At 34.1% G+C, this 67,166-nt stretch overlaps 3 protein-coding genes, 1 long non-coding RNA gene and 1 pseudogene across 4 annotated transcripts; 1 reads left to right on the top strand and 4 right to left on the bottom strand.

Moving 5' to 3' along the window:
• Positions 1-518: 518 nt before the first annotated feature.
• On the bottom strand, positions 519-19,267 carry LOC120128707 (annotated as a pseudogene).
• Positions 19,268-39,850: 20,583 nt separating this feature from the next.
• On the bottom strand, positions 39,851-40,557 carry LOC120129128. Its single transcript, XR_005516704.1, has 2 exons — positions 40,452-40,557; positions 39,851-40,238 (listed from the first exon to the last, which is right to left on the bottom strand). It is a non-coding gene; the product is annotated as an uncharacterized LOC120129128 (long non-coding RNA).
• Positions 40,558-42,339: 1,782 nt separating this feature from the next.
• Positions 42,340-42,766, top strand: LOC120129093. Its single transcript, XM_039146692.1, has one exon. The coding sequence runs from the start codon at positions 42,355-42,357 to the stop codon at positions 42,739-42,741; it is 387 nt and encodes a 128-aa protein (XP_039002623.1). The 5' UTR covers positions 42,340-42,354; the 3' UTR covers positions 42,742-42,766.
• Positions 42,767-43,163: 397 nt separating this feature from the next.
• LOC120129938 (oxysterol-binding protein-related protein 4C-like) lies at positions 43,164-48,121 on the bottom strand. The gene is made up of 7 exons (XM_039147326.1): positions 47,986-48,121; positions 46,264-46,407; positions 45,416-45,661; positions 44,694-44,790; positions 44,276-44,567; positions 44,093-44,195; positions 43,164-43,579 (listed from the first exon to the last, which is right to left on the bottom strand). The coding sequence occupies exons 1-7, from the start codon at positions 47,986-47,988 to the stop codon at positions 43,322-43,324; spliced, it is 1,143 nt and encodes a 380-aa protein (XP_039003257.1). The 5' UTR covers positions 47,989-48,121; the 3' UTR covers positions 43,164-43,321.
• Positions 48,122-53,396: 5,275 nt separating this feature from the next.
• Positions 53,397-60,745, bottom strand: LOC120129928 (putative cyclin-B3-1). The gene is made up of 23 exons (XM_039147317.1): positions 60,663-60,745; positions 60,487-60,520; positions 60,350-60,401; positions 60,189-60,246; positions 60,041-60,089; positions 59,843-59,936; positions 59,737-59,766; positions 59,204-59,261; positions 58,307-58,364; positions 58,138-58,225; positions 57,968-57,997; positions 57,847-57,871; positions 57,652-57,682; positions 57,447-57,540; positions 56,500-56,554; positions 56,036-56,311; positions 55,834-55,956; positions 55,150-55,239; positions 54,893-55,054; positions 54,731-54,790; positions 54,186-54,284; positions 53,774-53,952; positions 53,397-53,694 (listed from the first exon to the last, which is right to left on the bottom strand). Exons 1-23 carry the CDS (start codon positions 60,681-60,683, stop codon positions 53,562-53,564), a joined length of 1,899 nt encoding a protein of 632 aa, XP_039003248.1. The 5' UTR covers positions 60,684-60,745; the 3' UTR covers positions 53,397-53,561.
• Between the last annotated feature and the right edge of the window lie 6,421 nt (positions 60,746-67,166).

The raw sequence follows: 67,166 nt of genomic DNA, 5'->3' as shown, positions 1-67,166 counted from the left end.
TTGCTAACTTAAATATTTTCTTCATTTTTACACGAGTCAATTTATTCCAATATTAAAAAAAATTTTTATTTCTAAAATTACAGATTTAAATACCAGTGATTACAGTAAAATAAATGACATTGTTAAATGATTGATAATCAATCTATTTCAGTCATTAAAAATTATAATTATTTTAAAAATCACAAGTTCAAGTACTAACTACATTAAGGTGAACGAGTCTTCATTATTAAATATTTAAAAATATTTAAAAAATATATTTTATAACCACTTTAATTTAATAAAAAATATTTTCTTCACTCCTTTGGTTATCATCTACCAAACCTCCATTAAATTTATGTAAGAAAAAACGTGCACAACAAACTAGGAATCATGTAATAGAAGAAACGTGCACCACAAGGAAGAGCTCAATCATAACATTTTCTCAAACTAGTATTTAAGTCTGTATATTACATCTCCACCCCACGCTTCAAATATCATACAGGTAGAGGCTAGAAAACAACATCAACAACAACAAATTATTTCCCTTAAAACACAAATTATGGACAGCAATGTGTTTGTCTTGCTGCCATCATCAGCTAGTATCACTGAGTTCCCTTCCCTTGGTATCGTAGGGGAAGAACTGATACAGATTATCGAAACAACTATAGCGACCAAAACAGAGCTACAGCAGTTTGATGGCACGCATTCACCAATCCGACCGCAACAAGAGGGCATACCATACCACGATTCTTCCTACGCACTCGCAACTCCAGCCCCCGTTGTACGCACCGAGTCGGATATAGCTACACGAAAAAGAAAAAAAAAACAGCTTATTATGTGACAAAAGAAATCGGCAATTCGGTCACCGAAATGGCTTACCTCGGGGAATATATAGAGGCAACTGTGAAGGTTCCCATTGCGTTCATGCGAGCTCCGAATAATAAGAAGGTAGTTAAAACAGAAGGCTGATGGGCTAGAAGTGGGAGAAGGAATATGAACGCTAAGCCAAACATAATCGCCATGGACTGTTTGCGGCCAACCCTATCGACCAATATTGCCGACAAGAAAAGCCCGGGAAGCTCTGTGACATGGACAAGGTCAGATTTTATTTCGAGAAAGAGAGCGTAAAGAAGCAAATGAGGATGAGACGTAATACCTCCATACTAGTGATGAATGCATTTGAGTAAGGTCAGCACCCTGGATTTCTAGTGCTATGAAGAGATTGGAAACATCCACTTTGATTGCTACTTAGCTTTGAAGTAGGAGTGATGCCGTAATACGAAAACGAGTCTCCAAAGAATAATATCCAGAGGAGCATCGTTGTTTTAATTAATTTCGATGAGAAGAGCATAAAAAACGATGAGAAGCCTGATTGATTCTTGCTTTTTTCATCCAGTGAGGGAAGTAATGGACTCATCTCGTTCTGATGGGGACGGAGCAGACGCTTCATCCTTGTCTCCTGATCTACCGGAAATTAGGGCACCGGGAGGAAGCTTTGTTTGGTTCGCTGAAGCTACCTTCTCCATAATTTGAAGTGCATCACTTGTTCTACCTTTCAAGCATAGGTATCTCGGAGACTCGGGTGCAACACTGAACAAAAGAAGCAGAGCAAAAGATGGCACAGATGAAAACGCAAGTACCCACCTCCAGCCTAATCTAGGCATGGCAATCTGCAATAGAAAGGACATTAAGTCATTCCGACACTCAGAATAATATTTCTTCTCGTTGCATGAAACAAATCCACATGTTTTCGAATGTCCATAGCTTGGAACTTGAACTCAAACTTAAAGGTGAAGTTTGAGCAGCTAGCCAGCTACACTTAAATTCAATATTCAAGAAAATCTTCAATTCTCAGATAAGTTTCATGTTCCAACTTAAATTTTGAGTGGCTAGCCAGCATTAACAACAATTAAGTCCCCAATATCCAAGAAATTTCCGATTCTCAGATATGTTTCTATGTTGATAGCTGATAGAACATAAAAAGTAGTGCACCAAGTTACAAAGAGAGAGAAATTTACCAAATTAACCATAGTGATGGTGCCTCTTACTTTCAGTAAGAAGCCTTTGTCTGCAAATCTAGAGAGATGACAAGGTAAAGACTAAAGAATGTAATCTTTGCCAAGACAAAACCCTTTTAATGACTTTAACTTATTTTCATGATGACAAGAGAATCCATTTTAAGAGCTCTCTTGCACAGAGATGAACTCATTTTCCTTGGACATCCTCTTTCTTGATAACAAATTCATCTAGTTAACATCTCTAGGCCATATTGTCATGCGGGGATGGACCGTGGGGGTGCGGTCGAACCCCTGAAAATTTCAAATTCCTACATAGTTTAGGTATTTTCTTTGTAGGTTTCACACCCTTATCATGAAATCATGTCTGTCCCTTTAATGTCATGTCCCTTTTATAAAATTAAAATGGATCCAAATCTTTAAGTAGATGGAAACAGGGAAGGTAAGGCTGTCCTTAAATGGGGGTATAGGAAATATACATACCCACGCGAGAGAGCCTCAAAGATGGACCCAAATGTCCAGAAAGTCGAAACACAACCATCCACATGCCTCTATGGAAGCGGGAACAAACTCTAGGAACCAGGATAAGAACACAGACGAACCACCAAGGCCAAAACCAACCAAACCCCGGAGAACAACAAGTGATAATAGTTTGGAGAGAAGGTGCTCAAGAATCCAGCTCCAAATGTTACTATGGATATAACAAGAAAACCTTTCCTGGTAAAACAAAATCAAAACAACAGTTAAAGCATATTGAACCCCAAATCAAAAGCCAAAGAGTCAATCAGGAAGTAGGAAAACAGATTATCAAAACAAAATTCAAGAAAATATCTAAATTTTATGATAATCAGCGACCAGGGCTTTAAGTCTGCCATTGAATTAGCGACCGTTATACAGTGATATAGTCCGTAATGAACGCATCTTATGTCCAATCATGATAGTCCAATTCAAATAAAAACTCAGCCGCAACCGCAATTTAAATCTCAACAAGAGACTAATAAGAAAGAAAGGGGAGTGATGAGCATACCTCCTACCGTAATTATCGGACAAAATGCCCCAAGTATAAGCTCCGATGAGCATCCCAGCAAAGACGATGGTGCTCAACAGGCTCTCCTGAGAGGAGGAAGCTGCCACTCGACTTAACGGCTTGTCCGATGAAGAGAATCATGATCTCCATAGCTTCAGCAAGCCATCCTAGCCCAGCGTATCCAAGCACAAACACTTGGAATCTCCCCAAACCCCACAGTTTCGAGGGCTTCATCCAAGTATATAAACCAGCCGTTTTCATAATCCATCTAAAAACAAGAAATCAAGTCATTATAACAATTACACACACATCCATTTCAAGAAGAAGAAGAAGAAGAAGAAGAAGAAAGAGGGTTAGAATGTCTAACTGTCCGTCGAGTTGTTGTTGCCAGTTCTGATAAACTTCTTCTTCCCCTCTTTGGGACAAAGATACACCACCACTACTATTCCTCTCTTCCAGTCGAATATCTGGGGTATTTATTATTGCGTATTTTCTGTAGACAACGCAGGGAAACGCAAAAAAAAGATAATATAAATAATTAGCGTTACAGGACAGGTGACGGCTGCGTCACGTGTCACACGCGAAACTTTGTCGCGATTGGCGCGTGAGAAACATTAGGCAATCACCATCAGTAGAAAACAGAAACAAATCAAAAAGAAAACGTTTGAAAAGTTTGCCGTTGCTACGTGGCGTCCATCCGGTGGATGGGCTAATTAGAGGTCCTGGATGAGTTATAGGATTGGATGCTTATCAAGTCATTGTCATTTTTCACTTTCTTTTAGGTAAACTACGTATTTAATACCTAAATTTCAGTTTTATCCGTTTTAGTACTTAAACTTTTAATTTTTTCAAAATCACATCAACGTTTAGTTTTTGTTTCATTTTAGTATTTCGCCTTAAAAGTAATGTGTTTAGTATCTAAACTATCATTATTGGTCCGTTTAGCATCTAAATTCTCAATATTTTCAAAATTTAACGTTAAATTTTGAACAATAATACTAAAATGAAACAAAAACTAAAATTTAGGTATTATTTTGAAAACAATAAAAGTTTATGTACCAAATAGATCAAAATTGATGGTTTAGGACTAAACATATAATTTACCCTTTTTTCTAAGTATTAATTCCATCACACATCCTCAAATTATGCTCTTTATTTTATATTATTCTTTAAACTTTTGAATGTTTCAATTCCTTATTAAACTACGGCTACTTCTAAATTGATCCTTAGACTTTAAAGTTTCCAATTTAATACCCATAATATGTCTCTCATTTTTTTATAATCCTTAACTTTTGAACATTTCAATTTATCCTAAACTAGTAGTGTTAATCACGTTTTTTGTTAATAAATCGTTAAAATAATATTGTCTTGTAAAAGCTTTGAATGTTATGTAATAATTGATGAATATAAACGATAATTAATGTTGTATAACATCCTCCAAAATCATTATATAGAATGAAATTAAAAGATTTTGTGTCCTCTCAAATTCTTTATAATTCTTTCTACTTTCGAGATAAAGTCATTATTTTTTTAAAACTCAAAATTAATTATCATTATGTCATATCATTATTACATATTACTTGGGGACAGAGCTATTGTAAGATTAGAGGGCACTTCCCTCTTATTTTTATTATTAAAAAATATAGGGAAAAACATGTATCTAGTCCTTTAAATTTTAGTTTATTTGATTGTGTCCCCATTTTAGGTTATACTGAACAATTAATCATATTATTCAATTATTTTTAAGGGTTTATAAGTTCATTGTCAAATGTATAGGTTTTACTTACTATTTACACGTATTTAAAAAAGTTAGTTACACTTTATTTTTCAATTATATATGTTAATTGATATGGATGATTATCTCACGTTTGACGAGAAACCGATAAGCACTACTAATGATGAGCATCGATAAATTAATTTATAAAATGTTAAAATTATAAAGTACTCAACGTACAATTATAATTTAGTTGAAAATCTAAAAGTAATTTTATTTAAAATATAATATTAATTACATTAGTTTTATAATATTGTTTTTTATTATAATTATACCAAATAGTAACCCCTAAATTAAAAAAAACCTAATTTATTTAAAGCTTTGAAGTTCCCATCGTTGATGTCGTCGTAGCAGTCAATATCATTTGTCGTCATCGATTGAATCTTTATCGTTCATCCTCTCGCGTGGATGTCATTCACGCGTTCGTTCTGCAAGCAACCCGTTAAGGTAAGCTTGATTAATTTGTTTTGTTTCGAACTTGGTCTTCTATCTGAGCCATCATCGGCGGGTGGTGCATCACCAGCTGTCGGCATCTTCATCGACAATGGTCGTGGATGCCAATATAGGACTACCGCCTCTCATCATCTTTCCCTAATCCTTAATTCCTAAACCTAACTATAACCCTAACCCTAATTTTCTAATTAATCCAATTATAAAACCTTAATGCCCAAATTGATTACCATAATTCTCAATTTAGAACCCCTATTAGAACTATTGAACCTTAATTCCTACGTTCAAATTGTATTCTTGAAATCCAATTATGATTTCCCAATTTGAATCAAGCAGCTCATACCAATACCTTGGCTCATGTGTATTGGTACGCGATTATCCCAGTATTGGTATAGATAATGTACTGATAACATATAGTACACTGTTTTATTTCAAATACGTGTACCGATATATTGCTAGAGGTCATCGGTACGATATGCTTGATTTGTACAATATTTTGTTAAGTATGCAGACTTATATTTAATCTTTTTAACGTAGATGATGGATCTAAACTTAACGCCTTCAAAACAAGTTAAAGATGGAGTATAAGTCATATCGACATGAATTCGGAGAAGACAAACAATGAGTTACATTCATTAATAACTAAAATTTTAGTAATAACGATGAATTTTTTTCGGTGTATTATTTAAGATTTTTTTATATACATATAGGGAAAAATGAAGTTGTACATTAGGAAAAGATAAGAACTTCTTATCAGAGTGATCATAAGTTCGAAACACTCATTCGTTTGGTGCAAAATATTGAAAAATAATTTGCTATAATGAATGGTCAATTCGAAAACTAAAAGGTCAATTTGAAAAATTAGTGAGCATATTAACACCGAATAATGTTAAAATTCAATACAAGATGGTGATTTAGTAAATGAGAAGGTATATAGTCGACCTGTAATACCCCAAATTTTATCTAGTGACTAAAATATAAGTTTTAAAAGTTTAGTAGCTAAAGTATAAACTTTGAAAATTTAGGAACTGAAATTGTAATTTTTAGAAGTTATATATTTTAGCATGTAAATGAAAAATTTGGATTGAAATAGAGATTTTAGTGGGAATCATATTTTTGGTACGGGATTTGTGTTAAAAGTTATAAAGCGATAAATTTTGGTATTGAAATCAGATATTCGGATCGAACCAGAATTTTACGAAAATTTTCAGGATGTTATAAAATGGTTGGAAATATTATTTTTATATTTTAGATCAGATAAATTTGGCTCATAACAATGCAATTTTTCAGATTTGACCGAAACAATGGAATTTTAGTGACTAAAATGTAATTTTCAAAAATTAATGGCCAAAGTAAAAATTCAAACCCAAGTTGATTCATCTTTGACCAAAGAATATTTTAATGGAGAATATGACAATAGAAATTGGTAATTTGTAAGCTTCATTAATGGCAAAAATGGAATTTCTTAATAATTGAATAAAAAATTCATTATATTAGTATTTAGCAATGTGTTAAGGCTAATTATCATTAGAATCAAGAAAGTTGAGCATTTTCAGATTTATTCTCTCCAAGGACCGAAACTTCAAGTTATTCAAGGTAAAAAAATTATTTGATTTTTGAGTTTAGTTATTAGATAAATAATTAATCTACATGAAATTATCTATCATTTGGTACCATAATTTCATGATGAAGATGATTGTGATGAGATTTGATGATTAGGGTTTTAAAAAGTTAGTGATTTTCAAGAGTTGTTGAAGGATTTTTATGTTTTTAATGTTAGTGATTATTTCTAAAGCATATACAATATTAGAATTAATTGTATGTGTATATAAGATTTGGCCATGTTAGGGTTTTGAGAATGATGAGATTTTTTCAATTTGATGTGATGTTTGAAATGAATGAATTTAATCATAGGAGGTTGAAGCTTGAAATTGAACAAAAAGTTCCCCTAAGTGACTTGAATTATTCGCCATAGGGAAGAAAATTGGGGAAAATGTTGAAAATTTTCCTATGGATTACAAATGATATTAGAAGTATTCTATGTTATTTGGAGATTGATTTGGATCAATTTGGAACCTTAAAAGTGCAAAAGGGCTAGTTTACAAGTTTTGAATTTGTGGGATATTATTGTAACATTGAAATATTTGAAGGATTCCATGTTGATTATTGATATTTGTATTGCTGGAAATTTAGTTGGAAAGTGTTAGGGAACCAAATTGCAAATTTGGTAAATTTTGAGGTGGAATTCGAAAGGTCCCAAACCTTGGGGACTTGTACGCAAGTTATTAAATGTGATGTATTATTTAGGTAAATTATTTAATGCTGGAAAATTTATTAGTAGCTGAATTTGAATTAATATTGAGTTGAGTTGAATTGCAAATTTATAAAGTTAGGTGGTTGAAAATAGAAAGTTAGGAAAGTTTGAGTTGAAATTATAAATGTTGGAATGTTGAGGTATTGATTTGAGTATTTTATTAAAGGGTTAGAATTTTAGTAATTAACGTGCAATGATCTTAATGGTAAGGATCATTATGAACTAAATGGAAAGGTTGAGGTGAATTCTAAAAAGAATTTATAATTTGTGCTTATTTGTGTAAATTAGCAAAAGACGAAGAGTGGGGATGAAAATAAATTTCATGGATTTGTATGAGTATTTTGAGAAGTTAGAAATTATAGTGGAAATATGATTTAGTTTGATATCGTTTTAATCCGATTTTATTTTATAAATTTTCGAATGTTAAAATCAGTTTATGTTAGTACGATACTAATATATAGTTTGAAAACTTTGTGTATTATTTGGTATTGTCAGACCACGATAAATCTAACAATCTGAATGATTCGAAATGAAAAGCATGTGATTAGGAATATCGTTTAAAGGGTATTATAGTGAGGCAAAGGTGAGTGCAGTTATTATTTAATTATTTTGATCAATGACTACTGCGATAAGTCAACCTCATTCCAATTTATAGCAAGATTTATAAAGTTTATAAAGATATTTTTATAATATTTTATATCCGTTTTATGAATGATTTAGGGTATGAACTGCCTAAGCATGATATTTTGATGATATATTTATTTATGATACATGAGCTCATTGTATGTATATTGAGAATTATTAGTACACTTGGCATGCCATTAGTTGAGTACTTTTCAATTATCAGCTTTGGAACATTCGAGTACCAATGTTGTCAGTTATCAGATCAACTTTGGTATTCGTGTACCAATGTTCAGCACTGTGGTGTTCAGGTTATGATTGCACTGAAGTGCGTCATATCTCAGTATCAGTTATGATTTGCACTGTGTTGTGCATAGTGAGCACATTACGTCTCTTATGTTCTCATAAATATGCATTGGGCTATAAAAATGAAGATGAGAGTTTGAATGATTTTCAGTTGACAGAAAGCATGATACGCTTATTTTATCAGATATTGATTATCATAATTTTCACGAGTTCATGACTTAAAAGAAATTTTAATTTTTAATTAAATTATTTTATTTATATTTATGATATTTCATATTTTTCTCACTTTAGATTACTACTGCCTAACTAAGTTATACTTAGTGCGTGTTGATTTTTATGCGTGGGTTCTAGTAAAAATAAGTACGAGCAGTAAAGAGCCACTAGAGCATCTTTTTGGAAAGACATACATGTCATCAACATCAGTAAGACATCTATGATGTTACTTTTGACTTTTAGTGGCATGTATAATTATGTCAGTAGTTCTATTTATCGTATTTATTTAAATAGTATGTAGTAAACTAGAACTACTTTAGTTTATTTTACTTAATTTACTTTACTAGTATTTATGCATGAAAATAACATATTATATTATTATGTTTTAAAAAGATTTCACAAAAAGACATTAAACGGTAAAACCACTTGTTAACAAATGGAGTTATTTTTCTACGACAGAATTTATTTATAAGTTGAGATATTCATAAAATAGTTTTTAAAGTTAAAATAGAAACATTTTAAAATGAAACAAATTTTTAGGCAAATTTCAATTCAATAAATGTTTTATGAGTTGATGTGACATCTTTGACTCGTATATCAAGATATATACGGGTTAAGAGTGTTACACGATCATTAAGGAATGATGCTTTAAATAATATATCAGAAGAGACTAATTTACATAGCATTCCATTAAAAGATTATAATTTAGAAAATAAATCACACATGGAAGAAGGATTAAGTGTCGCATCATTGAATGAAGAAACTGAGAGTGGTATTAAAAAATCGAGTTCGTAGTGGTATTAAAAAATCGAGTTCGTCTCCATTTATTAATTGTGATTGTGATTATCCTTCTCTCTCATTAGAATGTAGTGGCAAAAGAAAACTTAAAGTTAATTCTGAATACAATATCAAGACTGATAATGTTGGTTTCCCAAAAATTCCAATCGAGGTTTTAACTTTCAATTTAGTCCTCGTTGATTTCCTTGTCAATTAGTTACTTTGAAAGAAACTCCAATGGTTAAAAAAATTGGGCCTAAAATGTTTGAAAATCCTAAGGCTTTGTCGAAGATTAAAGGGTCTCAACAAAAAACAAATGTGAGATGTTCTACCGCAAGTTTAGATTTCACTGATTATCCGAAGTCGAAAGACAAGACATTGAAAAAAGGATCTAGAAAATCTAAAGTGAATAACAAAGTATGTATAACTCATTCTTTATTGGTTATATTTCATGTTAAAGTTTGATATTATTTTAATACAATAAAATATTTTAAGAGTTATGTTTTTCATGCAGTATAAATATGAGGTAGGTGATTTGTTATCAGAAAAATTCAAAGAAACTGGTATGAAAAGTGATGCGTATAAGCAATATTTGGAGTTTTTAACGCGTGAAGAACGTAGAATTTGTACGAATATTGCTATTTGGAATGATACATCTAACATTCTTTACATGACCAAGAATATAATTTGGATGTTGCCATGCTCGTACTGTTTTTCCAAAAAATGGTCATTGTAATTGCAAAAAAATAAAAGTTAAGTAACTAGAAAACCAATTTCATACAATCTGAAAGATTAAAACTTAACATAATTTCTTGCATATAACTAGTATGTCCTGCATGTATATCTAGAATAATATAACTAAACTAAATCTCCCTATGGACACATAAAAGGACAACATCAACTGTCATACGATAGTTGATTCGAATTTTGATATATTATCGAGGACCTAGTCATATTTATCATGAAAGTAAAAAATTGTAGAAAATAACATTTAGTAATCGCAACAACAAAAAACTAGCTCATTTTTTTAAGTCAATGAATCACTACTAAAACTAATTCTTAACTATTATCAATATACATAACAATATATTTCATATTTAATTACCTCAAATATTTGGATGAGTTCGCACACTACCAATCCTTATTTGGTTACCAATCCAAAATAGTTGCATCTTTTTTCCATATTTTTCAATTTATTATTATATACATCATGCGAAAAAAAATATTATCAACATACATAATAACAAAGAGTAATCACTGTTATATTTCGTATTTAATAACCTTAGATATGTCATCTTTTTTATATGTGTCGGGCATGTATCCAACTAATTTTTATATTTTAAGTGCATCAATATGCCTCGTATCCTGACCAGAAGGCTTGTTCGGAGAAGGTTAAGAGGTTTTATGCAAGTAAAATTTGACATTTTCATCATATGAAGCATGCGTTTGGTTTGACGATGAAGCTTGTAGCTTTTTTTATTGGATTTCCTCTTTCTGTTTAAAAAACTTTGGATCGCCAATTCCAAAAGACTCTCCGTTTTTATCGATTCTCTTTTTACATCCCACATTCATCGTTTGCAATTTGAGACTAAATTTTTCAAATTGATCTTCAACCTTATTGAAAGTTTTGAATGTTTTCTATGCACGTTGACATATAGTCATACAATAAAAGGCTAGAGTGGAATACCTAGCTCGAGCTGCTGTTGGATTTTTATCTTCAATATCTGCATTCTTATTTTGTAATCCAACATCTTTCTTCACATAAATAGTCCATCGTTTCATTATATATCCTTGAGGTATCTCTTTGCCTTTTCATATTTTAACACGACAAATATATGACGACATGGAAAACCAACAGACTCCAACTTCATACAGTTACAGTACATGGTATCATATATGGTATCTTTAATACAAGTAACTTTTCCTTTTCACATGCTCTAACTAATAACCATGCACTCATTATGTACTTCATTTTTTAATCAAATAATAACCCTCATATGACATTTCATTGCACAGTGCAGCAAAACATTTCTTGTATATACTTGGGTTGCATTATGTTTTAAACTTGTCAATACACCATCACAATACAGTTGTTCATCATTTGTTTTGTAGTCTTGATGACTTTCCTCCCATCTTAGATATTGTAGTTGTTTATAATAATTCTCAACAAATCGATACAACATTACCTTTCCATCCAACCAAGTTTTAAATGTTCTATTCATTAACTCGCACAGTTGAGTAGTCCTCATTGCTGCAAACCAAAATATATATTTATTAAATGCAATAAATATAATATTCAATACAAATCAAGTGTATATAATGTACATGCATAAATATCCTTGGAAAAATGCTTCTGTCCTTTTCTCTTTATTTTCATACAATTCTTGAACCCATCCCATTCCTTCAACTTTATGTTTATCTACTAATTCTTTCCAAACCCTTTCAAATCTGATTTAGTTCTACACTTGTCAGCGCATCTCAAAAACCCATCGAGAAAGTGTGATCAGCATAAGACTGCACGTTCCTCATGAAATACATAAACACAATCTATTTTTACCCTGGGTAGTACTTTAGAAATGACATTGTCATGGTCTTATCTCTATCAGTAATAACAGTAAGAGGTATGTGGCCATCTACCACTTCAATTAATTATTGTAACACCCACACATAGGTATTCTCTTTCTCATTCACATCCAAATGGCACTGTGTTTCGATGATGATTAACACCAACCAAAACAATGAACGAATTGTTGTATGCATTACCCTTGCAAGTCATATCAAATGCAAGAACATTTATGAATTCTTTATAGTCTGTGTGATATACCATCTACCCATAATAACTTCTTTAAGTTTACGAATTCATCCCTCGTATGCCTCATAAAAAGAAAGGATCAAATTATTATTTTCCATATAAATTGGCCATTACCATCTCAACATCATCATCTTGCACTTCTTCTCGTTTGATTCTATATAGATAGTTGTACAAATCATTGGTAGAAATCCAACATTCTCAATTAAACTAGCCTCATTCACGAAATTTCACATCATCTTACTTTGATCAATTTCAAAGTTGTGTATGCTCTTAATCTTAATTCAATCTAACCTACTAATTTTTCGGAAGGACCTACAACATAAGTCATTAAATAATATTATATATATAAGCTAGTATGTAACATTTACTTTTAGATGAATTACATACTTGATGTAAACAACATGTGTTGGTTGAACCATTTCATGGTTATGTCTATGTGAAATTTAGCAACTTTCCAATATTTATACCGTTTATCCAATTTGAATCTAATAAATACTCCACCATTTCGACTTTTAACTATCTCGTTGACTCGAACTCTAAAACTTTTCACCTTTGAATAGGTATGGTAAAATTCAATGTACTCATCTAAAGTCTTCAACTTAACATATTCATATCGTTCTCATCATAATCTTTTAATTCCTTTCCAATCTTATCCCATATGTTTTCGTCAATTAAATTGTCGATTGTCTTTTCATCATCTATATGTTTTCCATTATCAATAAGATAATTAGTATGTCCTTCTTCAGTATAAGTTTCACAATTTGATTCACTGTTGTATCCATCTTTATCCTGATAATGGCCATCTTCATCCTGATTATAATTATCCAACTCTGTAATTTGAATTTTGGTATGTTTATTATTAATCATCTCGAAAAAATTTATATTTTCACAAACATAAATAAAATCAACATTGTTAAAATGGTTAATGACATTAAATTGCATTAAAAATTTGTACAAATCAAGCATATTGTACTAATACCCTCTATTAGCATATCAGTACATGTTTGAAATAAAAATAATAATAAACAATTATTGTACCTGTACACTATATGTATCGATATTTGGATGCTCACGTACTGTATGACCTGGTTGATTCAAATTAGAAATTGAAATTGGATTTCAAAATACAGTTTGAACGTAGGAATTAAGGTTCAATAGTTATAATTGGGGTTTTAAATTTGGAATTATGGTAATCAATTTAGGAATTAGGGTTCTACAATTGGATTAATTAGAAAATTAGTGTTAGCGTTATGGTTTAAGAATTAGAAGATTAGGGAAAATGATGAGAGGCGACAATCTCACACCGACATCCACTACCACCGTTAGTGAGGCACCACCCGCCGGTGAAGGCTTGGACGAAGACCAAATTAAAAACAAAATAAAGTTAATCAAACTTACCTTAACGGGTTGGTTGCACAAACGACGATGAATGGCGTCCACGTCGGGAGGGATTAACGATAAAGATTCAATCAACGATGATATGATACCGATGGCAAAAGCGGTTACGGCGATGACGAGAACGACAACGGGAACCTCAAAGCTTTAAAATATAATAGGGTTTTTTAATTTAGGGTTACTATTAGATCTAATTATAATAAAATAAGATTATAAAAATTAAGGTAATTAATATTGCATTTTAAATAAATTACATTTAGATTTTCAACTAAATTATAATTATACGTTGAGTACTTTATAATTTTTAACATTTTATAAATTAATGTATCGACACTCATTGTTAGTGATGCTCATCGGTGCTCGTCGAGCGTTGAAGAATTTTCCTAATTGATATAATATGATTAATTGTTAAGTTTAACCTAAAATCAGACATTAATAATTTTATAATAATTTTATTAATAGTGAATATGATTAGTATATATTGATAGTTTAAAGATAAACTAGAATGCTTAAAAGTTCAACGACTAATTTAGAATAATAGTCAGAGTTTGAGGATAAAATTGAAATATTCAGAAACTTAGAAACCAATTTACAAATAAAAATCATAGTTTAAAGATAAATTAAAATGTTCAAAAGCTAGAGTCTAATTTAAAACGTGACAAGTCATTTAGGGACGTAAGATATATTTAATTATTTTTGTAAAGGTTATCAAGTCGCTTTCCTACCAGCAAAAGGTACGACTTCTGTTTTCTCCACATATTTTGGGGTTTTCATTAATTGTATCTCATACTTTTCTTTTCGGCTAGATTCACTGGATTTTTATGTCCCCAAGTATACATTATTATATTTTTAGATATTTAAATTATAATAATATTGGCATATAACGTTATAACTTTATTTTTTTATCTTTTTGGTTTTAAGATTTTGTTATGACTAATTCATACCGATCACAATCGTATATTTAATTTTAGTGGGTCAGTCTTATATTAAAGATTTTCTGCATACACAATGACTCGAACATGGGACTTTACTTAAATAGAATCAATTTACTTACCACTTAAAGCAATTCCTGTTGGTATAATTTTGTTTTTTTTTATTAATCTTTATAAAAATAGTGCTATAAATTCAAATTTAATCTAGGTGTTAACTGTCACTTGTTAGACGATTGAGAATCTTTAGCACATATTTATTATTTGTAACTTATAAACACTCTAAATTAATAAAAAAAATTAAAATTATTATTTTTTATCAGTATCATAATATTACTTTTTATAATACATTAATTTTTTTCTTTAAATATATAAATAAATAATATTTTTAAAGTGGTTATAATGTAATATTTGTAGGAATAATATTATTGTCAAATAAATATCAAATCATATCATAATAGAATTATTATCTTAAACGAATATTTATTTTCTTCCGCATAATAAAAAATGTCACCCTTAAAATTAACACAATATTTTTAATTTCCTACGCTTGAAAAAAAAGAAAGATAAAATTCGAATTTGAAAGGAAAAGAAAATGGAGTCGTAGAAACATAAATGATAAAAAAAAACTCTAGAGAGACTACAAAATATTTTTAAATTACTATCAAAATATTATTTAAATTACTAATGGGATTGGTTTCAAGTGGTAAGCATTTTAATATCGCTTAAGTAATGTCTCATGTTCGAGTTTTTGTGTATGCAGAAAATCTCTGGAAGACTCACTCACCAAAATTAAGTGTGCGACTTAAGAATTCGGATTAATCACGACGAAGCCTAAAAATTTGAGGGTAACTAAAAAATATTATTTAAATTGATTTATTTCCTACAATACTTTTTATACTAAAAAATCTAAATTAATAAATCAAACTTTTCTGCTGTATTTTTCTAGTAATTTTAAAACATTTTTTAGGATCAATCAAACAATAATGAAATGATATTTAACCAAATAATAATAATAATAATAATAATAAGCTATTAGACCCAACAACAAAAAATAACATGGCAAATGCCCCTTCATTAATACATACCTCATTATTGACATTTAATTATAGCGAACAAAGGAACATTTCATTTTAATGATGAAGCGTTAAAGAATATAAAAATGACATTATTATTTTCCAATAATAAATATCATTATTTTATATATTTAAATTAGTATATTATTCTTGGGTTAACAAAACTCGACTCGACTTGAAATACCGATGTTTTCGACTCGATTTCGAGCTGAAATTTCATAAACTCGACTCGAAAAAATTTAAAGAAATTCAAAATACAACTTGAATAACTCGAAATTTTTAGTAATTATCGGAATTATTTTCAAGTTTGAGTACAGTCCTTCAATTTTATATGATATATGTATATCATATGAAAAAAATATGAAGAAATATATTTGTCTTGTATATATGGTTATAGAAAGTCATTTAAATTGGAATAAAAATATTATATATTATAAATATTTACAATTAAATTTAAACAAAAACTTGAAAAAATGACTTGACTCGAATTTTATTAACTCGAAGCGACTCGTAAATTTCAAGTCAACTTCGAGTTGTAAAATAAGATTCATCAACTCGGATAACTTAGAATTTTTTTACTCGACTCAATTCAATCGCGCTCACCCCTGATTATTCTAGTATTATTTTCCAAAAAATATTAATCATTAAAATATTTAGGATATATTTATTAATTTTTTTATTATTATAATTATAATATTTATTATTTTAATAAAATTTACTAATTTATTTTTTAACCGAAAATTAGTTGATGTAGTAGGATGATGTACTAGATCCTTTACGTAAGGTCAGAAATTTGAATCATGACGCTTGCGTATAGAGTAAATTGAGTTGGGAGGATTGACATTGCCTCTATAATATTCAATCCGAATTAATCGATTAATAGATTGAATACCATAAAAAACTAATCTTCAAATTTTTTATAAAAAATACATTTCTCATAATCATTTTTTAAATAGTGAAACAAACACATCCTAATTTTAATTCTCCCCAAATTATTACAAATATAAAAATTATTATAAATATATTATTTAACCATTTAAAATATAATTAATAATTCTAAATATGTTATTATAAAAATTTATTTTAATTATTTTAAAATATTAATATATTCGGATCGGGTTGAGGTCTGAAATTTAGTCTAAAATCAGGACAGGTTAGGGACGAAAAAACCTAAAATTTGAATCAAGATATATATTTTCAGATCAAGATAGAAGAGGTCAAAAAACCTCCCTGCCCCACCATGTGCGCAACCCTAATGCAACCCTAAATTCATCACAATAATCATTAGTGATCAGGGATGAATCAAGAAAGAAAGAATATGTGAAATTAATCGTCCCTTAAAATTTTTAAATTTATATATGTTTTAGGTAATTTTTATATTTTTATTAAAAATTTATTTTTATAATTCGTTCTCTTAAAATTTTATTAATTCGTCCCGACATACAACTCACGAGGGGATATGAGATCTGCATGGATCTCTAACAAAAGCAATCAAAGAAAAGAAATGGTGATATTTTTATTATTCTCCTCATATAGTGGACGTAAGACGCTGGTGAGGAAGATAAATATGAGGTGGAAATAGTATAGGTATTGGAGGGTTAAATTATGCCAAGTGGGAGACATGGCCAAATTGTGTGGAGATCAATACATGAGAGGTCAAATTGTGTGCATATCAATAAATGAGAGGTGGCTTCTCACCCAATTATGCAGCCGAGAGAGGACATCAAGCTAGCGAGGGTAATTTAACTCGAAACCGATGGATTTCAACTAGATTCAATAGGATCGAATTTTTTTAAGAAAAAATTCGGCTTCAGATGGTCAAAAATTTTAAGAGAGTGAGGTCAGATCAATTTCGGGTGAAGGATGAAAGCACTCTGACCTAACCTAACCCAAAGATATAATGTAATTTCTTTAAAACATATTTTTAATTAAGTGCTTATTTTATATTTTTCGGGTTGAATTTATACTCTAAAATATTCGGGTAAAGTCGGAACCGGGTGGAAGGTACATATTTTTTAGGTCCAGTAAGGTTGACAAAAAACCCTACCGAACATGACTCGTTGCCATCCCTACATCAAGCATCTACTTTCTAAGGCATTCCCATGCAAGATTTAGATTTAGCCTCTTTGTGCCGAGGAAAATTATATACAATTATACCCTTATCGATAATAACAATTAGATTACGATAATCATAGGTGGTTCATCTATTATGATTTGGACGAAAAATTGTAGTCAATGATTTTAAGCAGAGCCGTATAACCGGTTGACAATAGATTTAGGGATTGTGTGAGATTGCTTATGGAAGTGCTTTTGGACCAAAAATCCGTTTTAAACGTAGAAGCAATCCCAAACAGCTCATTTAAACCAAAAATTCATGTTTCAAGTGAGCTTATTGACTCAAAACAAGATGGAGAAACGGTGCTTTTGCGTTGAAAAAGCTCGTCGAAAAAGCTCATTAGAGAAGCATTCCTAAGCGAAGACGGGTGACGTAGGAGTCTACCATAGATCATGTCAATGGAAGATAATTAGTTGAAGGATATGAAATACTGAGAAATTGACCTTGGATAATATGGTTCCCGGAGGGGATCATTCAATGACCTCTTATTTCGAAAGTTTTAATCGTTGGAGTTGTTTGTGGAAGAGATCCTGAGGAGGTACAACAATACTCTACGGAAATGACAAACAACTCAGCACTTTTCTCTATTTTCTTCATAGAATCCTTACTTGAGGTTGTAGTTTATCCAATATGTAGATACTCGATTTGTCCGGGGTCTTATTCGAAGTTAATTCGAATTTATTATTATTAATATTGTTATAAGTAATTATTAATATATATATATATATGTGTGTGTATTAAGTAATTAAATAAATAAATAATTAAAATGCACTAATATTATCATTAATGGTACAGGCCTACATCAACTTAAAACAAGCTGGACCAGACAGGCCCAATTGCAAAACTAAACCCATTAGGGTTTCTACTGAAGAAGCTCACAGCGCCACCTTGTCTGAACCGCACGATCTGAGGCTCTCATCTAACGGTTGCAAATGAATGGTGAGTGATTTAGGGTTTTTTGCCCTATGTCTAGCGCTGCAGCAGGAAGGCCGTTAGATCTGGCTCCACGATCCAACAATTCCCAGCCCTCTGTGATTCCCGAGCCGACTGCAGACTCACGTGAAGCCACCACCGCATTTCCAGATAGCGCACGACCAACCGAGCAATGGCTCAGCTACCCACAGCTGCCGCCCGTGATCTGCTCTCGCCAGTGCCCTGCAAACACACGAAACAAGAAGCAGAACAGAAGGCACAAAAAACAGAAAGAAAAAATCAACTAGAAATAGCAGTGAAAACGAAACCAGAAAGGAGGATTTTGGGTTCTGGGAGTTATCAGTCATCACCCAAGCAAAAAAAAAACGCTCAACCCATCAGCTATCATCGAAGAAAAAAAGCACAAAACCAAAAAAACACAATTACCAAACCAGTGATCATCGAGGGAACCAGTCATCACGAAGGAGAGAACCAACCATCAAAAGGACCACGAAACAGGAGAAATCCAGAACCAGAGTCCAAAAACCCATTAGCATATCAGTCAACAAAAGACGAAGCAAACAAAAAAAACCCTTCACCTTCCTTAGTCGAAGAGCAGAACGGCGCCATCGCCCAAGCCCGAGCCACGTTGGGTCATCAAGGGTAAGATTCGCGTGACTCTTGGTTCCTGTCTCGAGGTGGGTATGTAGGGTTTTGTTTTCGTGTTTATTCGTGGGTCGTAGGTCTCTAAAAGGCTAGATCTAGTTGGGGTTTCTGAGTCAGGACATGGGGGTTCTCGTCGGAGTGTTTAAGTGGTGGAGGCCTGGGTTTTAAGTAAACAGACGAGCGAGAAAGGGGGAACCCACGGTGGTCGTGTGGTGTGGCAGTGAGGTTAGGGTTGTTTTTAGCCCTTTTGGTTTTGGTCGGCAAAGGGTCAGGTGACGTCTAGGCTCCTCATCGGAGCCCTTAGGCGACGGAGGCCACGGCGGTTGGGGGCTTCGGTGAGGGTTGAAGAAGAAGAGGAAAGAGGTTGAGAGAAAACGGTTGGTGGGGTGAGGTTTCAGCTGTTTAGAGATAGGATGAGAATGAGGATTAGGGTTAAAACTTACCCTTTGTTTCCATATATCCAAAACGCCAAAACGGCGTCGTTTGTGTAGTTCCAAAACGGCAGCGCATTGAGTCTGGGAGTGATACGCCGCGTTTTAGGATAGTTGGGTTAATCTGGTACGAGATCCTTCAGTTTTGAAACTGTTTTGTTTTGGTCCTTGAATGTAATCTGTTTATTAGTAACTTGGTCTTCTTATTTTCCGAGCATTCTGTTTTAGTCCTAAATTTATGTGCTTGTATTTTGGTCTGTGTACTGTAAACATGTAATGTTTTAGTCCTCAGCCTATGTTATTTTCCCTTTTTATTTGTTTTCACATTTAGCTTGTAATTTCTGGTATTTGGTAATTCAATCCTAGTTGTTTTGATTAATTTACTGATCAGTTTGTATTTTGGTTGCCTAGCTTTAGTGTTTGTCATTTTAGTCCTATATGGTAGTATTAAATTTAGAATTGGGTTTTTAGCGGTAGATTTAATTTTTTTCCATAAGTAATGACATTCATGTTACTATTTTATGTATGGTATGTACATTTTTATGTATGTATGTTATGCAATTTTTATTTTATTTTCAACCTTAAGTAAATGAGATAAATATTATATTTGCAGTTATTAAATGATTAGACATAAGAAAATATTTGTTGCATATTAACATAGTAGGTTTATTTGTTTAATATATAATTATATGTGCATTTTTAGATTTAAATATTTATTCGGATGAGTTGTATTATTTAACTAGTTTATGTATGATATCCTCATAAGCATGACTCGACATTATTACATAATTTGATTAAGGGTAATATCCTTTTAATTTAAAATTGTTTTAAGTGGGTTGTCTTAACTGATTAGATATCCACTTTCGACGATTTTAAATTAAAAGTGTATCCCATCAGTGACACCTAAGAAATTGATTTATCACCTTAAAATTTGGGAATGGAAGAAAAAGAAATATTCGATTATTTAAATTTATCGAGAAAAGATAGTTAGAACTTATCTAAGATCTGGTCTCGATACTTGTAAATGATCGAATATTCTTTATCTTTCTAAAGGCCTGGTAATTTTAATTTAATCTATTTGGTGCTTTTGATTGTTGTAAAATTCATGTGTTGTTTTATTGGGGATCATAACCAAACTAAAATCGAATTTGTAAATTTCATTGCAAAGACATTAATTAATCGACGAGGTACCGATTTAGGGCGTTGTGGGGGTGCTAATCCTTCCCCACGCGTAACCGACTCCCGAACTCATTTTCTGGTAACGCAAACCTAAATTTGTTGTTTTAATTAAAATTAATTTTTATTTAAAATGACAAAACATTTTTTGGTGTCCAATCACACCCTAATCAAAGATTGGTGGCGACTCTTCGAACCTGTGTTTTTATCGTGAATGAATTCCCAAATTTTCGGAACGAGAGGTTTTCTAAAATCACATTGTTTTTAATTAAAAACCAACCATAAATAGAATAATTAAAAATGACGTGGCTTTTCAAAATCTCGCTCCCCCCACTCGTTTAAAAATCGTTTCGACAGCTGGCGACTCCGCTGGGGATAGTGGATCACTTCTGGAGCTCACGCCTTATGGTCCTCGTGATGGTATTCACCTCCGCATGGACATAAGGAGGTGTGTTCCCTCGAAATTGAACTCGATCCACTAAAGCCTGTGATGGGCCAGGATTGAAGGTTCGGCAGCCCAAGGGGGCACTGACAAGGACAATTCGAGAACCTATTACTTTACAACCTAACCCGACATGTAGTGAATATAGAGCCCGAACTTAGGTTGAGCCTAACCCGAACCTTAAGAATCCCGTGAGGAGTGTACACAAGGAAAAGCTTTTTGGGTCATTTATTTTCTTTCTGTGAATAAATGCATGCGAACTAGAGATCATGTGGTTAGGTTAAATTAGATATCATGCGGCTAGGGTTGTGATGTTCAGGTAAAGCATGGGGGTAGATATCATGTTGGGTAGGAAATGATAAAGAATGATTGGGTAGCCAGCATGTGAGGGTAGGATTCTTTAACAAATTATCCCTGATTAATTGACTAATGTTTACTAACTGATTTTCTTTTGTCTTTGTTTTATTCCTTTTGCTTTGCATTGCATTATCCATTTCATGGTGTTGATTTGGGGATCGATGTCCATTAGAAGGCCAGAATATGGAACGAAAGGTTCACAAAGAGGTTGAAGACAATGCAGAGGTTTTGAGATGGTCGGAGCAATCCCAGTTGACTAACGGAGATAGTTTGAAGCCTGGTTATGTGTCGGAGTTGTTTAGCTACACTCACGTCAATGTGCGTCAGAATGATTTGAATGAGCTCCAGGAAATTTGGGAGAGATGTGAAGCAGCCGATCAAGAGATGTTCTATCAGTTGTATGGCGACATATCTTACCTTCTGGATGTTCCAATCGATCGAAATCTGTTTAGGGCCCTGGCGCAGTTCTGGAATCCCGGTTACAGCTGTTTTACGTTTGGAAGAGTGGATGTGACGCCAACAATAGAAGAGTATCAAGCTTTGCTCTGGTGTCCGAGAGCTCAAGCGGATAGGGTCTATACCAAGCCCCCGGTCACTCCTTCGTTCAAGAAGAAATTGCTATCGATCACTGGAATGAGTGAGGATTGGGTTGTAAAAAATATTAAGAAGAAAGGGGACAGTGAATGCTTTCCTTGGTCCGCTCTGAAGGAAATAATCAATCGTCATCCTGATCAAAGAAAGAAGCTTGACCTACTTGCTTTAGGGATTTATGGGCTTGTTATCTTCCCAAAGGTGTTAGGATACATAGACGTATCAGTGGTTGACCTGTTCGAAAGATTGGACAAGCATGTGGATCCTGTTCCCGCTATCCTAGCAGAGACATTTCGTTCTTTGAGTTCTTGCAGACGAGAGGGAGAAGGACGTTTTATAGGATGTGCACCCCTACTGCTAGTGTGGATCCTCAATCATTTCAAGCACGTCGAGAGGGCGCCAGGTCGAGTTTCTAGACGGGTTTTCACCTTTGAAAGATTTCCTTTCAAAAGATTGGCCTGGAGGTTTTACCGAAGAAAAATGGATGGTAATCTTCAAAGATATCAGAGACGGTGATGTTCTATGGCGAGCTTCTTGGAATGTTACTTCGGACATACTTTATCGGTGTGGAGAGCGGGATTGGGTCCCTTTGCCAGGTATATGGGGTTCTGTTGGATATGCACCTCTGTTGGTTTCCAGACAATATGGGTCAAGGCAGTTCATTCAGCTACGAGGGACTTGTTAGGGTCAGATTTTGCATTCAAGGGGGATCAATACAAGAACAAAGTCAGAGGGGTTGCTGAAGCTTGGAAGCAGACTCGTCGTGTGAATTTGTTCACCTACGATCTCGAGCCATCACAAGATTACGAGCAGTGGAGAAGCAATCGAGTAAACGACAATGTCCCCGTGGTGAATCCTGAAAACATTCAACCTGTGGAAGAACATTTGAGGATAGTACCATCTCCATTAGAGCTAGCTAAGCGCGATTTTGAGGCAGAGAGAAGGCAGTGGAGAATTACTATGCAAAAACTAGAAGATGAGGTGTATCAAAAAGGGTTGGAGATCGATATTCAAAAAAGTAGAGCGGATCGAGTTGAAGAAGCAGAGAAGCAACTTCGGTTAGATTTTGACGATCTTCAATCAACTTACCGGCGAATGATGAAAGATCAGACAGCTTCCAGTTCAAGCAAATCATCTGTTGAGTGGAGACGGGAAGTGGCAAGCTTGAAGAGGGCAGCCGGGGAGAGTCAGGAAGAGCTCAAGCAAAGCAGACATCAGGTAAGGATTTTGTCGAAGGAAAAAAGTTGTTTAGAGCAGCGATTGCAAGAAAGTCAAGCCTAGAGTGAGAATTTGAAAGGGAAGATCTCGAGTTTAGAGGCTGCATTACAACGGTACCGGAACCAGGAGGGTAGCTCGAGTTGTGGAGAAGTCGAAAGTTTGAAGAAGCAAGTAAGTGAGCTCGAAGTCATGGTTCGGGGGTTCCAGAGGCAATCAAGTGAGCTATCGATAGTTCCTTATGAGGGGGATACTCAGTGGCGTTTTCGATGGGAGCGAGCGCAGGCGAGAGCCAAGCGAGGAGAAGACCTTATCACTTGTTACCTGGGGCATGCTAGGGGAATCGCATAGTATTTGGTCGACCTATCTCAAGAAGCTGCCGCTATAGGCGAAGAGCTGGATCCTGAGGCTGAAGAGAACCAGAAGATCTTGGAACTGCTAGCACATATACTACAAATAGGCGAAACAGTGCAAATTTATCTGTGATATGTTTCAACTTTGTAATTGAACGTCGTTTCTAATATAAAGAGTTGTTCTAAGGAATCGCCCCGGGATCAACACCCTGCATTTTGCATATACATCATTTTTCGTAATGCATCTTCATTTTTCCTACATCGCACTTTGTTCATTCATAATCATATACTTCATATTCATTAAATAAGATACAAACATTAACAAAAAGAACTGTGTGACAGAGAAATACTGGGAAATTCCAAGCATCACTATAACACAAGGAAGGCCATGGATGATAAGATTGCTCAAATTGAAAGAACACAACTGCAGTTACAAGATGATATAAGGAAAATGCAAGAAGATATGCTTAAGGCTCAAGAGGATATGCTGTCTAAGTTGGCAAGTATGCTGGGAGGGAGAAATCCAGAGCACGGAAAGGCCCATGAGCAAACAAGTGAAGAACCACTTTACCCTCCAGGGTTCACCCCGGTACAGTCTCCGAATATCCAAAGAACATCTGTCCATACCAAAGTACACATAAATCCTGACGGCATTGCAAGTAATCCGCAACCTGGATCTTGTTCGCATCCCGAAGAAAGCCCATATCACCAGGTCCCGGACCTCGATGAAGAAGCAAAGAAGAGCGAAAACAAGTTGTTGCAGGAGCAATATAAGCAGCTAGCAAATGAAGTACAAGCTATGAAAGAAGATACCAGCTTGTATGGTCTCGACGCTAAGGAACTGAGTTTAGTTCCTGATCTGGTCCTACCTCCCAAGTTCAAAACCCCTGACTTCGAGAAATACGACGGTACCCAATGCCCTTCTGCCCATATCACAATGTTCTGCAGGAAAATGACTGGTTACGTAGGGGACGACCAGTTGTTGATCCACTGTTTCCAGGAAAGCTTAGTAGGCTCAGCATTGCGATGGTATAATCAACTAAGGAGAGTTGATGTCAGGACATGGAAAGACCTGGCCAAATCTTTTCTCGACCAGTATAAGCATGTGAATGACGTCAGGCCTAATAGAATGGTGCTGCAAGCAATGGAGAAGAAGCATAATGAAAGTTTCAGACAATATGCTCAAAGGTGGAGAGAGGTAGCAGTACAAGTCCACCCACCGTTGGTAGAGGAGGAAACGAACCTACTTTTTGTTAATACCTTGAAGGCTCCATTTTTCTCACATTTTGTTGGTAATCCTTCTCGAAGTTTTGCTGATATAGTTACGGCGGGAGAAATGATTGAAATGGCAATTAAAAGCGGGAAGCTTGAGGGAGGAGATTCCAGCAAGAAACAGCCGATGAGGAAGAAAGAAAACGAAGTCAACAAAATAAGGCAGTATGATTCCCATAATATCACAGTGTCCCGACCACAGGGAACGGTAGCATCACCCCAAATTGATAATAGGCAAGGGGCAAGAGATCCAAGGAGAGAGAGGCCTCAATTTGATCCGATTCCTATGACTTATAAGGAGTTATTCCGCGAATTATATGATCGACATGTAGTCTCACCTTATCATGTGGACCCTATACAACCCCCGTATCCCAAGTGGTATGATGCTAGTGCTAAGTGCGAATACCATGCAGGGGTTTCCGGACATTCTATTGAAAATTGTCCCGCTTTCAAAAAGGTCATCCAAGCTCTGAGAAGAAGAAACGTCATCAATTTTGGTGACAGTGAACAGCCAAACATAGCCCAAAATCCATTGCCAAACCATGCAGGAGCCGGGATTAATGCAGTCGCTGAAGAGAAAGGAAGAACGATTGTAAAAAATGTTAGGGAGGTGATGTCACCCATGTCTTGGGTGTGGTGCCAAATGGTCAAGGTATGACTATTAAAGACTAATCTGCCATGTGAACATTTCAACAATGAAGAGATGTGCCACTACCATAACTGCACAAAACACAGTATACAACAGTGTTCTGATTTCTTAGGGCTGGTACAAGAGATGATGTATAGTAAGGAAATCGAGTTCTTCAAAGAAGGGGCTGAGAAAGAAGAAGCGGAAGTTTACGCCTCTGAGGGATCATCCAAAGGGGTCTATAGTGCTAGTTGTCCCCTCGTCATTACTCCCAAGAATCGAGTGGCTGAGAAGGTAGCTCCAAAGGTGATTATTACACCTCCCTCTCCGTTCCCGTACAAAGATAATAAACAGGTACCCTGGAGATATACTTGTCAAATAGGAGAGGTGGCAAAGCAACAGGAAGGGGTAGATGAAATGGGACACATGACCAGGAGTGGTAGATGTTATCACAAAGAACCTGAGAAGAAGATTGCTGTCGGGAAAGGAAAAAGTATCGATGTGCAGATGAAAGAAGATGAACCCATCGTCAATGAGCCAGTAACGGAGAATGAAGCGATGGAATTTTTAAGGTTTTTGAAACATAGTGAATACAGTATTGTTGAGCAACTGCACAAGCTGCCTGCCCGTATTTCTGTCCTATCACTTCTTCTGAGTTCAGAGGCTCATCGCAACGCCCTATTAAAAGTTTTAAACCAAACCTTTGTCCCGAAGGAGATACCCACAGAAAAGCTGGACCGACTAGTTGCCAACATCCAGGCCGATAATTTTTTATCTTTTTCTGAGGACGAGATCCCTTCTGGGATGATTGGCAATCATAAGGCTCTACACATCACAGTTAGGTGCAAAGGGCATGTTCTATCCAGAGTACTGATAGATAACGGTTCGGCGTTAAATGTGATGCCCTTGGTGACCCTAAAAAAACTGCCAGTGGACAGTACCTTGATGAGAAGCTGTCAAAGTGTGGTTCGAGCTTTTGATGGAACGAAGAGAGAAGTTCTAGGCAAGATTGATATCACTTTGACTATTGGCCCGGCGATATACGAAGTGGAGTTTCTTGTGATGGACATCATACCTACATACAACTGCTTATTGGGAAGACCCTGGATTCATCAGGCCGGTGCGGTTCCGTCAACGTTGCACCAAAGGATAAAATTTGCAATTGATGGGAGGCTTATATGCATTCATGCTGAAGAAGACATTATTGCTTCGGTTTCTACTACTGCTCCATACGTTGAAGTGGAAGAGCAAGCTGTTGCATGTTCTTTCAGATCATTGGAATATGTCAATGCCATGTTTGTGGCAGAAGGAAAGAAGATCCCGAAGCCTAGATTGTCAAACTGCACCAAAATGGGGCTTAAGCTGACTCTTGGAAGAGGAGCAAAAACTGGCAAAGGGTTTGGAATTCGGTTGCAAGGACTGGTGGGCCCAATCTACCCTGTAACTAAAAGAGACAGATTCGGTTTAGGGTATCAGCCGACTTTAAAAGAAAAACTGAGAAGCATCAAGAAGATTCAGGAATTGAGAAAGGCAAGATTGACTGGTGAGAACCCGAGCTGGGAGCCCATGACATTCCCGTCATTGAGCAGCATTTTCGTATCAGGAGGATATATGTTTCAAGGGACTTTGGAAAGCAGTAAAGTGATAGTTGAGAATGCCTTGGAGGACTTGGGCATTAATGTCCTAACCGATGAGGAGTTCAAAGAAATGAGAGCTACGGGCATTTACCCTGCGCCACCGGGCTTTGTGTTGAACAACTGGACTGCGGAGGAATTGCCTGTAGTTTACAAATCTTTTGCAGAGTAATACACTAGAACTCTTCCCTATTGTTCATACCCTAGGACAATAGGTGATTTGGTGTAAAGGGTTAAGTTGTGTGTTTTTACTTGCTTTCAATAAAAGATGTGTTCTGTTAGTTCCAAATGGCAAACATTTTCCCATGCATTTCATTCATTCATTCATTATTGTATATATGTATGTATTTATTTATTTCTATTTATTTATATGGGAAAAGATCCTCCCATATGTATATATGTATATATATCTTCTCTTTCATTATTTTTTCAGGAGCTCAGATATCAATAATATGAATGCCAATGACTCTGACCCGGAGATTGATTTCGAGAAGCCTATATGTCAAGGAGAGATCGAAGATTGTGATGATGATGAGGGATGTGAACTACCTTCTGAATTGCTGAAAATGGTGGAGAATGAAGATAAGCAGATTCTGCCTCACGAAGAGCTTACAGAGATCTTGAACCTGGGCACAGATGAGGATAGAAAGGAAGTAAAGATTGGTACCACCCTGTCTGCTGAAGGAAGGCAAAGCTTGATAGAATTACTTCAAGAATTCAAGGATGTATTTGCTTGGTCGTACGAGGACATGCCAGGGCTGGATACAGAATTGGTTGTCCATAAATTACCGATAAAGCCTGATTGTAAGCCCGTACAACAGAAACTGAGAAGAATGAGACCCGAGATGCTGCTCAAGATTAAAGAAGAAGTGAAGAAACAATTTGATGTTGGGTTTCTCACAGTGGCCAAATATCCTGAGTGGGTAGCAAATATTGTCCCAGTACCAAAGAAGGATGGGAAGGTACGAATGTGTGTCGACTATAGAGATCTGAATAGAGCTAGTCCAAAGGATAATTTTCCTTTGCCACATATAGATACGTTAGTGGACAATACTGCTGGAAATTCCTTATTCTCATTTATGGATGGTTTCTCCGGCTATAATCAAATTAAAATGTACCCTGAAGATATGGAGAAAACAACGTTTGTCACTATGTGGGGGACGTTCTGTTATAAAGTCATGCCGTTCGGATTAAAGAATGCAGGGCAACCTATCAGAGGGCCATGGTGACGTTGTTTCATGACATGATGCATAAAGAAATTGAAGTCTATGTCGATGATATGATTGTCAAAGCCAAGACGGAGGAGGAACACATCAATAATTTGAGGAAGCTCTTTCAAAGATTAAAGAAGTGTCAACTAAAACTTAACCCAAATAAATGTACTTTTGGGGTGATATCGGGAAAACTGTTGGGATTCGTAGTGAGCCGAAAGGGAATTGAAATAGATCCCGATAAAGTAAAAGCCATTCAAGATTTGCCAGCCCCAAGAACACAGTAAGAGGTTCGAGGATTTTTGGGGAGATTAAATTACATCGCTCGGTTTATCTCGCAGCTGACCGAAAAATGTGATCCCATATTCCGCCTTCTTCGTAAGAATGATTCAGGAGAATGGAGTGAGGATTGTCAAGAGGCTTTTGAGTCAGTAAAGAGATATCTTTCGAATACTCCGACCCTAGCGCCACCTATCCCAGGAAAGCCTTTAATTCTTTACTTGTCCGTTTATGACAATTCAATGGGATGTGTGTTGGGGCAACATGATCAAACTGAGAAGAGGGAGAGGGCTATCTATTATCTTAGTAAGAAGTTCGCTGAGTGTGAGGCCAGATACTCACCAATTGAAAAATTGTGTTGTGCTTTAGTGTGGGCTACCAGAAGACATAGACAGTATATGTTGTATCATACTACCTAGCTCATATCTAAGCTGGACCCTTTAAAGTATCTAATGGGGGTACCTGCATTATCGGGAAGGTTAGCCCGTTGGCAAATCCTGTTGTCCGAATTTGATATCCAGTATGTAAGCCAGAAGGCAGTTAAAGGGAGCGCCATAGCAGAATTCATTGTGAGTAGGGCTTCAGAAGAATATGAATAGTTGAACTTCGATTTCCCGGATGAGGATTTAATGGCTATCTCGGAAGAAGAAACAATTGCTCTCACCGGTAAATACTGGAAGATGAACTTTGATGGTGCTTCAAACGCCTTGGGGCATGGGATTGGGGCAATCTTGGTCTCACCAAGTGAAGAGCATTATCCTTTTACCAGTCGGCTCAATTTTGATTGTACAAACAATATGGCTGAATATGAGGCTTGTGTTATGGGTCTTAGAGCAGCTATTGAACTCAAAGCAAAAATGTTGAGGGTATATGGGGATTCAGCTTTGGTAATTTACCAACTCAGAGGAGAATGGGAAACTAAAGATCCCAAACTTGTGGAATATCGTAAATTAGTTCTGGGACTTATCGAAGAATTTGAAGAAGTGACTTTCAATTACCTCCCCAGAGAAGAAAATCAAATGGCGGATGCCTTGGCTACTTTGGCGGCGGCCTTTAAGATGAACGAGCATTCAAATATGATGCCTATTGAGATGAAGGCTTATGAGTATCCAGCCCACTGCTTTAACATTGAAGAAGAAGATGATGAAGGACCTTGGTACTATGATATCTTCCAGTATATAAGATATCAAAGTTATCCCGAACAGGCAACTGAGAATGACAAAAGGACCATTAGAAGAATGGCAGCAGGGTATGTGCTTAATGGCGAGACCTTATATAAGAAAAGCATGGATCAGGTCTTATTAAGGTGTGTGGACACTAAAGAAGCGAAAATGATTCTTGAAGAAGTACATGAAGGAATATGTGGCACCCATGCTAATGGGCATGTAATGGCCAGACAGATTATGAGATTTGGGTATTATTGGTCAACTATGGAAACTGATTGCATCAATTATGCCCGAAAGTGTCACAAGTGTCAGATTTATGGGGATAGAATACACACCCCTCCTCATCCGTTGCATGTGATGACAGCTCCGTGGCCGTTTTCTATGTGGGGCATGGATGTTATTGGGCAAATTTTTCCAAAAGCGTCAAATGGTCATCGCTTCATTCTGGTAGCAATAGATTACTTCACCAAGTGGATAGAAGCAGCTTCCTACGCAAGTGTTACCCAGTCAACGATATGTAGGTTCTTGAAGAAGGAAATCATCTGCAGATATGGCTTACTAGAGAGAATTATCTCTGACAATGCATTGAACTTAAACAACAAGATGATGAAATCTGTATGTGAGCAATTCAAAATAAAGCATCACAATTCCACGGTTTATCGCCCAAAGATGAATGAGGCAGTGGAGGCGGCTAATAAGAACATTAAGAGGCTTATAGAGAAGATGACTGAAACTTATAAAGATTGGCATGAGAAGTTGCCATTTGCTCTGTTTGCCTATCGGACTTCTGTACGGACGTCTACTGGGGCAACTCCGTTTTCTCTAGTTTATGGGATGGAAGCTGTCCTCCCTATTGAAGTGGAAATTCCCTCGCTCCGGGTTTTATCAGAGGTAAAGCTAAATGAGGCAGAATGGGTACAGGCCAGATATGACCAATTGAATCTGATTGAAGAAAAGAGATTGAAGGCTATTTGTCACGGTCAGATATACCAGAAGCGGATGATACGAGCACATGATAAGAAAGTTCGCCCTCGAGAAATCCACGAAGGAGGTTTGGTGCTCAGGAGGATATTGCCCATTCAAAAAGATTTCCGAGGGAAATGGATGCCCAAGTGGGAAGGACCGTATGTTGTCAAGAAAGCTTTCTCTGGGGGAGCTCTGGTCTTAACTGAGATGGATGGGTCTGAATTACCTTATCCAGTGAATTCTGACGCAGTTAAGAAGTATTTTGCTTGAAGAAAAAAGAAGAAGAAAAAATGAGTGAAAATGAAAAAATAAAAAAATAAAAAAATGAATGAAAAAATGAGGGTTCAAGATGAAAACTCGAAAAAGGGCGTCTTGAAACCAAAGGAGGTCGAGTCGAAAACCCGCAAAGGGCGACTTGAGTTTCAAATTCAGAGTTCGTGTATGGTGGAGGATCTGAATTGTTTTGGGGAGTAGGAAGAGCTCCTGACATGGGTAACGACAATGGCCATTGGGGTTGAGACCAAAGATTAATGAGTCTCGATGGGGGCAACCAGAGGAGGAATTGAATGCACGTGAGATTTAATATTGGTTTATGGCATCTAATAATGGGAGATTTTGGGGTTCAGAAAGAGTTTTGCACTCTTAGGTGTCATCACCATTTTGGAGATCCTTTTGACAGAAGCTACACTCGAGTCATTCTGACGGCGTGCCAGTCCAAAAGCATTTGTGTTATTGATATTTGAAGACACCTATCCTTTGGTTCTTTTCCGATTAAAAGTTTGTCATGTAGTTGCCTAAAAATTCTTCGCATTTATGTAAATAAAGAGATATTTTCCCTTCTTAATTTCCCTTTTACAAGCATCTAATTTTGAAAAAGTTAAAACGTATAGCTTAACTTGTGGTACATGAGATCATTTTGTATTATTATGCAAAAGGTTTTAGAAATGCAGGTATTCTGAAGCTAGTAATGGTTTTACCCATAAGCTTGTAGGGTTGCGAAAAGCTAAAACTTTGGAATTCATAGACAATCTTAGCCATTAATGGATGACCCAAGGATGTTTTCATTTATCAAGAAGATTGGTCAGGGGTACTGGCAGGCCTCAAGAAAGAAAGAAGTCAAAGTCTTGTCAAGCCAAAAGTTATAGTATTGAGAGTATCAACTGGGGTGAACGGGTGAAATGCTCTATGCCCAAAGCGAAACCGAGTTCCATTGAAATCAAAGGGGATAGTATTCTTTCGAAGAAGAAAGTGCATTAAATTGCATAATTGCATACATCGTAGGCATGAATAGGATCATGACATTGCATGATTATTTTAAATGTTTGCAGATTTCCCAACGATTATTGAAGATTGTTCGAGTCTCATACTCTCTGAAGAAATAGGGAGCAGACACGATTGTTGAAGATTGTTCGAGTCTCATACTCTCTGAAGAAATAGGGAGCAGACACGATTGTTGAAGATTGTTCGAGTCCTATACTCTCTGAAGAAATAGGGAGCAGACACGATTGTTGAAGATTGTTCGAGTCTCATACTCTCTGAAGAAATAGGGAGCAGACACGATTGTTGAAGATTGTTCGAGTCTCATACTCTCTGAAGAAATAGGGAGCAGACACGATTGTTGAAGATTGTTCGAGTTTCATACTCCCTAGAGAAAGAGGGAGCAAACCCGTTTGAAGAAGATATTCGAGTTCTATTCTCCCTGAAGAAAGAGGGAGTGAACCCGTTTAAAGACGTTCGAGTTCCACACTCCCTAGATAAAGAGGGAATGAACCCGCTTGCAGAAGATTGTTCGAGTTCCATACTCCCTGAAGAAAGAGGGAGCGAACCCGTTTGAAGAAGATGTTCGAGTTCTATACTCCCTGAAGAAAGAGGGAGCGAACCAGTTAGCAGAAGATTATTCGAGTTCTATACTCCCTGAAACAATAGGGAGCGAACCCGTCCCCAGAAGATTCTTCAAGTTCTATGTTCCCTGAAACGATAGGGAGCGAACCCGATTTTGAAGAATTTTTCAAGTCTCACTTATCCTGAAGTTGTAGTGAAGCAGTTTTATCTTTTGAATATTTCATGACCGGACAAAATTGACCATCTATTTGATCTTTCCTCTATTCTCGTTACACGACAATGAGCAAAGAGGGGCAACTGTAGATACTCGATTTGTCCGGGGTCTTATTCGAAGTTAATTCGAATTTATTATTATTAATATTGTTATAAGTAATTATTAATATATATATATATGTGTATTAAGTAATTAAATAAATAAATAATTAAAATGCACTAATATTATCATTAATGGTACAGGCCTACATCAACTTAAAACAAGCTGGACCAGACAGGCTCAATTGCAAAACTAAACCCATTAGGGTTTCTACTGAAGAAGCTCACAACGCCACCTTGTCTGAACCGCACGATCTGAGGCTCTCATCTAACGGTTGCAAATGAATGGTGAGTGATTTAGGGTTTTTTGCCCTATGTCTAGCGCCGCAGCAGGAAGGCCGTTGGATCTGGCTCCACGATCCAACGGTTCCCAGCCCTCTGTGATTCCCGAGCCGACTGCAGACTCACGTGAAGCCACCACCGCATTTCCAGATAGCGCACGACCAACCGAGCAATGGCTCAGCTACCCACAGCTGCCGCCCGTGATCTGCTCTCGCCAGTGCCCTGCAAACACACGAAACAAGAAGCAGAACAGAAGGCACAAAAAACAGAAAGAAAAAATCAACTAGAAATAGCAGTGAAAACGAAACCAGAAAGGAGGATTTTGGGTTCTGGGAGTTATCAGTCATCACCCAAGCAAAAAAAAAAACGCTCAACCCATCAGCTATCATCGAAGAAAAAAAGCACAAAACCAAAAAAACACAATTACCAAACCAGTGATCATCGAGGGAACCAGTCATCACGAAGGAGAGAACCAACCATCAAAAGGACCACGAAACAGCAGAAATCCAGAACCAGAGTCCAAAAACCCATTAGCATATCAGTCAACAAAAGACGAAGCAAACAAAAAAAACCCTTCACCTTCCTTAGTCGAAGAGCAGAACGGCGCCATCGCCCAAGCCCGAGCCACGTTGGGTCATCAAGGGTAAGATTCGCGTGACTCTTGGTTCCTGTCTCGAGTGGTGGGTATGTAGGGTTTTGTTTTCGTGTTTATTCGTGGGTCGTAGGTCTCTAAAAGGCTAGATCTAGTTGGGGTTTCTGAGTAAGGATATGGGGGTTCTCGTCGGAGTGTTTAAGTGGTGGAGGCCTGGGTTTTAAGTAAACAGACGAGCGAGAAAGGGGGAACCCACGGTGGTCATGTGGTGTGGCAGTGAGGTTAGGGTTGTTTTTAGCCCTTTTGGTTTTGGGTTTGGTCGGCAAAGGGTCAGGTGACGTCTAGGCTCCTCATCGGAGCCCTTAGGCGGCGGAGGCCACGGCGGTTGGGGGCTTCGGTGAGGGTTGAAGAAGAAGAGGAAAGAGGTTGAGAGAAAACGGTTGGTGGGGTGAGGTTTCAGCTGTTTAGAGATAGGATGAGAATGAGGATTAGGGTTAAAACTTACCCTTTGTTTCCATATATCCAAAACGCCAAAACGGCGTCGTTTGTGTAGTTCCAAAACGGCAGCGCATTGAGTCTGGGAGTGATACGCCGCGTTTTAGGATAGTTGGGTTAATCTGGTACGAGATCCTTCAGTTTTGAAACTGTTTTGTTTTGGTCCTTGAATGTAATCTGTTTATTAGTAACTTGGTCTTCTTATTTTCCGAGCATTCTGTTTTAGTCCTAAATTTTTGTGCTTGTATTTTGGTCTGTGTACTGTAAACATGTAATGTTTTAGTCCTCAGCCTATGTTATTTTCCCTTTTTATTTGTTTTCACATTTAGCTTGTAATTTCTGGTATTTGGTAATTCAATCCTAGTTGTTTTGATTAATTTACTGATCAGTTTGTATTTTGGTTGCCTAGCTTTAGTGTTTGTCATTTTAGTCCTATATGGTAGCATTAAATTTAGAATTGGGTTTTTAGCGGTAGATTTAATTTTTGTCCATAAGTAATGACATTCATGTTACTATTTTATGTATGGTATGTACATTTTTATGTATGTATGTTATGCAATTTTTATTTTATTTTCAACCTTAAGTAAATGAGATAAATATTATATTTGCAGTTATTAAATGATTAGACATAAGAAAATTTGTTGCATATTAACATAGTAGGTTTATTTGTTTAATATATAATTATATGTGCATTTTTAGATTTAAATATTTATTCGGATGAGTTGTATTATTTAACTAGTTTATGTATGATATCCTCATAAGCATGACTCGACATTATTACATAATTTGATTAAGGGTAATATCCTTTTAATTTAAAATTGTTTTAAGTGGGTTGTCTTAACTGATTAGATATCCACTTTCGACGATTTTAAATTAAAAGTGTATCCCATCAGTGACACCTAAGAAATTGATTTATCACCTTAAAATTTGGGAATGGAAGAAAAAGAAATATTCGGTTATTTAAATTTATCGAGAAAAGATAGTTAGAACTTATCTAAGATCTGGTCTCGATACTTGTAAATGATCGAATATTCTTTATCTTTCTAAAGGCCTGGTAATTTTAATTTAATCTATTTTGGTGCTTTTGATTGTTGTAAAATTCATGTGTTGTTTTTTAGGGATCATAAACCAAACTAAAATCGAATTTGTAAATTTCATTGCAAAGACATTAATTAATCGACGAGGTACCGATTTAGGGCGTTGTGGGGGTGCTAATCTTTCCCCACGCGTAACCGACTCCCGAACTCATTTTCTGGTAACGCAAACCTAAATTTGTTGTTTTAATTAAAATTAATTTTTATTTAAAATGACAAAACATTTTTTGGTGTCTAATCACACCCTAATCAAAGATTGGTGGCGACTCTTCGAACCTGTGCTTTTATCGTGAATGAATTCCCAAATTTTCGGAACGAGAGGTTTTCTAAAATCACATTGTTTTTAATTAAAAACCAACCATAAATAGAATAATTAAAAATGACGTGGCTTTTCAAAATCTCGCTCCCCCCACTCGTTTAAAAATCGTTTCGACACAATACTACCCATGCAAACCTAGGATGAAGTATTCAAATGTTGATCTTAAACAACCCAACACTTGACATCTCATTTACCAGCATGCTTGACAGGGGTAATATCCAATACTACAAAAAGGATACACAACAACCATTCTCGGTTCAGCAAATATGCTACACGCTTTGTATTTTGCTTGATATTTCTTTCGCTTTTACACCTTTTTACTGCCGTAAAAAAGTATAATTTGAAATGTGTAAGTCCGTCATAAGCATCCAGTCATGGTAATGAAAATGAAAAGTAAACTTCACACAGTGAAACAACTATATTTTCAACACCAGAGGGTTGGAATTGTTATTTCCATCGTGTGGATCTTTAATCTAACCAAAAAACTTCCCGAAAACAACACAAAATACATAAACCACAGATCGGATCAAACTTTTTTGCATTACCCCAGAAAAAAAACGTGGATACAAGAAGACAAGCCTGGAGATTTATACGTATAGTATCATGTAACTGAAGCAACACCGAAAGTATAAATGCTCTCTTGACACGGCATAATTTGGTAAAAACCGGGAATCCAATAAGACATCTTTTGAACATAAATAATCTGCTTAGCTATTCTTTTTTATAAGATTCAAAGTGGAAAAAAAAACAATGGTCAATACAGGGTTCAGTAACAAGGCCCCTTCCCAATATACAATATTATCCAGGTGACCATTAAAATCCATAAGAATATTGCAATATCTTATTTTTAATCAGTGTTGTCACAGGTGCTGGTGCACTCAAGGCGCTAAGACTTCCGTATAGCCTAAGGTACAATGCAAAAAAAAAAATTTTGACCTAACTTCCATAATCTCTTGAATAGTGTATCTTGCAATAAAATTTTGGGTTAGTTCCATGTTATTTTCCTGATAATAAGGCTAGTTCCATTGTATTATCTTATCTCAGTTTTTATCTATTTATTATTCATTTAGAAATCAGCTTCGGGTCCTGGTGTCTAAAATCTGAGATTCTGCCTAATTACACAGTTTTCAAACCTGCAAAGCGACCACCAGATGGGTATGTTCAATCTTCCTAGTTTCTCCATGAATTTGAAAGGTCATTGAAGGGTTATATGCTCCTACACCTGTTCGGGTATGCATCAAACATGGATGTTGGAGAAGGTACTTCAAGAAAAATAAAGAGTTGGGACAACGGGTATTACAACCTTACTATATACAAATAAGTTTATCAACTGATTGGGTGACATGTGCAAGTAACCTTGATAATGAGAAAGTTCATCACTTCTAACATGTTTCAAAACCATAAGTATCTTGCTGCTGTTCCAAAATCATCAGTAGATCATCAAACCACAATTGATTAGATGAAATTCTGTCAGATTTACAGAATCCGACAGATATGACAACAAGCTCCTCATAGTTCTGGAGTATGCTCAGTTTTTTTCCTCAGATTTTACATATATTTGGAGGGTCGTACCTTCTATATATGTATGTCAAACATAGGAGGCAGTTTTGGAAAAATCAAGAGTAGGGTAAACAGGTTGCAAATAAACTTGATGAAATAAACTAAGCGGTTAAGAACTTCAGCAAAAGGTGATACATCTTGGGGTTAGCTCAAGATAACCTTCCAGGTGATGATTGGAATGGAGAATTTGCGACTGGTTCAGGTGTCGAGTAAAAATTGAATTGAAGATAGAATACGGTCGGAACATAAGAATCCTACAGTCACAAGATACAGAAGCACTATGAATTCAACTCAAAGAAGGAAAAAGTCAGAATGGGTGTTTTCCTTTGTCCAACGGCATGGATTTCAAAGAGGATGAATCCTTAATGTTTGAATCGAGGAGAAGTAATTAAATCAGTTTGTGTCCAACAGCATGGATTTCAAAGAGGATGGATCCTTAATGTTTTCCTTGATGTGTCGCATTTACATAAGACGAGTGCTTATTTATAGGCTCCCAAAAACCCTAAAAGAGAAAACCCTAGCATCTTTTAATTAATGCTAGGTACACTATTTAAAAGAAGAAGAAAAATCCTAAAATAATAAAAATATCATAAATTACCCCAAATACATTATGAAAAGTGTAAAGTTGAATTTAATTACAAATATGCAAAAATCATTGAAAATTCGTAATAAATTAAAATTTCCGTATTGGGCATGTATTCAATTTTCTGCATGCGCTGTCTTCGCTAAAATAATCCTGAGTTCCCGACATCCGATTGAGACATTTCAAAATGCGTTGGAAAAATAATTGAAAGCCGGTTACATTTCAAGAAGACATCATGACTTGGAAATGCACAGATCTCACTTGAAAATTTGTTGAAAGTAAGATGATGCTTCATACTTCGAAACCCGCTTTAATAAAAATGTTTGGGCCTTAAAAAAGTAGGTCGGACAAAAATCGGGTATTACACTCTAAGGCAAGGAGCAAGGAGAAGCTAACTCTTGAGTGATTCAAGGACGTTTTCCGTCGCCTAGCATCAAGGTAACACGGTTCTAAATTGTCCATACCACATGTAGGTCATTAAATGTGCATGAATGGTTTGTTTTGCTCATGAAAACATGCTAGAGTAAATCCATGGTAAATTTCGTATTTGATGTTTGTAAGCATGAAAGATGACACCTTTTGATCTCTGAGACCTTAAATAAGATTTTAATAACCTTTGTTAGTCTTAGGAGGTAGTTTTGGAGAAAAATCAAGAGTAGGGTAAACAGGTTGCGAATAAACTTGATGAAATAGTCAACGTGATTTTAAACTAAGTGGTTAAGAACTTCAGCTAAAGGTGATACATGTTGGGGTTAGCTCAAGATAACCTTCCAAATGATGATTGGAAAGGAGAATAGTCTCTGGTTCAGGTGTCGAGTATAAATTGAATTGAAGATAGAATGCAGTCGGAACATAAGAATCCTACTCGCGCAAGATACAAAAGCACTATTAAATCAACTCAAAGAAGGAAAAAAAGTCAGAATGGGTGTTTTCCTTTGTCCAACGGCATGGATTTCAAAGAGGATAAGTCCTTCATGTTTGATTTGAGAATAAGTAATTAAATCAGTTCGTATCAAGTTTATTGTATAATCATTGACATTCACAAAAACTCATGCACCAATGATAGCCTTCATAAAGTAATTCCAACAACCGCATGACTTCAACTACTGCACCATGGAAGTCCCCCTTACAAGTTAAATAAAAACTATAAGGGGTTCTTGATGAATGTTATCAAATTTTAACTCCATAAATAAACTGACTAGATTTTATAATGTATACTGCATTTGCAGGGTATCACATGTCTAAAAACTTTCATTTGACCAATATTCTAGTGTTTCAAAACTAAGCACTAAACACAACCATAGAGGTGTGAAATCATGTTTTATTCTTTAGATTAAAGATTGAAAGAATTAGATCTGTGACCCCAAAAGTTAGGTATTCAGAACAACTTGGAAAATTTTAAATGTATAAGATGTGCTTTTGACATCAGTACTTCCATATAGCACAATGTACCCATTTACCACATTTCCGCTCCATATAAAATCAGTTCCTATGAAAAACCTAAAGATGCCAAAGGTTTATTCATCTCCTAAATCAGTGGCGGATCAATGTTTGGTTTAGGGCCTGAAATCTACATTTCTTTATGTTAGTTATCCATTTTACTGATTGTGCCCCCAGCCCACCCTCAGTCAACATACATAAATTGTGCTTTTAATATATGTGTGTTCACCCCAAGAATATTTCTTAATCCGCCACCACTGTCTGAAATACTAAAAGCTACAGGCAATCTCATACATATGATATAATCCAGGAGAGGAATCGAATCAGGACACCATGCTCCCTTAACTAAGATCAAAGAAACAACTTTAGACTATATTTGGAGATACCACGAGAATTGAAGCATCAAGGAGTTTAAATCAAGGCATAATACCAAACTAAATGAGCTAATAGTACTAATGATCTGAAAGTTTAATTTTCCCTTGGAAGGGTACCATTTAAAGTAATTTATTTACACTTACCAATCCCTTGTTCTCATGATAATCGTCCAGTGCCCATTGATACTTGAACTGATTTAAGACAAACCAGCGAGCTAAATGGTCATCCAAGCTAGAATGAGCTGAAAAACATCAACAAGAACAGATGCTAATACAAATGCCTTTTCTGTTTATCATCTACAAAATAAAGAAGAACGGAAACACTAAAATTGAAGCTAATTCGCCATGCCAATGGAAAACCTAGAGAGAGAAAACCCATTTCCTTTCTGCAAAACTCTAGCATTAAATAACCCAAAAAACGCAGAAAATAAAAGGTGGAGAGGAAAAGCAGATACCATTTTGGACCTCAAACGCAGCATCTTTTAAAAAGCCCGGAATGGATCCATCAGCATCTTTTAATTCTTTAACGATTAAAGTCACTTAATTCTTGCAAATTGTTAAGTAATTTCCAAAACCCTAATTAACATAGCATAAAGTTGAACATTAAATATATAATATTTTCTATAAAATAACTAAACTATCTAATCAACATAAACTCGTTAAATTAATATAATGTGAAACAAAATTTTAAAGGGTAAACCATATGTTTTACACTCTAACTATCATTTTGTTTCATTTTGGTTATCCAACTATTTTTTTTAAAAGTATTATATCTTAGGTTACGTTTTGGTTTCTTTCTGGTCACTTATCGTTAAAAAATTAACAAAATTAATTACGTGATATTTTTTTATTTTTTTAATTATGATGTGACATTATCTTATGATAACACATCAATATCACTGTCAATATTTTAATGACAGATGATCAAAATGAAACTAAAACTAAACATTATATAAGATTAAAGATGACAATTTAACCCAAATTTGACGGATTTCGAGTTAGATTTTTTTTTTATAAATGTTTTGGGTTCAGATCATGCCGGGTCGGGTGGAGGGTAAAAAACTCTGACCCGACCTAACCCAAGGATAATAATGTATTTTCGTTAAAAAATCGGGTCGGATTTCTACTCTAAAAATTCAAATCAAGTTGGAGTTGAATGGAAGATATATATTTTTCAGGTCAAGTCAGGTCGAGAGGTGGGTATCAAATTTTCGAATCAGATTAAATTTGAGTAGAGGATGCATATTTTCAGCTAATTTTGATTTCTTTTTGTAGTTTTTTTTTTTCCGGCTATTATGTTCCAACTTAACAAATTTCTCTTTTGGCCTTTTTAGCGTAAGATTTGACGCGATGAAGAGAGCTGTGCCATGGGATGCTAATGAGACGAACGATTCATCATCATCTGAAAATCATTTGTACTGAATTGAATGGAATGGATATCTTCCTTGATTTTGATTATTTTGCACGTAAATTAGGATCATGACTGAGTTTTACATTCATACTCTTACTATTGTGACCATTTAGATTCATTCAATGATTCTAAATCAATAGCAGAATGGGAGACTATATATATAGTTAGTATCTACTTACGCAATGTAAAACTATTTAGTAAATTTAATACAATTGGATGAGTGAAAATAGATGAATGAGATTTACTACTTGTTTTTCTTTATCAATAAATATTTCATATTTTCCTACTTTTTTTCACTCATCCAACGATCCTAGACCTGCGTAAAACTAAAAGAATTTTACATTGTGTAAGACGGAACTATGGTTATTGTTAATAGCAGAATCGTAGTATTGTATCCATGTACATTAACGTTTGTGAATCTCGGCCGTCCATATACCTTCATTCAATGATCCTAAATCAGTAGCATAACTGAATACTACTGCATATATATACGACTGAATCCGTGTACCTTGCTAGTATTGAAACTATGGTTATTGTTAATAGCAGAATCCTTGTTTTTCTTGGTAGGTGTGAGATACTGCCCTTTGTGTAACAAAGGGACGAAGCAATGTATGACCTTATTTATCATCTTTATAAGTACAATAATGAAATTTGAAGGCTCTGCAAGTTTACTTGACATTCTCTCTCGTGCTTCATAAAAATATAAAATAAAAAAAATCTCACTGAAACTGGGTGTTCCAATACATATCCACACCCAAGCGTCATAACATTTTCTTTTTCTACATAACGGCACGAACATTATACTGATGAGGTTCGAGTTATATCAACTGAAATATGGTTTAAAGATTGCTGGATTTTCTTTACTATTCTCTCCTTTACTGCTACAATATTTTTATTTGAATTTCTGGGTAAAAGAAAAGTACCCAGTTTACCTTCTTTAGCTACATATGTACACAGCAAAGTCTGGGAAACAAAAAGGAACCGGGTTGGATTTCGAAGCTTTGAAGCGACATGGATATAAGGGAGGATTATCTGTGTTGAATGTGCCTCCTCCAAAAGAGAAACCAGACTGGTCTTGGTCAACTGGCAGAGACAGCAGTGAAACCAGGGATGTTAAAGAATCTTTCGAGGACAGACAGAAAACAAGGGCTGCGGTATTGGATGTGGCGGAGCTGGCTAATGTACAAACTCGGAAAGAGAAGCAGAGTGTTTCTTTTTCACAGAAGGAGAAGCGGAAAAGAGAACTCGGTCAGGCTGGCAGGGGGAAGAATTATGTCGAAGAAGAGAACAGGTTGCTCCGGGACAGTGGCATCTATTCTGGTTTTGATACTTGATTTATGAGGGAGGGAATGACTAATGAGCTTTCTCACCATGTTTGATACTTAATTTTTGTTTCATTTTAGTATCCCATTCAAAATTTAACATTAAGTTTTGAAAAGAATTGAAAGTTTAAGTATTAAAACAGATTAAAACTGATAGTTTAAGTATTAAACACATTATATTTTTAACGGTGAGGGTACTAAAATGAAATAAAAATTAAACATTAGGTTTGATTTTGAAAAAAAATTAAAAGTTTATATACTAAAATAGATCAGAACCGATAGTTTAGGTACTAAATCTGTACTTTACTCTCCTTTTAATTATGTTTTTAGTGATTGATTCACGTGTTATTCAAATGCTTATTTAAAACCATTTTATGAATTTTAAAATAAATTAAATAATAATTTTAAATCATAAACTTTTAATCTGGGGGGAATTAATTTACTCATGCACAAACATTGGATATGTAAGCGTTTAGCTATTATACAAGTAGGTTTGATTTCAGCCGTTTATGTTTTCTTAACACTAGAAGGGCCTCAAAGAGGGGATTCATATAAGTATAAGCTGGCTAACTGATTGTTGGACTTGATTACCTTACGAAAGAGGGACAACAATCGGAGCTGGTTGTACCCATTGTTGAGTCGGAGAACAGTCCCATCCACCATCTTTGGTGTGTGTCACCGTGAAATGTTGGGGAACCCAAGTTTCTCCTTTGGACTCTCTTTCCCTCAACAGCTCCCTCTGTTTCTCCTCCACCGTGTTCTTCGCCTCTTTTGCTTTCTCCCAATCGTGGCTCAGTATCGCCTCGCTTAACTCACCCCAGACTGCGGCCGACTCGGTCGGTCGTACTCCCTGAAAGTGCAAAGAAGAGAAAGATGAAGATTGAACTGGCTCAGGTGGATGCATGTGAACATGAACGTTATTGTGTATGAAATATGAATGCCAGGTGATTCAAATACATTGCACTAGTATGATTCTGATTTGATTGGCTCAGGCAAACTGGTCGTTATTGTTGTTAATGGTGAAATATGATTGGATTGGCTTTCGGTGGTTTATATCTTCTGATTTGGATGGAGAGTCACGATGAGTGATTTTGTGAAGGAAGTAGAGAATTGTTGAGCTGAAGAAAATGATAAACAATAAAAGAGGTAGAGAGAGATTGAGATCGAGAGTCTCAAATTCTTTCTCTAACTTTTGTATGTTATTTATATATAAACTCTTAGTATCGATGTCAGGCTTAGAGGTGATGATAGTCGTTTGTATATTGATAAACTAAATAAATTTGACTATCAAATAATATATTTGGCTAAGATAAATCTCGTCGGTTAATCCGTAATCATGTCAAGAATCGTATATAACAATTACCTCCAAATCATTAACAATAGGAGTTTTCATCCCGGAATAAACTTCTTCTGCATTGTATATAACAGTCTGCTTTCCACTAGTATCGTCCTTCATTGTAACAGTTCTGCACGAAAGCATAAACACTAAACAGTTCACATCACTACATAAAAATATTTTCAGATTTCGAGCTCGGAAATAGAATACCTGTCCCAACTGCCATTCACTTGAAAAAGGGTCCTCTTAGTTGATGTCCGGTAGATCTTTCCTTCAACTGATCTCTGACTTCCTCTAAAGCCAAGATAAGACTTGTGCCCGAACCGTAACTCGGCTTCAAGGCCGTTATCCGGGCACCTGATCCTAACATCTCCATTCCAATCGATACCCGGGATCGGGAGAAATCTTATCAAGAGGTTCGGAGAGTTCATTTCGTATGTTTCTCCTCGACTCAGGAGCTTAAGTTGCCTCTTCCCTCGCACCTCGTTCACAACCGCGACACCTAGAGTAAGCGATTATCAAACATTACCAATGGCTTCAACGTTAAGCAATGCTGCCATAGGCTGTAATTCTGGTAAATCTGCTTGAAATACTATATAACTGATAGGTGAGAAAATGGGGTACGAACCATTGAACTTAGGAACACATTCTTGACACCATATGAGTTCAATATTGTGGTCCTCATCAGTTGCATGGAGAGCAGAAACTGGTGGGTGGTGAGAAATCTGCAAGAAAATTAGAAGTAATAATTAATTAACATTGGTATAAAACAAAGGGTAAAGTACACAAATAGTCCGTTGACTATAGGTGTTGTTTTATTAAGTCCTCTGACTATTAAAAGTTATAAAATAGTCTCCGACTATAGTACGTTGTTTTGTTGAGTCCTTCGATTATTAAAAGTTACAAATTATTAACCCGACTATTCATATGTTCCAAACTCTTTATTTTTTGTTCAAAAATTGGTGGTCGCCTAAGCTGGACATTAACTTATTCAATATGATCCCAGAACTATTTGAGTTGTATTTTGTAGATTGACTCTCCATTTATATTATATTGTCGAGCCAGTAATTGAAATATTATGTCGTCAAGTCAGTGCTTGAAAGCAACGACGGTTCCAGTAGACATCATTGAAATATGAATATTTCAGTCAATAAGTTAACGTCCAGCTCAGATGGTCGTCAACATTTAACGAAAAATGATTGGTTTGGAACACATGAATAGTCATCATTTTGTAACTTTTAATAGTTGAGAACTCAACAAAATAATGTCATATAGTCGATAAATCATTTTATAACTTTTAATAGTCGATAGACTCAACAAAGCAACACCTTATAGTTGGAGACAAAGTACCTGCTCGAGTAGGACATTGAGAGATGCCCTTGAGACATGATGAGTCTCGCCAAGGATGGGGTTGTAAGGGGCTAACCCAAATATTGGAGGTCGCAAAGTGGAAATACTCCAACGCACAACCGATATGAACCGGTCCACAGGGTTGTCTGCCTGGTTACAGCTGCTTAGCATGTCCGTGCCAATGCAGTAAACTGTTTCCCCATAGCATTGAAGATGGGACTTGGGGAAGTTGAATAGAGGTGGCAGCTGAACAAACAAATTCAACAAACCCAAATCTCTATCAATTCTATTGTATTTGGACTTGTTTTATTCACATTATATCTTTTGTTTAGCTGTTTTTGTTTGGCATAATACCCAAAAAAAAATATATGTTCGTAACACTTCAATTAAATAATTATTTTGATCTCTTTTTTGAAGCATTTTGTCTTAACTTCATTTTAAGGGGAAATATCACCAACATTTGACTAAATATTTACTTTAGTTCTTATGCTTTTTTGGGAGCATTTTAGCCCCCAAGTTTCATTTTATGACAAACATACCCTTATTTTAGAGTGTTAATTGCTTGTTAACTAATAGATTCGATCAACGGAGGGGTCTTTTGCCAAAAAATGAAATGTTAGGAGTCAAAATACTAAAAAAATAAAAATGACCAAAATGATTATTTAATCTAACTTTAAAAAATTATTTTATCATTATATATATATTTTATTTTGACTTGTTTCAATCGATCAAATCTAATTAAATTATACTATCATATATTTGGATCAACTGATATAGTTACACTTTAATTAAGAATTCATGGATGGGATATTAAGGTGAAAGAAGGAAAAGGCATGAAGTAAACTTGCCTTGAAGTAGGTGAGATCAAAACCTGGTCCTATATCCTTGAAGAGGCTTAAAATTCTTTGGATTGGCTTAGGAGCCTTGTAACTTAAATCCTCCTCTGAATCCACATAAAGTGACAGTGGCCTCCATATAATCACTTTCCTTACCTGCTCACATGTCCCCATCACCAATTGTTACTAACATTTTCATTTTGATCAAAACACAACACAAATTTTAATTCTCTTTTGACATTTCAGTTGTAACAATTTGCAGCATTGAGAACTAACAAGTTATGTACTACTTGTATGAGAGAATGATGTTGAGAAAATCCTAAGCAAATCTCAATTTTTTTTCTTTAAAAAAGTAAATTTATCAACCAATCTACTTATTTTCTTATACTAAAAAATTTTCAAATATGGTATAACTCTAAATAAAAAAATATATGAATCTTAATGTTATCATAATTTAAAATTAATAGAATGACCCTTTTTTATCTCTAATTTTATGAGTCCAAATATTTAGTCCTTAAAGTTTCTATGTTTTTTATATTTTGATTTTTTTTTTCAAATTGAATTCAAATGCGACACAAAATAACGACGCTGTTGAATTAAAGTTAGCTATTTTATCTTCTTTACCACATGATCAAAAAAAAATTAAATGCAATTATTTTATCCTTAGTGAAATGTTTATACTAATTTCTATTTGTTGCTTTTAATATTTTCATCCTTTTATAATGAGATAAAAATGATAAAATGGTTGATTATGTTATTATTAGGTCATTTTTAAATCAAATTGACAAATAAAAAGAATAGTTCTAAAATAATAAAGGGTAAATTACGTGTTTAGTACCTAAACTATCACTTTTTGTTTGTTTTAGTACCTAAACTTTCATTTTTTTTTTCAAAATCATACCTAATGTTTAGTTTTTGTTTCATTTTAGTACATGTGTTCAAATTTTCACGTTAATTTTTTTGGAGAAAATGAAAGTTTAGGTACTAAAGCGGATAAAACTGGTACTTTAGGTACTAAACACGTTAAGTTTTTATCGGTTGGTACTAAAATGAAACAAAAACTAAACATTAGGTTTGATTTAAAAAAAATAAAAGTTTAGGTACTAAAATGAACTAAAACTAATAATTTGTGTACTAAATGTGTAGTTTACCCTGTAATTAAATTGATAAAGTTGAGGACAAAAAAGATAACTCTAGTATAATCGGAATTGGAGATAATGGATCCAAATGTATTGATAATTGTCCAAAATTACCAACTCTCCAAATATAATAATAAAAGGGAGTAAAGTAAATGAGAATTTGACAAAAGTCGATAGGGAATTGCAATGCAGCAGTTGAGTTGGCTTAGTGACTGCACCCAAACAACCAGCCATTTGGAAACCATTCACAGAACAAATCAAACACACGCAAAAAAAACAAGGAAAAAAATTCTTCCATCCCTAGTATTTCTATCTTAATTCCTCTGCACATATGTTAATACTTTCTACGAATCCAAGCAAAATGAAAGCCAAAAAAATAATTAATGGATATATCTATTTTCTTATCAACCAGATTAAACATGTTGAGGATCACCGTACAGCGTGCGGCATCCAAAACCGGCTTTCAGGCAAGAAGAAGAGGGACAATGAATCATGAATAATCAGATGATAAAACAGTTTTTCCTTCTCTTTTTTTTTCTGAAATGGCGATGAGTTTTACAGAATTGAAAAATACGTAAAAGGCGAGAGTTCATACCATTTGAGGAACGGGGAGAAGCAATCCAAAGAGCAGAGCAAAGAGAGAGAGAGAGAGAGATGGCCGGAGAGAAGCAATACAGAGATGAAACAAGGGAAAAGGTTTTGATTTTTGATGGAATATTACAATGCTTTTTTGGAGTTTTTATAGAAATGGAGCGAGGGGAAACCAAAAACAAATTTGCTGGCAGCAATTGTTTTACGAATCTATAAATTTAATATCTAAAGAGATGGCCTAACAATTTAGGAGGGTCATGGGTCGGGTTTGGGTCAACCTGATCTAACCAAAAATTTTACATCATTTATTCGATTTGAACTCGATTTGATTTTTTGAGATAAAATTTAAATCCGATCTGAATCGACCTGAAATAATAAAAAATATTATTTTTATTCAATAAAAATATTGATTTAATTGAAAAATTAATATATAAAGGTGTATTATTGTAATTATTTTTAAATATATAAGGTAAAATTATTATTTTTTGGGTATGATCGGATTGAGTATTTTTCACCCTAAACCTGAATCCAACCCGACCCGAATACCACTTTTAAAAAACCTGACACAACCTGAATTTAAAAAAAAATCGATCTAATCAAATCGAATCAAGTCAAAATCCGTCGAATTCCGATAGATGACCATCCCTACCTAGCATTGCATAAATGACCTTTCAGGAAAAAAACAGAAAAAGCATTGCATAAAATGGGAGAGGGAATCAAGGCAAAAGCCATACCTCGTGTTATGGTTGTTGAATCGGTTAATTCCATTGGTAAAAATATCAAATTTATTACAATTAAATTAATCAAATTCTTCCTTTAATTATTAATTAAAATATATTTTTTTAAAAAGATATTAATTCGAATTGAACACAATTTAGTTAATCTGATATTTTTTTAGGACAAACAACGCATTTAGTATCTAAACTATCAGTTTTGGTATGTTTTAGTACATAAAATTTCGATTATTTTAAAAATATATCTAATGTTTAGTTTTTATTTTATTTTAAGAGGGATGGCAACGGGGTCGGATTTTTGGTCAACTCGACCCTACCAGAAGATATGTATCCTCCATCCGAACCTGACCCGACTTGAAAATTTTATATCCTCCATCTGACCTGATCCAATCCAAATAATATAAATCATCCACCCAACTCTAACCCGACCCGAATTTTTAGAGTATAAATTTGACCCGACCCGGTATAAAATAAGAACTTAATTAAAGAATAATATTTTTAAAAAAAAAATTAAATTATTATCCTTGAGTCAAGTCAGGTTGGAGTTTTTCACCCTATACCCAAACCCGACTTGACCCGATCTTACCCCTTAAATATTCGATCAACCATAACTCGATATTTAAAAAAAATCTGATCTTATCGGATTAGGTCAGGTCAAACCCGTCGAATTCGAGTTAAATTGTCATCCCTACATTTTAGTATCCGTCGTTAAAAACTTAACAAGTTTAGTACCTAAACTATAGGTTTTGGTCCGTTTTAGTAACTAAACTTTAATTTTTTTTAACTTAACGTTATGTTTTTAATAGGAGTATTAAAATGAAATAAAAACTAAACTTTAGGTCTGATTTTGAAAAAATGAAAGTCTAAGTACTAAAACCGACCAAAACTGATAGTTTAAATACCTAAACGCGTAGTTTACCCTTTTTATTAATATGAGATGAATACAATATAATATTTATTCAAAGACTCTCAACCATCTAATATTAATGTTCGAATCTAGGATCTCAAGGGATAACAACAATCTCTTAATCATTGAATCGTTTTAAGTTAGGATAATTTGGGTTTAATTTAGGTGTTTTTCATTTGAGCTAAAATTTGATTAGGTATTGAAAGTTTAATGGGTCTAATGTGATTAAAAAATTGAGTCTTAATTCTTAAAGGGTGTAGGTTTAAAATATATATGCCGTATGTATACTATATTAAACATTTAATATTTTTATTATTTTAGTTAATAAATCGATTTCAAACTAAATTAATTAATCGATAATCAAACTTTGAAAAATTTAGCGTTAGCTAATCTAATACCTAATTATATGATCGATTAACTCAACTAAATTTCAATTTGACCAATTAATTCGGTTAAAATCGAATGACTAACAACCCTACTTCTCCTCTTTGACCCACAATTAAGTTCCTTTTCACAATTTGATTCATGTTTTTACTGTCTCTTGTTAATAAGTAAACTAATTGGAAGAGTTATTTTATATTAAGTATTTATAATATTTAATTTAGATCAATTTATTAATAAATTAAATATTAATAGTTATACTAAAAATATATCTATTTTGTAATTAATTATAGTTTTCAGACTACTTAACTGTTTTAATAAAATATACTTAATAAAAATAACTTTTATATTAATAAAAATACAAGTAATTGTTATGCATTTGGACTTATAATTGATATGCACGAACCAAGTGATCTCGGTGGTAAAGGAATTGTTGTTATTTCTCGAGGTTTCGGGTTTGAGCACCATAAATGTCAAGGGTGTGAGTGTTCAATGTTAAATGGTAGAGAGCTATCTTTGAAAAGATATCGTCTTGTACTTACCACTTATTAATAAAAAAAAAACTCTTTATATATAAACTTTTATGGTAAATTACATGTTTAGTATATGAACTTTTACTTTTATTTTGTTTTGGTCACTCGACTATTTTTTTGTTTCAAAGTAATACTTAGTGTTATGTTTTGATTTCATTTTGGTCACCTATAGTTAAAAAATTAATGTTGTTGTTGACTTGTCACCATAAGATAATGCTATGTCATCACTGAAAAAATATTAAAAACACCACATCAACATTTCTGTTACTTTTTTAACGACGGGTGGCCAAAAATAATTTTGAAAAAAAATAATAGTTAAATGACTAAAACAGAATAAAAGTGATAGTTAAATTAATAAATATATAGTGTAACCAAACTTTTATATAGGGACTTAGAAATCAGAATTCATATTAAAGGGTCAGAATATATATTAAAGAACCACTGTTGGCCTCCTTTAGCTCCATAAATATAATTTAATATTTACATAAAATCCACATTTTTTATTGTATGTCATGATTTAAAATTATTTTTTTATTAATTTAATATCTTTTAGTTTAGAGTAAATTACGTGTTTGGTACTTAAATTATCAGTTTTAGTTAATTTTAGTACCTAAACTTTTATTTTTTTAAAATCATATCTAATGTTTAATTTTTGTTTCATTTTAGTACATCATCCTTAAAAACTAAGTGGGTGATTTGCACGTGGCACCATTTTTATGGGTAAATTGTATCATTCATCACTCAACTATCTTCTAACTCCTATTTTGGTCACTAAAGTTATTTTTTTAATTTAATTACTTAAATTTCAAATTACTCCTAATTTAATCACTCTAACTTTCATTTTTTAATTATATATTAATAACAAATTCACGTCACAAAAATTATTAATAAAATAAATTAGAGTGATTAAAATATGAGCAATTTGAAACTTGAGTAGTTAAACTGAAAATTTTTAAACTTTAGTACCAAAATAGGAGCGAGAAGATAATTGAGCGATGAATGATATAATTTACCCATAAAAATGCAGTGTCATTAAATTTTTAACTACGGATACTAAAATGAGACAAAAACTAAACATTAGATACGATTTGGAAAAAAAATAAAAGTTTAAGTACTAAAATGAACCAAAACTAATAATTTAAGTACTGAACTCGTAATTTACTCTTTAATTTATGAATGAAATATAAATTTGAATGACATAGACATTAAATTATATATATCAGATTGTTAAAAAAATTATTAGGATTCTAATATGCTTACTATGTGAGTGAAAATTATTTTTCAAAATTAATTTGCTGAATAAGTCTAAAGTTTTGGTTTTGGAAGTAAGGGAAAGCTACACGGCAAAGACGTAAGCAAATGAGAAGAAGTGCTCCGCAATAAAAGAAAGGATCTTTGGAGCTATACAGGCAACAAAGAATAGTGTAAGAGATAGGACAAAGAATTTTAGCAAAAGGTTTCTAGAACTTTTTTTATTTTTTATTTTCATTTTAAAAAAATATTTTTTATTTTATTTTAAAAAAAGATTTAATTAATTTAGATGAAAACTTATTTTTAGAAAAAAAATAAATTTAACAAAACATATAACTAATTTTTCTTTAACAATGACAACTAAATTTCATTAATGAAAATAGAGGAATTAAAATTATAACTCATTTAAAGAGAAAATTAGGGGCAATAGTCACCAAAAACTCATACATAAAATTAAAATATTAAATCCAAAGATACGAAGAGAATGAAACGTTTCAAATATCAAAACAATCCAATAACCTTCATAAAACTCATTGTCTCTGTCGAACGAGACGCTTTACGATGTGATAAAGGTGTAGTGAGCAAACCAAACAATTTGGCAGACTGTTTCGCTACACAATTCTGATTATATTGGCAAACGACCATTTACAAAAGAGTGGATCTGACAATATGTGACCACCGACAAGCCAATTAGAAAACAAATATCATTAGGATATCTGTGGTAGCACTAACACGACCGCAGAAGTATGAGAAAAACTTACCAAACCCCATAAAGGACGTGTCACAAAAGCATATGAAAGCGCGCCACAAGAACAGAGAAAAGCATGTCACAAGAACAAAGGTTCTTATTTAAAAGTGAAAAAACTCAAGAAAAAAATAAAGACATAATATGAAAAAGAACAAAAACAATAATAATCATTGACGGTCTACAATTAATATTAAGATTTATGCCTCAGTCGGCTAAACAAAAAACAAAGGAAGAAAAGAAGACGATATAAGAATATTGAGAAAAAAATTAGGTTAAAGAAAAGAAGACCACGCCATATATTTTTAATGAGAAAGAGGCAAATATAACTAATTGGATTTATTTTTTAGTAAAGTACACAAATCATCCCCAACTATAAAATATCGCTATTTTATTGAGTTTTTTAATTATTAAAAAATATAAAATAGTCAATTGACTATTCTATGTTTCAAGTTCGTCATTTTTTATTAAAAAATTAATATATATTTGCGATGGACGTTAATCTATTGAGATATGATAAAATATGATCCCAAAACCATTTGAGCTACCTACTCATTTGAGATTCTAATATCATATTTTATCTTATTTCAATAAATATATTTATAGTTTACACAATTATCAACTTTTAATAAAAAAAACATGAGTGATCTTTTTGTAACTTTTAATTGTCGAGAGAGTGAACAAAACAACACCTTATAATCAAGAGCCCAACAAAGTAAGACCCTATAATTGAGGGACCATTTCTATACTTTACCCTTAAATTTTTTTTATGTTGATATTATTTGTAAACTACACTACAATTTAATAAAATAATCGTAAAACAATGAAAATTCATATCATCATAACATCATTGTCTGTCATTCATTAATCTCACTCTTAAAACTCAACAAAACCTCAATACAATCAAAATGCATATGCCTACAACACCACAACTCCAGTTAACATGAAAACTTTTACGCCATTTCCTGTGTTACATCTGACATTACAATTATAGTTATTAACATCCTGAAACCATCAAGATCATAAAGTTCAAGGAAGTCTATCCGGGGGTGCGATCGCCGCAACTTCGCTGAGGTCCTTACCCGTGTACTTTTCGAAAGTGACCCTCAATTGCCCCGAATCGGCGGCTCGTTGGAATCTTAAAATCATTTCCGAGCAGTCCCTGCTCACAATAAGGCAATAAATAAAGATACTCAAACAACAACAATAACAACAAAAACAAGATTTTGAAAGAGATTTGCCTGATTTCTGGAACATCATAGCGTGTGTGTCGGCGAAGCAACGGGGTCCAAGATGGAGACATTTGCAAGGTACACCGAGCAACATAGATAGCTGATGCACATAGCAAGGAGGGCTTGAACTTCAAAGCTTCATATTCAACCAAGCACAGCTCTATGAGGTAGAAGGCTAGATGCTCAAACTGAAACCAATATCCATCACAAATAACAAATGTTTACCAAACTTTTGAACAATATGTCTATCCAATTTAAATTTATTATCCAAATAGAAATCTAATGAACTAATCCTAAAATATCAAATCACTGATCTCAATACAAGTAGATGCACCCTAATTTTCTTCACAATTTTAACTGAGAAATCCAGGTCTTATAAAATAGTCGATTCATAAGTGATATTCGAACAGCTACCACATACCTTGGTGTCTGATTGAGCTGCCTTGATAAACCTCAACATGAAAACATAGGGAGTAGGCACATTTAGGCAAAACTTCAAGGCTTTAAGGACTAACTTCTCCTGAAAATTCAAATTATTTTGTATTGTTAAGAGCAACAAGGGCAAACACCTATAGAAGGTTGCATATCAAGAAAGATGCATAACATGCATCTGCTAGAAGTAACTGTTGCTATTGGTTCAAAGTGAATATTCCAGCTCAAGGTTAAAATAAAAAATACACAAAGCAAGTAGACTCCAAATTCAAACACCGAGTGATGCAGAACAAAGGTACGCTAGTTAGGAGATTATCCAACTCTATTTTATATTTTACAAGTTTGACAATCTTTATAACTATCTAAGCTCTTTTTGATTATTTTATATTTATGGTTTAGTTTCAATGTAACTTCGCTATTGAATGATTGAGGTTTCAAAATATGTGAAGAGTTGCTTGTCCTACACCAAGTTTCCTCCTTACACCAGTTTTTCTCAGAAGTTCAAACTGCATTCCATCAGAAGAAAAGACATACCGTCTTAAGCATTTGTTCACTAGTGTAAGCCTCAGCAGATATACTGATTAAATCTTTCACCTGTGAAGAATTACAATTAAATGAGCAATGGTTTTGCAAGTTTAGAAAATTGAAATAGAATTATACAAGATACCACGCAAATTCGACAGTTCAAATATTTACCCTAGGATGCCAAAAATCCTCATATTTCGATGCCAGCAAAAGAGTAGTAAGACCAACCAGCTGCATCTCATTCTTTTTTATTTGGACCTCTGAGAGATATCGGTCCAACAAATTGACCATGAGATAAAGTGTTTCTTGCATTAAATCAAATTTGAGATGCACCTGTTATGAGAGTAATGAAGTACAGAGCAACTAAAATTAGCAAGGTACAGCATAATGAACAAAATGGTGAATTAAAACCATGTAGTAAATTATACCTCAATCAGCCAGTTGATCAAAATGCCTCTCGTACGAGGAGTAATATCAGTCTGCTTTGACATGTAATTTTCCAGAGATGGATTCATTTTCTGCAATTTTATAAGTTCAGTATAAGCAGAATTACCTAACTAGTTACCAAACAATGTTGGCAAAACAGGGCAAACAATTGACCACTGAGATAGTAAACTTTTTATTTACATTGGAGTTTGATGCACACAGACACATACAGAAAAAGGTCAACTTTTAGGACCAAAGCATAAGTATAACATGAGAAATGGATCAACAGTAATTTCTGTAGTAGGCAGGAAATTGCAACTAAAAAACATCTTTTTTTCATTCAATTGAAAATAGACGTTCTGTTTCTGATGAAGAATATATCTCTGTTTTTCAAAAGCACGTACATGCAACAAAACATTATCCTTAAAACTTCTCATAATTTGAACTCTTCAACTTCCATTTTGATCAGGAACCAGCTAGTTGAGAGAAATACTTGTATTATTTCCACATGTTACTATTTAATATACTAAGCTAGTCCATTTTTAGATGGTTTCATGTTATCAGTCAGTCTCCATTACGACTTATCCTTGTTCAAGAAGGATCATCATCAAACTAAATTAAGCCTAGTACACAGACCATGGTATGCTACAAATATTTCAAGAAAGAAGAGCCTAATGAACAAATACCTCACTTATCCAATAGTACTGATAAATTTCATCTACATATGGAGCAACTTCCAACGGATTGTCATCATTATCAATACCAGGTAGCTTTTCTTCTTCTTTGACACCACTGTTACCCTCCAATAGCTGCAAAATATTTCCAATAGTCATTCAACTTCTCAAGGAAAAAGCTGAGAAGGTATAGTAGATTGTAGTGGGACCAAACCTGTGATCCTGCCATTAGTATGGATGTATAGGATCTCCTACGCTTGGCTTTCTTCCTAGAAAGGACATCAGGTATGTTGATGCTAGCATCACTATTGCCATTACAAGTAAGATCCTTTTGGCTAGCTTCACCAGAAATTGTTGCTACATTATTTTTCGGAAGAGGACATCCTATGTCTTTCTTGGATGTGATTCCAGCAAGAGATACTGCTTTTTCCAAACCTGAAGAAAACTTTGGCTTTGACGCTTTTTGAGCATTAGAAGGCCTGAGTGCAGTCTTAACAAATGGCAGAGCAATAAATGACATAAAAACAACTTATATAAGTCAAATTGGGTAAAACAAACACTCAAATACAACTTTGGTTGCCACGTAAGCATAAAGCAAACTCAGAAAATATAACTCATTATCAAAATATGGAGCAAACTAAATTGAAAGATTGAAGACAGATATAGTATGTCATATACCTTGAAAGATCTTGGCAAGTTATGAGCAGCAGAACTTGATCGATTTTTAGTAGCCCTAATTCCAAAATTCAACCTAATCATCAGAGTACTCGTCCGCAATAAAAATATTTTACTATCAGAAAGAACTTGTTACATAAATCAGGCAAAACATCAAATATGGATCTATAATATCTGCCAGTAAGCCTTCAAGCAGATCTATCAATTTTTGTTTTCATATAAACATATTCGAGACAAGATATTTCATAAGTCTTGACATTAATGAATTAGAGTAATATTATTTTTCCCAAAGAAATCTGATTCAAAGTTCCCTCGTGGTGCCCGGTAAAATAAAACAGTTAATTTCCAGTTTAAAGTATGAGCATGTAGAGAGGGAAAATATTGACATAGAAGTGGGAATCACAGATAAATTCTAAGAAAATGTTAAGACCCCTAGAATTAGTTTACACGCTTCATAAAAGAAAGACCATAGACAGAAAAAAATGATAAAGGAGATAAAACAATGAAAATTGAAAAGACAGACACTAACGGCCCGTTGATACTCTACAGCATCAAGCATAGTCACCATTAAAATTGACATGAACAAGCAACAACGCAACAAAGTAGTATTTTTCAATAAATTACAAACTTTGCAGTGGCATGTGTATTATTTGAAGTTTTAAGACTTCAAAATTTTGGTCAGAAATTTATAGTTTAAAGTAGGCAACTATAGAAGCACTTCACTTCTGTCCCTAATTGAGACTAAAAAAAATGTTCAGAAAAAAAGGCCGTTGGTCAAACCAGTTAGACTTAAGATTTGTTAGACCATCGGGTTCAACAAAAAAAAAATTGTCTCGTTAAACTATTTTTCTTGAGAATGAGGACTTCGTTATGTTACTTATTCTGACATTGAAGTTATCCCAGAATTAAGCACGGTAAGAACCAGAACGAAATCAGAAACTCATCCTTACATTATCACAAAGCTATCACTCTCTCTATTCCTTGAAAGATGGCTCCTTGCATTGCTTGCTTGCTTTGAAGCAGTCTCACAAGCTTTAGCCTTACCTGAAGCCCCAAAAATGTGGGGAACAGACAGGACAAAAACACCATCTTAGTGAATGCAACTCTGGGCCATGCACTTTTGGAATATAAGGGAAAATGGATCATGCATCTTACTCGTAATCTTGCTAGCTTCTGTAGCTTTTTCCTACATGGAATAGGGTAAATTTAATGGGCAAAAAAAAGATAAAAGAAAACTAACAAGATAACATAATGAGAAAAAGGAGTATTAGTATATTCTTTTCTTTTCTTTTTTTTGAAAAGTGAAATAAAAATGTTCAAAGTTGCATCACTTGCAAGGACTGGGTTCACCTTCTTCAACACCGGTAAAGACTTCCTTCAAGATGAAAATAGAAAATAGATCATGCATCAGTGAGAGACACTACAGACATTGTTTTAATAAATTATTTCAGTATTGTTTAAAGTCGCAAACCTTGTGAGTGGAAGTGGATTCCTGGTTGTCCTGAAGAATTAAAGAACACATAATGCAATATTAACAATCGGGTGATAAAATTTTGATCAGATAATTTTAAAACAGCAGTCATACTAGCAGGTTGCCTCCTGCACTCCAAACAGAATTTGAAACTCTATTTAACAGTGTACCTGCTGGTAGTAACAATAGATTTACGTTGTGAAATCTGAGTTGTAACGCTTTGGACACTCAAGGAAGTCTTCAGATCTCTCGTACTTCCTGTTCTCAAAAAACAAAACTTTCTTATATGTTGTTTTACCAGTTAAAGTTACCAGAACTTTATAAATAATAGAAGGCTACCTGTCTTTGAAGTCTGAACACCAACAGCACCTCGATTTAGATGGTCTCCCCCTTTTCCCTATTTTAAAAGATAGTTCTGAAATAGATCAATTCCTTTGTAACTCCAAATTAAGGCAAAATAAAGGTGATGACATCAAGATAACTAAAATGGAGGATTAGTGAAAACCTAGTCATACCAAAATGTTTTCTCGTGCTTGTAGCGGAAAATCAAATGAATATGTCTAAACTACCACATAAATCTCTTTTCATTAATTTGGTCTGGATTATCAAGTAGAATTAAGATGCCATAAATATGAAATAAAACACTCAAATAACTTAATTAGATTTAGCAGTTTGAAAGTCCTAAACCACATCCAAGAACAATTTTTGAACACAACAATAAAGAGAAATGTACCATCATATATCATTTGTCATTGGTTGTACTTTCCCATTAACAATTTTTCATGATTGATTGTTCATTACAATCGGTGTTCTCTTCTACCTCGTGAATATGGTCTGGATTATCAAGTGGAAGTAAGATGCCATAAATGCGAAACAAAACACTCGAATAACTTAATTACATTTAGCAGTTTTAAAGATATTATTAAACTTCATCCAAGATCTTATTAAACCCAACAACAAATGTTACATCATATCACTTTTCATTGGTTATACTTTCTTGTCAACAATTTCCTCGTGATTTATTGTTCATTACAATCAGAGATTTGACGTTATAATTATGGTATCAACAGTACACATGCCATTAAGACTAACAATTACAATAGTTCCAGAGCTGGCTTACCCAGAAGTTAGTTATTAGTTTTCACTCTTAAATGCCTTCATATATGTTTGAGGGGCTGTAGGGGTAGGGGGGGGGGAAATAAAAGGAGATTTAAACTTTTAATTTAGCCTTCGTACCTTGAATGATCTCCCGGATGAGACATTAACAGTTTTAGCAACCGAAGCCACTGAAACCCTGCAAATAAATTACTTCACATATGTTAACTACAGTCTAATAAACAGTAAACAAATTAACATACAAATATTCATAAACAGTTATATCCTCTTAAATTGAATTTTACAAATTCGGATCATATTCATTTTGGATAAATGGAACCTTTTTCCTCATTCAATAACAACGCAGACATCAGACCGAAGGGAAGGGGAAGCAAATGTATGCCATTAAAATGCAACTAATTAAACCCTTCATAGAGGGAAACAAATTCACACACAAAACACACTGCAACCAAAAGGTATACTAGTTGAGAAAAGTTGAAATATATGCCTAGACCATTTAAAAAGGGACAGGCAGTGAAACAAATTTCCATAAATTTATTCATTCAAAATCCAAAATCAATGGAAATGGATGAGGGTCTATTGTGTCCTGAAATCTTGGAATACATCTGATCCACACCCAAATTCGGAACAATAACAACAACCAGGTTTCATACCGGTCCATCAAGGCACTTCTCTGATTCTTCCTGCGTTACAAAAACTAGTTAAGTCAATTGCAGAAAGAGCTAACAATTCAAAAGTATTATACAAAAAGTCACTCACGTTGATTTAGAGCCATCATAAACTTTCATGGAAGAAACCAAAGAAGTAAGATTGCTAAGATCTGAGAGCGCTTTTCTTTGAACAACTTTCTTTTCTGAAAAAATGGACATGCAAAGAAATGTAAACAAATTTCCCATGGCATAGAATTGAGATAATAATAATAATGAAAATTTTGTTGCAGAAGCAGATGAAGCTTACCATAACTATCGCGCTTGCCTTTAATGTAGGTCATATTCTTCAAAGACCCCTTCAAATTACATTCGGAAGTTAAACATGGAAATAAACAAAAGCAAGCGCTCTAAGTACCGTAAGATTTAGTAAGAGAAACAATAAAAATGGTAAAAACCTTTGAATCATTTGCAGTAGTTAGAACGGATTCTTTGCTACCCACAATCGATTTCGTCCTGGAAACAAATTTAAGAGGAAAAAAACAGAACAATCAAACTATTCTTTATTTAGAAAGAAAACAATCAGACAGTGCCGTAATTAAGCAAAAACAAAACTTACATGGTAGATGCTTCATTTTTTGTCTTTTCATTTTGGGTATAAATTTTGAACCCTTTGTACACAAATAAGAACAGAAAACAAAGATTTCAAAATAAAAATACCGAATAGGGAAAAAAACCAATAATAAATAGGGTTACCACTGCTGAAGCCACGTTGATCTCCCGTTTTTGCCTGAAAAAGAGAGGATACGGTGATGAGAAAAGAAACCCTAACTCAGATTTTGGGGAAGAAAGAAGAGAAATTTGATTAATAAATGAAGCATTACTCGTTAGCATTGTTGATTAAAAAGAAGAAGATTTAAAGAAATAAATACCTTGAGCTTGAGAGATGTCATCTTGATGGATCTTTCTGATTTCTCCCCTTGAAAGAAAAAATTAGCTTGAACTTGAGAGTGATTTAAGAGACTGAGTTTTGAGAGAGAAAAGTGAACCGTTAGCTTATGTAGAATAGCCCGCCTCTCTTCGTTCCAATTTTGCTTTTCAAATTTTGTTTCAAGGGTAAATTTCGCATTAAGTATCTAAATTATAAGTTTTTTTAAATCACACCTAAAGTTTTGTTTTAGTATCTAACTTTTAGTTGGTTTTAGTACTTAAATTTTTAATTTTTAAAATTATACTTAAAGTTTAATTTTTGTTTCATTTTAGTACCACGTTCAAAATTTAATGTTAAGTTTTGAAAAGATTGAAAGTTTATTTACTAAAACAGACCAAATCTTATCGTTTAGGTACTAAACGAGTTAAGATTTTAACGGCGGAATACAAAAATGAAATGAAAACTAAATGTTATGTATGATTTTAAAAAAATTTAAAAGTTTAGGTGATAAAATAGACCAAAATTGATAATTTATGCACTAAATAGGTAGTTTACCCTTGTTTTAAAATGCGAAGATTATTTCTGTAGTGCATGATCCAGCGGGCCGGGCTCATGTTCAAATGATTTCCCCCCTTTTTGGGCTTTATTTACTACTATCTCGTTTTAAGGGTAATTTGGTCATTCCCTCTTTGATTTTGTTTCTATTTTAATCACTCAAATTTAAAAAAATAATATTTTGTCCCCCAATTTTCCAAAAAAAAATTTAAACCAATAGTTAGTTATGCAACAACAATGCCAAAATATTGTGTTTTGAGTGCTTTTATTTATGAATTAACATCTTATCGTTGACATCCTTCTCCATTGTTATTGATTGTTACAATCCATCTTTTTTATGATGTAACTCATACCAATATATTTCCCTTTCTCCCCTCTCTATTTGTTTAGTTTAGTTTTTCTCGAAATCGATAAAACTCGAAACAAAACTTTGATTTTATCTTGGTCTGATTTGCAATCTTAATCGCAAGATTATCATTAAATCAAAATGTATTCCTCAGGGATTCCAAAAGATGGAGTTGAGAGGAAACTTTTGCGGGCATTTCACATCAACTTAACCAAGAACTTATCAGTGTTAAACACTTAACGATCGAGCGACAAAAATATAATATTTAAGAAAATGAATGATGAAATTGAAAATTCTAAAAATTGAGCGATGAAAATAGAATGGGGTTAAAATTGAACGGTTGAATGCATGGTTTACCCTATTTTTACTTGATTTATTTCTAAGGCTTGGTACAATTAATTTGTGGCATGTATCCAAACTTTGGATGAAATTGTTCTTGACAAATATGATGATATCCATAATTTTACATTATTTACTATTGATACCATTATCTTTCTTTTATAGTTACATATTAGCCTAAAAGTTTCTAAAATCGTTTTTATACAACCAAAATAATTATAGATACTAGCATTTTAGAATGACACAATTCAAAATGTTACTAATATTTTTAAAATCCCAAAAATTTTAAGAGGTAAAACATTGCAAAAACAGGATTTACTTACTAATCATTACCTTTTAGAAAATAAATAATGCTAAAAAAAACTCGACTCAATTTGACTCAACTCGTAATTTTATAAACTCGACTTGATTAAAAAAAATTCAAATTCGAGTCGAGTTGTAAAATATAACTCTAATAACTTGAAATTTTTAGTAATTAATGGATTAATTTTAAGCTTGGGTCAAGTCCCTGTATATCACGTATAAAAATAATATGAAGAAATGTATATGGATATTGTAATGGTTAAAGAAAACTGCATAAATTAAAATCAAATAGTATCATAATATTATAAATATTTACAATGAAATTTAAATAGAAATTCTAATAACTTGAATAAACTAGACTCAAAAAAATTCAAATAAAGTTTGAGTTATAAAATAAGACTCAAACTCGAATAACTCAAAATTCTTTGACTCGACTCGATTAAATGTTCATCCCTAACGAGTGCCATAGATAGGCCATGCCAAGTGAAGTGAAGCAGGAAAGAGACGGGCTCAAGAACAAGGAAAAACCAAAATAGAAAACAAAAATGAGAGAAGGAGCCTTCTGGCATTGGTTAAAATAAGAGATTGTACTTCTGATCTCCTTTCAGGCATTCTTCCCTTCTCTTTGTGTGCACAAGGAGGTTCTAAATGTGCCAATCAGCCATCGTTCGACACCACCACCACTGGGAGGTCCACTGTGCGCCAATCAGCCAGACTGCAGAATCCGGTAGTCAGATTCCCAGCGTATGAGCCATATGTGCCGCCACATGTTCTCCCCACTCCTTCATGCATCGACGCGTCAGAGCACATGGAATGGTATTCCGGTGTTGTTTTCTTCTGCCTATGTCGCCTTCTGAGTTCAACCACGCCTATGTTGCAGCTCATGCTTCCGGTTTAGTCTCAGTTTGGGGACAGGTTTAGTATTATTTGGCTGCCCGATTTGGGTTGTTCTTGCCTACTTCAATACTTATTTAGTTATTTAGCCATCGGATCTTTGTTGCTATTATTTTCTGTATGTCTGACACCTCTGCAGAGTGATGAATGTGCCAAACTGATTCAACTACAAGAAACAATGAAACATCCATCCGGTCCTATTTCTGCTCTTATGGAGTAAAGTAACCCTAATAAATGTCTTGTTTCTGGCTCTTCAAAATAGGTCATTGATTCCGGTGCTACAGATCATATGACAGGTAATCCCAGTTTACTTTCTGATTTTCGTCACCATAAGTCTATCACCCCAGTAACTTTAGCCAATGGGTCAACAGCCAGAGTTATTGGGTCTGGAACCGCTACTCTTACTCCATCCCTTCGTTTATCATCGATTCTTAGTCTACTGCAACTATGGGACAGTCAACAATGGGACTGTAAAACTAAGTTATGTTCCTACTGATGATATTCTCATCAAAGCTCTACCATGAACTAAATTTGATGGATTCATGTCGAAGATGGATATATATAAACTATACTCTCTAGCTTGAGGCGGAGCGTAGAATTGCAAGCATACTCTAATAAGATTTCAGTTTGATAATAATGTCTGATAATATAACTTCCCTAGATGGATTACATCTCCCTTACCCTATCCCGTGATGATTATCCTTACGGTAAAAGCTAACAAGAAGAATAATAATAGTCAACTATCCCAATTCAAAATCAGTAACACATTATGTCGAATTTCTTGAAAAAAACCTGATTAAAGAACATATACAACATCAAAATATAAGTTAACAAGTAACATCATCCATGGCCATACCAACAGAGCACTCTAGGGCATTCTAGTTTTGGAAACAAAAAGACATGCAAAATTATCCCAACCTTTCTTCCAGCTGGCTGTTGCAATGAATGTGTGATATCTGCAACCTGGAGTGAAATGCATGAATCAGATTACGAAGTCCAACAGTTAACAGCAAGAAAAAGGACATTTGCAACTACTTTACACAGCAAGAAATGTGTAAAGTAGTCATGCTGCAGCTAACTACTTTACATTTGCAAGATATCTTCAATGCAATCATAGGAAGTGACATGCTGCAAATAAATGCATATGAAATATATGTATGTGTATATATCAAATTTATCTGGTATATTTAGCAAATATTTTCCCCCCGCATGGCAGTATCTTGGAAGACGCCAAACAAAAGCTGAAGCAAGCATCATAGACTGTAGTTAACCTGGCCTGACTCTGAAAATCTGAATGCATGGTTTATATATTTTCAGGGAGGAAAGAAACAAGAATTGCATATCAGAAACTATATACTGACGACAGGACAATTTGCTTCCCTCATCCACTCCAAATTACGTGGATCAACAATCAAATCATCTGTAAAGCGAAATGCATGCAGTAAGATCAATCAGAAAGGGTATACAAGAATAACAAGGCATAAAAAAAGTTCGATTTGAATATCCAGTAAAGGTGAAGTTATGCTTTAATTACAGTAGAATTTTGATACACTGAAATAAGGGTAAATAAATATTTTAAGCATTAATATTGAAAACTGGATGAGCATTTTATTGTTGAAGAAATATAAATCAATGAGCACCAATAAATTAGAAGTTCCAAAACTTAACATGCTGAAGACAAGGGAGGGGAGATTTCACCTTTCCCATAATGTTCCCCAAATCATGTTTACCGAGCTTGAAAGAACAAGGTTATGTTCGTGTTCGTTTATTTATTTTTGAAGGTGTTTGTGTTCATTTAAGTTTTTAATATTGTGTTCGTGTTCGTTTATTTATTTTTAAAGGTGTTTGTGTTCGTTTATGTATTGTTCACGAACATGTTCATTTAATGTTCAAGAACGTGTTTGTTTATATGTTCACAACATGTTCGTTTAGCGTTCGTTTAATGTTAGCTAGCGTGTTCGTTTATATGCTCACAAACGTGTTCATGAACATGTTCGTTTAGCGTTCATAGTGTTTGTTTAGCGTTGTTTTAGTGTTTGTTTATCGTTCGTTTATATATATATATATATTTCAATTTTTAGTTTCATTTGCAAGCTAAAGAAAAATGATAAAATTATGACATTTGTACTTAAACTCCTTAAAAATCATAGTTTAAAATACAACTTTTATCATGAATTCAATTTACTTCTTATCTTCACTAATATTTAAAATGTAAAAAAAATAAAAGGGGAATCGGGTAAACAAACTTGTTCTTGAAGAAATAAGAAAAATATGAATATATATATATATATATTGTATATGGTTATATAAAAAAATGGTTGTCCCTTGTTCCTATATGTAATGGGATAAGGGGAGGTAAGATAGTAGGCTGCCCCCAACACCAGGTTGAGAGCAGCTTTCGTAAAAAACCTCTAAATTATGAAATGCCTTCCGTGGGACTCGATCTCACAACCTCAAGGTTAAGAACCTTGTGTTCTACCAACTGAGCTGGATAGTCATATCAATATATGGTTATATAAAATCCTACAAATTATAATCAAATAGTATCATAATATTATAAATATTTATAATTAAATTTAAACAAAAACTCAAGCAACTCGAGTCGAGTAAAAAAAATCAAATAAAATTTAAATTATAAATATGATTCACAAAGTCAAATAACTCAAAATTAATTTATTTGACTCGATGCAATCAAACGCTCACCCCTATTTTAAAATGATTAATGTGATAATTTAAAATTTGGTATAATACTCTACAGTGGTTACCAAACACCAAATACTCTGTGACAGTTACCACTTTGCATATAGGAATTACAAGCGGTTCTCAAGTCAAGATACCGTTGATGGGTTTGTTTGATCACCTCCCTGCATTTATGGCTTTTTTTTTCCTTTTTTGGTAGATTATTGTTAGAATTTATTATTTTTCAGTTGTTTTTTAACTTATTTATAATAATATTTTTCTTTATTTTTTTCTTAATAAAGAGTATCATGACTATCAATGTATTCTTTTATTGGTCTTTTTCTAGTCTTTGTTTCTACGAGAATCCTTGATTGTTTGCTTTGTTGATGTATTAATTTCTTCATTCGTCATGAATTAACTGTGCATACTAGATATTCTATTGTATACTCAATTTTTGATCTCGCTCATCTCCTGATGTCATTTCTTGATTGTATTTTCTTTTATATGGACCACGACTTCTTTTCGATTTTCAGTTATTTGTTCTCCCTTGGTTATTCTCCTGATGATAGATTGAGATTGTAGTTAAAGAGAGTGATTTTTAATTTGTTTACTTTAGATACTCTCTGGATTTTCCAGGTTTACATTTGTTTATCAAACTGTCACTAGTAGTTTACTGTTACATTTTATTTTCGATTGTCTTTGAATGTATTTTAGATAGGGATGGGTACAGGTCGGGTTTCGACCAACTCGATCAGAAAAATATATACCTTCCAATCGATCCGAACCCGATCCGATTTTTTGAGATAAAATATAAATCTGATCCGACCTGACTCGAAATAATAAAAATATTATTTATATTCAATAATATTAAGAAATTGTATATGAAAGAAATGTATTGAATTCATGTGTGTTGCATTTACAATCATACTAGCTTTATAGCTAGAGTCAAGCTATCAACCACTTAACCGACTAACAATATTTGGCGCCTAAACTAACTGATTGCCAAAGCCATGCTATAATACATGCATGTACACAGTATGTTATAGTCTAACATTCTCCCTACTCTTTTCATTTCTTCCCTTAATCGACTCTACACCCCTGGCATCACACATATACTGTGACGAAACTCCTCAAAAGCTGACTTTGAGAGAGGTTTTGTAAAACCATCTGCTATTTGATGTGCAGCTGGTATGTAGTTAATCTTCAGCAGTCCTGCAGCTACCTTCTCTCGGACAAAGTGAATGTCAAGATCTATATGCTTCGCCTGTGCATGATATACGGGATTAGCGCTCATAGCCACTGCTCCGGTGTTGTCACACCATATCACCGGCTCCCTCCGTTGTTGAATCCCTAGGTCTGCAAGCAAAGAAATTGTCCATGTAACTTCAG

This window comes from Hibiscus syriacus, unplaced genomic scaffold (genome assembly GCF_006381635.1).
Source record: "Hibiscus syriacus cultivar Baekdansim isolate YM2019G1 unplaced genomic scaffold, ASM638163v2 tig00001644_pilon, whole genome shotgun sequence".
NCBI classification, from domain to species: domain Eukaryota; kingdom Viridiplantae; phylum Streptophyta; class Magnoliopsida; order Malvales; family Malvaceae; genus Hibiscus; species Hibiscus syriacus.
This window is presented reverse-complemented; position numbering and strand designations above follow the sequence as displayed.

Bases quoted from the DNA above. Each gene is read 5' to 3' on its own strand.
- LOC120129093 (XM_039146692.1), top strand. From the start codon at position 42,355: ATGTACACAGCAAAGTCTGGGAAACAAAAAGGAACCGGGTTGGATTTC.
- LOC120129938 (XM_039147326.1), bottom strand. The intron at 44,791-45,415 runs GTACTTTGTCTC...ATTTTCTTGCAG, and splicing joins TCAATGTCCTACTCGAGCAG to ATTTCTCACCACCCACCAGT. The intron at 44,196-44,275 runs GTATTCTATTTC...GCTTTCGTGCAG, and splicing joins GTGAATGGCAGTTGGGACAG to AACTGTTACAATGAAGGACG.
- LOC120129928 (XM_039147317.1), bottom strand. From the start codon at position 60,683: ATGACATCTCTCAAGCTCAAG. The intron at 56,555-57,446 runs GTAAGGATGAGT...TTTTGGAATTAG, and splicing joins AGTGATAGCTTTGTGATAAT to GGCTACTAAAAATCGATCAA. The intron at 56,312-56,499 runs GTATATGACATA...CCATTTGTTAAG, and splicing joins ACTTGCCAAGATCTTTCAAG to ACTGCACTCAGGCCTTCTAA.